Genomic DNA, 72,089 nt, shown 5'->3' on the forward strand with positions numbered 1-72,089 from the left:
AGGAAAGGTCTGCTGAACCATATGGGTCACCTCCCTGGCAGCCAGGGATCAAATTCAGGCCATCATTAGAAGTAGCACTGAGACTTAACCCCTAGGCCATCAGGGAGGCACAGAGGGGCTTAAAAATTTAACAGGGGGACAGGTAAGTCGACTTCCTAGAAGTGAACTGAGGATTTGAAGGCATTTCCCAGTAGAGAGAAAAGCCTGTGAAAAGACAAGGCAAGTAGCAGGCATCAATTGTTTGCAGGAGTTGTCAGTGGTTCTAAGGGTTTGGATAGTTCCAGGCCCTCCATTTGCTGGACGAGGAGCTGCTTGAAGGCCTGTGCCATCTTCATCTATGAGTCCCTGTGTTCAGCACAGAGCCAGTGACATATTGTGTGGCTGAATAAATTGCAGAATGGCTAAGTCAGCGCATGAAAGCATCCCTCGTGGCTACAGGTCAAGCAGATGAGCAGGTGGAGGAAGGGTTGAGAAAAGGCAGCAGCAAGAGACTTTGGAGCAATTGGTTGCCAAGTTCAAGTCGCAGTGAGGTAATTCATGTCCTCTCTGGTGACAGAGTGAGCAAGAGAGAGACCCTGAAGAAATTGAGACACCAAGGCAGAAGTGCAACCTTGGAATTGGTATTTGTAGAGCTGGGGCCTGTTAATCAAATCCCTTTTAGAAATGCTCCACTAACAGTACTGGCAGGCTGGAAGGGTTTGCTTTCCTGGAGGTGGCGGGATGTCTCAAGCCCTCATGGGAGCGACAGTCCCATGAGATTTCTCAGAAATCAGTTCCAGGGACTCTGGCCCAGGACCTCCCAGGGCAATTATAGTATCAACTGCATTATCGGTGCCAGCCAGGCCTCCCGAGAAGCCTGAAATCAATCTCTATCATTTTGCATTTATTTCTTCACCAACTGCAGCACAGAAATCAGCTGGGGGATAGCCTAGAATTTAACATGTGCTTATCTCTTTTGTGGGCATCATTGAAATCAGAGAGCTCAATTAAGTCATCCTATTGCTGATACAAAATTCACTGATTCCTGGAGAGAGAATTCAAGATCCCGCACCTCCCTTCCACCACCTCTGCCATCTTGCTCCATTAATCATCGGCCTCCTCTCTCCTTCCTCATCCTCTGGACAGTATTGCTCTGACTTCAGCCTGTAAATGCCTTAAAGACTCTGAGCAAACACACAGAGCTGTGTCTCCCTCCCGGCCCCGCCCCTGCAGCCTGGACCTCACTGTCCTCCTGTACATCTTGACCACCGTCCACGGTGGTGACCCTGCCATCCACTCTAAGCTCATCATTATCAACACTGCACTTTTGCTCCAATGCTGTCTGCACTTGACTTCTGTGCTAACCGCTCTCCATAAACAACTTTCACTAGGGGTGACCGTGACCTCCTGGTTGCCAAATTCAATGGACATTAAAATGCCCAGGACATTTGAATGACAACAGAAATGCCATCCTCCTGGGATACCTTCCTGAATGTCCAGAGCAAACGGGGGCAGTGGCTTTGGAGCAGTGCACAGAGCTCGACTCTTAAAGAAGAAATGGGCTGGGAAGTCTCAGTAGAAAAGCAGTTCTACAAATATCCGGTCACTTACAGGCAATGAGCATTTGGCCAATGTCACGCAGCATATGAAGACTTGAACCCAGGCCTTTTGAATCTAAACACTCATTTAGGACTCAGCCACACCAGGCGTTGCTCTAAGTATTTTGTGGCTAAAACTCTCCAAACAACTCATAAAGTAGATGCTGTTACTGTCATCCTCATTTTACAAATAGCAAAACTGAGAAACAGAGTAGTAACTTGGAGGGCCTCTCCGGTGGTGCAGGGGTTGAAGTCTCAGTGCTATCATGCTATCATCACCAGCCACTGTGGCGTTGGTTGAATCCCCGACCAGGGAGGTGACCCACATGGTGCAGCAGACCTCTCTTGTCTCCCCGCTGCTGCTCCCCTCAGCAGTGTATTGCAGTAGATCTGCCTGTTCTGTTCCCCACTCTGTCTCTGGTGAATCCTCTCACTCCCCACAACTCTGGCCTATACCCCAGTTCTGGTATGCATAAATAAATAAAAATAAAATCTTTACATATATACATATATATATTCAGCCTATTAACTTTCCCAAGACCACAGAGCTAGAAATGGCAGAGGTTAGATGACTCTAGAACTTTCTATTTAAGTGTCTTATTACCTTTCTTTTTATTTTTACCTTTTATTCTTTATCCCAGACTGTCCCTCCCAGCATGAGTGACACGCTCCGGAGGTTAGAAGTGGCCCTAGAGATGAATGTCCCCAGTCCAGGGACAGCTGGATGGGTTTGACAGCCAGAGCTTCTAGACTGGTCCCCGTTCACTGGGAGATGTCATGATGCCCTACTGCAGTGGGTCACACAAATACAATTTTTCATGTTCAACATGGCATGCAATAATTTAATAAGCAGTATCCATGCAATCACATTATTAAATAAGCTCTCTACAGATAGTTGATTTATTCAAACAATGTGTTAACATGTTGTTGTGTATGAACCACTCAAAAATCTTATACTCACTATAGAATTTGCAAATGCAGTGTGAGAGGTGGGGTTAGTGATATGGGGTGAGGGTAGGAAGGAAGGAAGAGGTTCTGAAGGTGTTCATTATGAAGAATTTGTTTCTATGTAAATACCTTCTCCTAAATTTCTCAAAAGACTAACCCTACCCTTACTGAAAATTATAAAATGGTCTCTTGATGTCAGTCATGATTAATTATATAGAATCTCAGAATAAAATGAGTTAGACTTGCTTCTAAAATGGAATTACTGGGCCTCCCTGGTGGCGCAGGTGGTTGAGCGCTGCTCTGTGAAGCTGTCTGCAGCCTCTGCAGTGCCAGTACAATCCCTGCCGGCCGAGGAGCAACCTACATGGCAGGGCAGACCTCTCCTGTCTTGCCTGCTGCTCCCCTCAGCAGTGTATTTCGTCAGTCTGCCTGTTCTGTTGCCTGCTCTGTCTCTGGTGAATCCTCTCACCCTCCCGCACATCTGGCCTGTACCCCAGTTCTTGTATAAATAAATGTCTTTAAAAAATTAAAATAAAATGGAATTACTGCATCCCGAAAAAGGGTCATAGAATCGAGGTATTTTATAGCTATCTGTTAGCTATTTGCACCTCAAAATAGAGACTTCAACAGTGGAGGATGATCTCACCAGTCCTGGTATTACATTTGCCAGATCATGCACATCTCCGAACATCTCCAAAAGTACATCCTAGCCAATCTCAGACCAGTTTTTTCATTTATACTTTTCTCTGGTAATTCTTAGAAGGGTCTCAGGGGGCTGGGGCTTGCTAGTGCCACACACTGGGTGGCTCAGCACAACTGAAATGGACCCTCTCCCAGTTCTGGAGTCTAGAAGTCTGCAGAGTCACTCTCCCTCCAAAAACTCTAGAGGTTTCTCCCTTGCCTCTTCCAGCTCTGGTGGGGGCCGGTTGTCCTCTGCGTTCCTTGCCTAGTGACTGCATTCTCCAGTCTTTGCTTCTGTTTTCATGTGGCCTTCTTTGTGTCTCTGTGTCCACGTTTTCTCTTTATGAGGACACCCATCAATGCATTAGAATCTGTCTGCATCCAGTATTATCGTCATCTTGACTTAACTGCTTCTGCGAAGACCCTGTTTCCAGATAAGGTCAACCTCACAGGCCCCCGGGCTGGGACATCAGCATATCTTTATAGGGAACAGGTTTCCCCATGCGAGGGCCTGTCTGACCTACTGAGCCTCCATCATTGCCAAATTCTCTCCGTGATGATTTGACAGAGACAGCGACAGGAATAAATGTGAGCGATGGGATTTATTTTACACCGTATGCAAGATCACCTGCCATCTTGCACTCAGAGCCATGTTGGGCCTGAGAGGATGCTGACTGTGGAGCAAGAGTCCAGCCTCTATGGAAGTGACTGCTTCTCCCTAGTGATGTCTTCGGGGGCAGGGTCAAAGTTAGAAAAAGGAGAATTTTTTTTTTTTTTTTTTAGAAATGCTGGAAGAGTTAAAAGGCTAAATGAGGATAAGAGAAAAGAAAGAGGTTGGCAGAGGGATCCCAGTCAGGAGAAGACCCCTTGTGTCCAGATCCCCGCCTGAGACTATCTGGAAAGCTCTGAGCTCACGCCTGCCACCAGCCCTGCTGAGAAGCCACGCTGCTCTTGAGGGGCCATGTGACCCTACCCCTCCTCCTTCAATATCAGCGAAGAATTCCTGCATCGAGTCAGATCACCAAAAGCTACAGGCCCCGCCACTGTTACTCTCGTTCCTATAAAAATGTCTCCTGAGAATGACTATTAAGAGGACGTCCATTTTTTTAATCAAAGAGTGATATCAGAAATGAACAAATAAAGTGTAATCCTGTATCATCTATAAAAGTGCTACTGAAAAGAATAACCCGTCCATCATTCCACGTCCCTCACACAGGCCTCCATAATAATCGCCTCTTAAAAGTCGCTGCTGGAAATAGGTTTGTCTTTCCTGTCACCCTGTTTTTCTTGTTAGTAGGGAATGATAACACTGACAATGAGGGGATGTATAGTTGTTTGAATTTTGCTTCTATCCTCAGAAAACCACAAGAGGTTGAGTAGTCTCCACTTCAGCAAGAAAGCAAAACTTTTCTGAAAGTACCCAGTAAATTCTGGTTCCACCTGCTGGGCCAGAATTGGTCACATGACCAGCCCCAAACCAATCAATAACCAAAGTGATCACGATTCATCATCCACTGCCTGAAGACGAGTGGATGTCCCCAGTCATCTGAACACATCATGGCTCAGTTAGATGGGAAGAAGGAGTCAGGGAATGGCTTTTGTACAGAGCCTGTCACCACACTCCAGGGTCAGCCACCCCATGGCCCTGCTCACTTCAGTCTCTGTACCTTGCAAAACTCCCAGTAGCCTCTGGACAAGCTTCTCCCGACACTGGCTCAGGAGCCCAGTAGAGGTTCTCATTCTGACTATCTGCCTGGTGTCAAGTTCCACTCTATAGAGTCAGTCTGGGGAGCAACAGGGGGGCAACAGGGTGGTAAGAAACACACAAAGCTGAGTAAGAATTCTGACCCCTTGCTAGCTTAGTGAGCTTGTCCAACCAGCATTCCTTCTGATTCGTTCTCCTCCTCACCAGCTGGGGATGGCTTGAGGGTTCGAATGGCGTAGCGGTTTCGAACAAGCATTGCCAACTGAAAACACCAGCATGCAGCTGAGATCTAAGCAAGAACTTTTTCTGTTTCTATCTATTTCTATGCTGGGTTTCAGTTTGAAAAAAGTGTTCTGTTGTGTGGTGAGGAGGAGATGTGCAATGACAGCTGAAGCGTATGAGGCCAGAAGGACGTGCAGAGCAGAAAGAGCCCCGGAGTCGAGGTCCAGAGTTCAAGGTCCAGCTTTGATACTTGTAGGCCAAGGGAGCTGAATGTAGCCTTTATCCTCCCTGGCCAGTTTCCTCACTTGCAGGAGACCGGGATAATGGAGTCAGGATGATGATTAACTATGAAGCTGCTGCTTGTCAATCGAGCCAGTGGGCCATGCGTGGTTGGTGAGGGCCGAGGGAGCTGGATAGAACCATGGCAGGATCCATGCAAATGGACCCAGGGAAAATCATCCTAGAGACCAGCCCAGGCAGTGGGATCAGGGCTGCCTTGAATGCCCACTCAGAAGTAAGCCCTGCTGGGGCTTCTGTCCTGGGCATCCTGGCCTGGGGTTTCTTCAATTCTCTAGTAACATTCTTAAAGTTCATTCCCTCTGTTCAGCTCACATTAAGTCAGCAATCATCACTAGTCTGTTTTCTGTCCAGTGACTATGAAAACAATATTTAGTCCCCACCCTTGAAAGGTTTGCAGTCTTTAGGGGAAGAGAAATTGTAGTTGATGAGGGTCTGTCTTTGGTCTCAAGCAGGTGATTCCTTCTCTGCTGTAGGTCCAGTGCCTGGAACAGAACTTTGGACGAAGCATTCCTTAATAAATACTTTCTGAGGGAATCATTGCAGATCTGAATTATCAAATGTGCTTTCAATAATCTCCATATCTCCTTCCCCTACTGGAGATGAGCGAAAGAATATTTTTACGTTGCCACTTGTGATCAGGCTGATTCAAAAAACATGGGCCTCCCCGGTGGCGCAGCGTTGAGCGCTGGATTGCGAAGCTGCCCATGGCCTCTGCAGCACAGGTTTGATCCCCGGCCTCCAGGTGAGGGTCCCACATGGTGCACAGACCTCTCCTGCCGCCCGCTGCTCCCCTCAGCAGTGTACTTCGTCAGTCTGCCTGCTCTGCTCTCTGCTCTGACTCTGGTGAATTCTCTCACCCTCCCGTGCTTCCGACTGTACCCAGGGCTTGTATAAATAAATAAATAAATCTTTTTTTTAAAAAAAAGGAATCATTTAAAAAAAAGCAAAAAAAAAAAAAAAAAAAAAAAACCCCAACATGTGATTATTGAGATTGCAGACCTAAACTAAATAACAGCAATTATCATAGAAGATCTGCTCTTGTCCAGGCTTGACAGGTATAACCCCTGTTTCACCTCACAGTAAGCAACGGGGAAGGGTATGGTCTCTTCACAGTTGATGACATTGAGGCTCAGAAGTTAAGTTCAAAGATATTCATGTCCCAAATCTCATTCTCCCCAATGTTGTATTCAGTTAAGTTATAGCCAACCTTTTCTAACCATCCCATGGAAACAACATACACATGTGAATATTCTGGAGATGTTCTTTTTAGTTATGTATAGTGACTGCATTCCTAATGCAGGGGTTAGGGATGGCATTGGAAGGGACTAAATCTTGTAATCTTGAGATATACCTAATGATGTTTGACATTTCTACTTCTTTCCCATATTCTGGGCTAAAATCTGTTCCAAATTTTTCTGCACCTACTTGACTTAGCTCTTATAAGACTAAGGGCAATGTTGCTCTCCCGACTGCTCTCAGTATGTGCCTTCTCTACATCTCTCTTGGTAATATGTGGGATGTGGGTCCTCTCTGGAGTTGAGTCACTCCAATGTGCTCTTCGAGTTCTTGTCTCTGGTTGGGGGACTATAACCCTCTGTCGTCCTGTCCAGGAGGGAATGTTGACTCTCAGGGGCATTTGTAGAACAGCACTTGCCATGCCATCCCTCTTATACCCTCCCAGCCCCCTCTGAGCAGGGGGCGGTGACCCAGCTCATTGTTGGAATGTGTCTGACCACTTTGTTATTCCCGCAAGACTAAGATGAGGAGGAACCTGCTTCCAGTGCCCAATTCTCATTCTTTCTTGAGGAGCTGCCTGAGTGAGATGCATTTTCTCTGCTCTTCCATGTATGTGACACATTGCTCAGGAGGCAGAATCTGTCCCTCCAGAGGGAGAGAGGTGTTGGGACAAAGACATCTGAATTTGGGGGTGGAGGTGTGGGATGTGGGGGAGGCATGGCACAGAAATCCTATGTAGCCAAGATGAAAGCAGTGTTCTCCCAGCCAGGACCTCCAGCAATAAAGCTATATATATATATATATATATATATATATATATATTTTATCCTGAACTGATACATCTTCCAGTTTCTCAATTGTTTGGAAGTCAGAAGAGGAGAGAGGTGTGATTTATTTCCCCTTTGACCCCAAGCAGCCTTTCCTTTGCCCAGTCTGTGGGCCTGAGTCTCCCATGTGGCTGGAGTGATGCTGGATGATCTTTAATAGAAGTGCCGCTCAGCCGTCTCTTCTCTCTCTTCATGTCTGTTTAGTCTGGCCTCGCAGCTCACGGCCGTTCTCCAAAGAAATCCCTCTCTCCCTCCAGCTTACTCAAGATGTCACTCTTCATTTTTCATTTACTCTCCCACAGCAATCTTCTGAAGGAAAGATCCAAACACTTTTGTTTTGCCTTTATGAACCAACACCATTCTTGCTTGGGCTGCTTTTTAAAGCTGATTTCTAGAGACAGGAAATTCCAAATATTTAGTTCCCTTGAAATCAATCAGGATTTTTCCTTTTTATGATAAAATTCTCTATAGTATTTAGAATGTTGTTGGGTAAAAATATTGCAAAATCCCACTTAATTTGGATGAAAGACATTTATTGGTTTACATATCCAGAAGTCCAGAAGCAAGACAGGCTTCAGCACCAGATGACCAGCAATTCTTCTTTGATTCTGTCTCCTTGACACTGCCCTTCACTTTGGGTTAACTTCCTTCTCAGCCTATTTTTAACAGTTTTGGTCTTCATATTCATGTGTAGAAAAAGAACAGATGGTATTTTCCAGAGCAAGAAAGATCTGTCCCAGGGAGTTCATAAACTGTTCCTGGGATAAAAATCACTGTTCTGAGTCTCATGTCCATCACCCAAGGCGCCATGACAAGGACTACCATTGGGGCTGGGTCAGCTTCCTTTCTCCTGAGGTACGTGGGATGAGTGAGGACGGCTGGAAAATAACTAGAGAGGTTTCTGCTTGGAAAGCAAAAGGGAGGACTTGGATGTGGGCAGACAGGCAAAAATGCCTACCTCAGCCCTATTCCTCTGAAGCAAGTCACTGATAAAACCTTTAACTCTGTGGCTGAACCCACTGTCTGGATCTCGGAAATCCATGACCATATCCAGGAGTGGATCAGGGTAACTAGACACCAAGCAGCTTCCAAGAAGCCATGGTCAAACCACGTACATCTAGGAGCTCACAAAGTGTATCCCTCTGTCCCTCCCTCCCCCTGTGCTTTGGAAGTAGTTCAATATAAGATTAAATAATTCATTTGAAGTTACTGCTCCAGAGTCTCTCCTCTGCAGCATTAGTATTTTAAAGGTAAAATCTTCATGTCAATGAAAATTTGTCAGCTAGTAATGAATCTAGATATTCATTGTGTACAGCTCTGAGAAATGCAGTCCATTCACCAGCAAATGAAACACAAAAATTTTACTTGAAAAAAGGTTTAGTTACCCAAGAAGGTATAAACATTTGAAGCTTGCAAGATTGCTGTGTGTCCGTGTGTGTCTGTGTGTGTGTGTGTGTGTGTCTTGGGACTTGGATCCTGACACAGAAATGCCTATTTCATTTTGGGAAGCAAAGAGGGAGAATACTGGCCTCTTGGGCAGGCAAGTTGTCAAATCATGCTTGGAAAAGCGCCCGTTATACTAAGCTTGTCATTCAGAGAAAAGGAAATCCCTCTCTTTTATGTTAGTCTGGGTTTTGTAAAAAGCAGACCTGAAGAAAGGACTAAAAACAAAGGTTTTATTAGTATGTGTGTAATGGGCAGAGCCAGGAAGGCAAGAAGATAGAAAGTTGGATGGAACATTCCAGAATGCTGTAATATCTAAGAAAAGTTCAGCAAAGAGCCAGTCCTTGAGCTGAAGTCAGCTGACAGATGTGCCCCCCAACCCTGCATGAGGTGCATGGAGCACCCACAGAGCTCCAACCTTGGAGGCAAGACCCTGCTGAGCTGTGTGCAAGCCTGAGGTGCCAGGAAATTCAGTGATATTGATCCTGATTTTATGTAGATTTTTTTATATTTCATTCTTGATGGATTTTTTGCATTGCTATTATATCAATATCATTTCTACTCATGTCCTGATTACTTAGTGACTCTAAAATTTTGTGCCTGGAAGCCAGGCCCTGTCTGTGGCACAGCGGCCTGGTCCTTGGGCAGCGCTGTGGGATTGTAGGCACAGGGCGAAGGCTCTGAGTCAGGGATGCCCCCTCAGCAGGGGGCAAGATGCCTTCTCCTGTCCACCATCCCTCTCTGTGGGAGGCAGCAGTGAGAGGACTGGGGAAAGCATCCCCACTCTGGAATAATCCCCCAGCATCTGGAAGAACCAGCACAGCCCTAAGGCTCAGGAAGGATTCCTGTACTTCCCTTGGGATAAGCTGAGGCAGAAATGTAGAAAAAGGCAGAGGAGAGGGACAGGCAGGAGGTGCCTTCAGCGAGCTGTGAGATGACCTCACCAGAGGAATAAAAGAAATGAGATGCATGTAACATGTAATGTAGGTCTGACCTGGGATTTGTAGTATATGGCCTAGCATTACAACCAGGAGCCTAAATAAATGGAACCCATAGTCTTGCAGGGAGTTATATTTGTTTGAAAATGGACCTTTGCCATGGACCATACATGACCCTGAAGATAATCTCTCACTCTGTTACTCTAGCATTGACTAGTGAGTCCTAATTCGAGGTTGGGAGTACTAAGTGTTTTGAGAATGCAGCGAATAGTGTTTAGTGTTTGCGGCACTTCAGGGACAAGTGCAGCGTCTTCTTCATAGGATCTGGAAGGACACAGCACTTCCCCCAGGAAATCAGTGCCAGATGTGGAGGGAGTATTTCTTATTTATCACTAATATCTGGTCACTAGGGCCTAGAACAACCATTACTTAGCTTTCTAAGTCCATAGACCTTTTTCATCTAAGAAGATTTTTAAAGAGAAAATAAATTCCTCTTGATCACACAAACCCTCATTTCCATATAAATAAAAAATGTGAACTGTTTCTTGGTGCATGATGCTAAGTGCTTCAGGTGGCAGCCGCAGCCTTCCTGGTGACAGCACTGGGGCGTGGGAAGTGGTTTACCCCCTTTAAGTCCAGCTAGGATGTGCTGGTGGTGACTCCACCAGTGGACAACGGAGCACTTAGATGGATTCTCTGCCTCCCCAGTCATTGAGTGGAAAGGTTATTGTATCCAGCCCATGAATATGAAAACTGAGGTTCAGGGAAGACTTGTAACTTGGCCCCCAGACACTCAGCTTCTGCATGGCGGCCCTACTGTTTAAGTCAGGTATGTCTAACTTCACCATCTGCCCTTTGCTCTCCTCTGTATTTCTCCCCACTGATGGACAATGAGGGGCTTACATCTCAGGAAGTCAGTGCTCTCCATTGATTTAGGTACAACTGTCTTTTGATCTCATCAGTCACTGGGACATCTGGAACAGTGACTCTGTCAGAAGAGCTCCCCCAAATAGTTGGGGAGTGGTTTCCACAAGAAACAGAGTAGTATTTGTTCCAACTTTATTGACCAGGCCACTCAATCAAGTTTTATAATTAGTTCTAATTAGCAGTCCTGCAGTTGCTAATTCTTCTGGTTTACTTTTTTTTTTTTTTAAGTCTACAGCTTAATTGGTAACTGCAAAGATTTAAAGAAAGAACCAAGGAAAAAATTTTCCAACATGATGGTTGCTATTAAAACCCACTGAAAAGGAAAGTGGGAAACTAACCCTGGAGGTCACATGGAAAAATTATGTTTGTGTAATGTAAGCTGAATCTATACTTCTTGTAAGGGATGATAGATTCTCTTTGAATTAAAACTGTATAACTCTTGGGTCTTTCAGAATGAAGCTTATTTTCCCATTTGAGAATGTCACTCTTACAGTCACTCCAGAGACAGGAAATGATGTCTTTCCCTGGGCTTCATGTAACCAGTGGACAGTGTCATTTATAAGAGCTGATCATGGTATAGTATCTTGTGCTATTAAAAACTCTGTGTTCTTAAATATTTATAATGAGAAAAGTAATATTCAGCATCCTACATGCATTATTAACAGTCTCTAATACATCTTCTAAATCAATTACAGTGTGTATTATACCCCTGCCATTGAAATTTACCTTCCCTTTTCAGTTATAGTGTCTGTGGTCAGGAATGATGGGTCCCCAAAGAACTCTGTGACCCAGATTCAGTCTCCATATGTTCAGTGCTGTCTGGGGTTTTCATATCTGTTCATGTGCTGACTGCTCATATATGGATTCATATCCATGTAAAATTAAAACATCCTTTTATTGAGCATTCATGGACATGTTATAAGAAAGAGAGGCTTGACCAGACTCTGCATGATTGGCATTCCAGGTCGGGCTTGGTGGTTGACTTGCAGGACGTCTGGGGCTGCACTGGGGTAGATGGCCTCTGTCTGGTAGAGTGAGGATGGGCACCAACCCATCAGATGGAATGGAAGGCAACTACAGGAAGTGGACAGAGATCAGTCAATGCAACGTGTTACCGGAGCTGAACAATAGACCAACATGAGCTTGGGAAGGGGGTGATGTTCACACTGTGTAACTAATATTTATGCAGAAGGAAATGGTTCTTCATACTGTTGGTCATCTTGGAGCAGGAAATGGCAGGGTTCTTAAAAATGGGGAAATTTGCCTATTGCTGTAGACTAAGTGTGTTCCTCAAATCCATATGTCGAAGTGCTACCCCTCCAGCATGATGGCAGTAGGAGGTGGGGTCTTTGAGAGGTAATTGCATCAGGAAGGGGATTGGTCCCCTTATAAAAGGGACCTGAGAAGGCTTTATGTCTCTTCTCCCATGTGATTACAGAGCAAGAAAATGTCATCTATGAACTGGGAAACAGGTACTCACCCAACATCTGAATCTACCTGTGCCTTGATCTTGGACTTTTAGCCTCCATGGTATCCTATTATAATAGCCTGAAATACCAAGAAAGTTCTCTACCTGAGGTCTGAACCCAGAGATTGGAGATGCCTAGAAAGACGGAGAGAAAGGACAGGTAGAGGCAGCTCTGGTAAGACTTCAGGTGAGAGTTGGACAGGGATTCTGAGATTGGGTTTGTGTCTGGGGCCTAAGAGTTGCCACTTCTAGAAGGTGCTAAATTATTGTCTCTTTATGCAGAGGCGTGGGTCTTGACTATATCTTCTGGACATAGCTTTTGTCTGAGCTCAGCTGTGGGAGATTAAGGAGTACCGTGTTCCTGCCTGCGACACAAGCTGGGTGTCTGTGCTGCTGGGAAAAAGGCAGTGGCTTCAGGGGAAGCATGGGAGGCCAGTTGGGAGGTCTGGGGAACCTGTTTCAGGGTCCATGAGAGGCAGGCCCCTAGAAGCTTTTAGGCATGACAACAGAGAGGGAGATGTATATGTCCAGGAAGGCTAGAGCAGTAAAGTAAGGATGTCTTCTGTGTCATGGTGATGATCTTACTCCCTTTGTCAGGAAATGGAACACAGTTAAAGTCTTTTGAGTCAAGAAGCAATTTATCATATTTGCACTTCATAAAGGGAATCCTGGAGGCGGTGTGGACAGGCGTGGGGATGAGGAGTGGGGAGTCCACTGTGTCACTGTGTGTGCTGTGTCAGGCTTCATCGGTGCCAGGAGCTCAGCTGGGGCTTCAGATAAATCTCAAGCTTTCACTTTGACCCCTAGATTATCTAAAGTCCCTATTCCCTCTAAACCCCTCCACGGAATAGAGAACAGTTAACTCAAGACTTTAGGTTTTCATGTAACATATAAGTGACCAGCACTATTTGCAGCTTTCTCTGTGATAAGGGGGATACAATTAAATGTTTGTGGGGAGGGTGAATATGTGACTGCCACACATGTGTGTGCCTAAGCCTGTGTGCATGCCTAAGCCTGTGTGCACGCCTAAGCCTGTGTGCCTGTGTGCACGCCTAGCCTGTGTGCACGCCCTGTGTGCACGCCTAAGCCTGTGTGCACGCCTGTTTATATCCACCTAAGCTGGTGTGCACTATTGGACCTTACAACCTGCAATCCCAAGTTTGTGATGAAGAAATCACCATCCAGGAGGGAGGTCGCCAGAGCCTTGTTCTTGCCTGAGCAGATTAGCCATCTAACTCTGCACAGATCTCAATGGAGCTAGGACCTGTTTCTTCCACTGTGAATGCAAGGGGAGTGAACGAGACTTCTAGAAGCCTCCTCCTCTATCACATTTTTATTTGGTAAATAACCCCTTCCATCCTCTCTTAGAGCTGGTATACACTTTGTAGATATTGTGAATTGCTTAAATTCCCTGGCATGCTTTATATTTTCTGTAGGAAAAAAAAAAAAAAAAAGAAAGAGAGGGAAGAATATATTAGATTTGGCCTCAGCAGTTTCATTTTTAAAAATGTTTTCAAAATGGCGTGAACAAGCAAAAACTAATCTAAGCAAACAACAGAGAGACCTTTTGCCATGGAAACCACGAGACAATAGATGTTGTACGGTGGAAGTGAGTGAAACCGACAGTGCGGACATGTAACACACTGTGGGAAAATTCCTGCCTGGCAGAAGACTTGGAAAAATAAGATCTTTTGGTATCTGCACATCAATAAGGAACGAAGGTCTGAATTCAGAAATATACTACAGTCGCCTGTATTAGAACAAGACAGATTCTGATACATGCCGGAGCTGGATTTTTCTACAGCAGCCTCATTGAAATTTGGGGCTCAACTGTGGGGGCTGCCCTGTGCATGGGAGAGATTTAGCAGCTCCCTGGCCACAGGCTCAATTCCAGGAGTGCACCTTCCTGGTCATGGGAATTTAAAATATCTCTAGACATTGTCGAGTGCCCTGGGAGATGAAATTTCCCCCATTAGAGAACCAGTACTTTAAGAGTGAAGATTTTTAAAATGAGAAGGGAGCATAAGCTTTCAAGTCAGACAGACCCGATTTTGATTCTTGACTCTAATTTACTCGTCTCACCCCAGACAAGCTACCTGTCCTCTGGAAGCCTTCATCTTCATCCGTAAAACGGAGATGGTATTGACAATCTCACAAGTTAGTGCATAATCAGATTCAACAGGATATCAAATGTAGAACATCTGGAATATTGGTGCCAGCATGAGAAAGCCCTGCTGGTGAAGAACAGGGACAGGAGAAGGCAAGCTGTCTTCGAGGCTAGGGGAGTCACAAATCTTAAATAGTTTTTTGCATTTATATGTGGATGAGGGAACCAGCATTGTGGCCCAAAAGTGTTCACTGCACCTTCATCACAGAGTAAAGAAAGAGCAGAGGTAATATTGGCTGTACCATCTAGACATCAGCCACATGTTAACAGCTTTCTGTCCACCACCCTTTTAGTCCCTAGATGGCCATTTGTGGCATTCATTTACGACCACTTTCACATGACATGACTGAGGCTCAGAGAGATGAAGTATCCCATCCCGTGCCTTGTCAGATTTGCTCAGTGTCAAAGCCCATGATTTCATGAGATTGGTGACCAGGGACACCAAAACTGAAATCGTTACATTTGAGTAAAGGGAGAATTAATATGCATTTGAAAGGGAGTGACTTTGCTAGCAACCTATCTTGCTTGCACATAAATAATTGCAACAAAGGGAGTTTATTTGCAGACGCTGAGTTACAGGGACCACGACCAGGGTTCAGAGAGGCGGGTGACTCTGTTCATAGTGCAGAGAGCATGTTCTGTAGCAGGTACTCACTGCGGGAGGAAAGTTAATGCCGTGCATTTAATTTATTCTAACATACGATTAAAAATCAGTCAACGAGATTCTCCCTTGTCAGCTTTCTTCTGCAAATGCTGTGCCTAAGAGAAATCTTCCTTCCTGTTCTCCCTGGCCTCAATGTTTCACACTGGTAGAGGGGGGGAAACCCTGATTCATGGGTCACAGAATTGGGTTGTATCGCTTTTGAAATATTGGTGCATGGTTGGAATGGTTTCCAATTACAGCGGCCCGAGAGCACAATCCCTGCACTGTTCTATTTAAATAACTGCTGAATCGCCAGCCTGCTTTCCTGTTGTTAGCTCCTTGAATACGTAAATAATGGAAAGAGGGAAAAAAAAACAGCATTTGTAATAAATAACCATACAACCTAGTATTAGGACCTCATTCTATCGTCATATTTTGTCCCCCACATTTCCACCTCTACTTTTTTCGTAAGAGCAACTCTAAAGTGGAATATTATATTCCATTATATTCAAAAATGGAATATATTATATTGCACATATAGTATATAGAGAGTATATAGAACTTAGAAGAATCCAGAATTCCCTTGTGTTGTACATTTAGGACTGGATCGTGACAACATGTTGTGCTGGGGAGTCACACCAAGTTGGAGTCAGACAGACATAGTGATGAATATATCAGCAGCCAGCATTGTCAAGGGAAATATCTGTTACTTTTTGGAGTTTGAATTGCATGGGGTTGAAGTCAGAGCCCCCTGGGACGGAGCTTCCACTTTGTGAGCATCTGTGAAATGGGTAGGTCGCCCCACACTTGCAGGCTGATGATGAGGATGGTGTGTGATGTCCCAGTATAGCTCCTGATGTGTCGCGGCCCTTAGTGAAGGGACAGCTATTATGTGTCATTGGCATCGATTTCCTTGTTAGACACAGATGCATATGAGGTTAGCGTACAAATCAATTTATATTATAAAATGTACAGAGCTGGCAAAGTGCAAGTTATACCAACAGCCAATCAAATGAATGAGTTTCAAAAGCAGGAAAATTCTGTGTGGACCAGAGGCTGATGTTATCTTTGAATTAACAGGTGGAGTTTGGGACACATGGGGACGGGACTCATCTCTACTCATCATGTTACCTTAATTACTGGTGAGTGGAGCTAGGTGTGTGTGTGTGTTGTGTGTGTGTGTGTGTGTGTGTGTGTGTGTGTATCTGAATGAGACAGAGACAGGGACTGAGAGAGAATGAATAAGCATCAGCACACAGGCCTGTGCCCAGGGCCCTGAGTGGCCAGGCTAAGAGGAAGGCTTTCTGATGACACCTTCTCTGAATAACAAGCCAGAGAGCAGAACAGGTGTGCTTAGCAGGCAATAAGATTTAAGAACTGCAGAAATCCCCCAGACAACTCGATGTAATTCGATGTCATTTGATCGGGCTCAGCTATGCCCGAGTTCCTGCCACCCCTTGTCAGCAAGACATGGCCTAGGGCTGCTGAGCTCACAGCATCTGAAAGTGATCCTTGTAACATTAGAGTCCCACTATAGGTGGAGCCTGACCTTGTCTGCCTGTCACTCATCCCCAGATCCTCGTTCTGACTTGCAGGCTGACACAGAGTTCATTTCCTCAGGAGGCCCTCTAGAGCTGGTTGACTTCCATCACTTCCCCTGATCTCACATCCCCTCTTCTCCCTGCTGTCTGGTCAGGGACCATGGGGTCAGTTGGGGGAGAGGCTGATGCTTAGGGTTCCAGCCAAGGGTTAGAGGAGCTGTAGCAGGTGGGAGGGAATGGCCTTGGCACTTGGGACCATCTGTGCATATAAGGGTGTATCCTGCTTGGCAGGAAGATCCTGGCCAGAGGACCTGAGCCACCTTGTGTCCATCATGTGACCAGCTTATGTGTCACTCCTTATGACATGAGGATGCTATTTCCTAAATTTGTGAGGCTCAAATTAATTAAGTGTGCATGACAAGAATGTGTAAATTGTGAATGGCTGTATGTGGTCTAGTGTCTAATGACAACAGTAGAAAACACACCATGGTTTCAACCCAGAGAAAGTCCACAGCTAAGTCGCCAGTCCAAGGGATCTCTGCAAATGTTAGCTTTTGTGAGGACCTGTTTGTAAAAGTTGTTGTTGACCTCAAACCTAGACCTGCATGGATTAAGGCTTCATGGTCGCCTGTGCTAAATGTGACGTGAAACCATCCAAGCTGCAATTTACGTCAGTCTCCTTCCTTGACAATGAAAAAAAAAAAAAAAAACACTTCACAGATTTGCCACTGGGAACAAAGAGGGGTGTGTTTTCTTCCTGCCCTTGATGTTGGCTCAGCCTGCTAGGCTTTGTTGCTCTTCCAGCATGCCAGCTCCGGTGTTGACCTGGCATTGGCTGTAACCAAGCATCAGCCGGCACTGGGCTCACCTCACCAGACCCCAGACCTTCTGGACCCAGCAGCTGGAACCTCCAGTACCATCTCACACTCACATTCAGGCCTGACTCTGGGCGTGGGAGTGGAGGGTAAAGTCCATGAGTCCCTCTATCTGTGAGTGAGAGATGTAGGCGCATAACCGCCGCAGTAACCAGGCACAGGCTCAAAGACGCTGTGGGGAGATGCCAAGGGAAGGAGTAACTCTCCTCAAAGCCCACCCTGTGAGTATTAGTGCTCTTCTGGATCCCAGCAGGATCACCTGTGGGTGTTTCCAACACCCGCCTGTGAGTGTTTCCATCTCCTCTCACTGTAGCATTTGTGTGATGACCACATACTCCTCTTCCTTCCGTTAGACTAAGAACTTTCCAAAGCTGGGCTGCCGCCAGTCTTCCTATGAGCAAGCGTGTTTCTGACACAGAAGATGGTCACTGCATGTAGAGGAAACTGACTGGTGAGGGGCAACTGAGATCAGGCCGACTTCTTGAAGACAATTCTTGGAGCTGTTGCTCAAAGAACTGGAATTTCCATGAGCAAAGAAGGACAGTGACGACTGTCTGAGCACTGTGGGTGAAGGCTGAGGAGAGGAGCAGTCTGGCTGCTTTGGGCAGAGAATGGCTCAGGGAGGCGGGATAGAAGTTCACAATCATTTGAGGGATGTCATGAGTCATGAAGCATCCTTCAGAACACATTGATCATCACAAAAATCTTGGAGCGTGTGCAATATAGGATGCCCATTTTGAAAGAGCAAATAAAGGGCTGAAGTTCATGAAGCCAAACAAGTGGCAAAGCTGGGATTTGAACTCAGGACCACTGTGTCACAGGTATCTGACAGGGCCTCTGAGCTGTGTTCTTTGGAGGGTCAGCACCAGCCCAAACTGTATACACGCCTGATCCCTGTGTACCCCCTCAGTACACACCCCAGCGTCCACCACATAGCCATTCCGATGGAGCCTTTGTCTGCAAGCTGTCCTCTCCTCTGGTCTCATCTTTATGCAGCATATTTTTGTCAGAGGTGGACTAGACAGGAAGTGTTAGGAATCACTGACTCATGCTCACGTCTATACCAAAGGGGCGGATTGCGCCCTGCCGGAGTCGCTGCAAACCAGGGCAGGGTGATAGAACTGGCTTAATTCTATTGCTTCCATAGAGAAAAGGGCTCCAAGAATCTGTAGTTTCACTTCAAAGCTGCTACAAAAGAGTTTAACATATGGCAGAGATTTTTAATTGTTGAAATTAAGGGCATTATCCTGAGATGGGAAACTCACTTTGGAAAAGTGATTTCTATATTGACAAAATATCTAACTCCACCCATCTGTTCCTTCTCTTATTTACCAAACACCCCTGCCCAATCATCTCCTTGGGAAGAATGCAAGATCTGGTACCCACCCTGGGCCAGCAGGTCTCAGGCTGCAGATGCAGAGTAAATGATCGATTGAATGGATTCTGCTGCTTTCTCCATAGGGCCAGAAAGTCAAGGGCCACAGAAACTGGGAGTGCACCAGCCCCTCTGCCCTCCACACCCGTGCGGCTGTGTGTAGCTTCCAGTACAGGCTAGATGTGGGGGGGCATCCTCATATTCGTGATGTAATGAGTTGTCTGGGAGACCCTGTGAGAGGGAGATGAGTTCCCCTGTTTGCAGATGAGCATAATGACATGAGAAAAACTCAGAGCTGCACCCAGAGTGAGAAATCTAGCATCTGGTACCTTTTAGCAGTTTGAAACAGAGTGAACAGAAGGTAAAATGCATGAAGATGAAACAGAAAGTATAAAAAAGAGGAAGCAGGGGGTAAATTCAACTTTAGTTGGAAATAAGATGTGGGCCCCCTTCCTGATGCTTCTGTCCTCACAGTCACCAAGGGGGCTGTTTCTCTGGCAACTGCTGATCAAGTTTGCAAGAAGGGAGCTGGTCCTCTGTGTGGGAGAGGGGTCCTGGGAGGTGAAGGCAGGTAGCTTTGATTCATCTCCATGGGTATCACATCACAGGGCGTCTGGTACCCGGGCCCAAGGGCCAAAGACTGAACTTGGACTTTCACAGCTCACCAAACATGCGCATGTTCTAAAAACGCCATACAAAAGTTTTTAAACTGACAATCAGAAATGCCCTTTTCCAAATTAGATGGTGGTTTCCTCAACCCAAAGTGCCCTTTACCTGAATATCAAGGTCACCTGGGGAATGTAATTGGCCATGAGAGCAAATGATAGGAAACGAAAATCTGTAGAGTCCAGAAGTTGGAGAGTGATGACTCCCAGTTCGGTCTGACCTGTCACCTGTTTTTATAAATAAAGTTTTATTAAAACATTTTTCAGACACATTTATTTACATGAGTCTGCTTTCATGTGTGGGAGTGGAGGCGCCATGGAGAGAGAAGATTGTGACAGCAGTGAACTAAGCAGTTGTGAGGCCACATGACTCACAAGCCTAAAAGATTTACTCTGGTCCTTATGGAAAATGTTTGTCACCCCCATCTGCTCCATGTTAGACTTAATTTCTTGTTTCTTAGTCCTATAATTCCATTTTTCCAGATCTCCCTCTTCAGTCCTGCTCCCTGCTCATTCCTGCTCTTTTACTTAGTCTCAGAGGGCTGCAAATAACTAACCCCAAATCAAATAACTTAGCCAAAAAAAAGAGGGGGGGGGTCATTCAGCCATGTAACATGTGCAAGGTGGAGCTGGCTTTACAAACATCTAAAATTAGAGAATCTGAAATCACAAAGTTTGCTTTCATTCTCAAAACCACTATCATTTCTTTCACTTACTTAGAGAGGCTGGCTCTCATGGGGAGAGGTGACTTCTGGCTGTGTGGGGTCTTGGTAGGTTCAGGGGTTTCTTTTCAAGGCTAAAAAAGTCTCAGAGAAGCTTTCTGATTGGTTTAGCATTAGTCACATGCCCTTCCTGGGGCCAATCACGTGGCTAAGGGTGGAAGGCGTTAAGGAAGCACCATAGTCCTGTTTGGCTCTATGTGTGTGGTCTGAGAGCAGAGGGACAGAGCAGATGAGGGCTCTGTGACATCTCCACTGCGTTGAGTGTCACTCACCACTACCTTCCTCTCCCTCCAGCCCACCCCCCGGACTTCTTCACACATCTCTTCAGACAACTGAGAATAGCCTCCTCACCTCATTAGTTCTGGTCATCCCAGTTACTGCAGCTAGAGGATTGCTAAAGTACCCTCTGATCATGCCCCTGGACGTAAGCTATGCTGATGTCCACAGGTAGAGCAGGTCCACAGGTAGAGCAGGTGTATTCTCTGAGAATCATTCATGCCCTCTGTGTCCAGATATTCTGACTTCCATGTGCATGTAGTGGACTTCTGACTCCTGGTTCCCTCCTTAAATCCTTGGGAGGCCCCAGTGGAATTCATGTCCCCTCCTGGCCTCCTACAATGCCTTGGTCAAGGCTCACCACAGTGTCCCATAGAGTCTGTGTATTGTCTTCCTTACTGGGAGCTCCCAGAAAACAGCCCAAGCCTTGTTTACCTGTGCGCTCAGGCACAGCACAGACACCTCTGCAGTTATTGACTGCGAGCAGCATTTCTGCTCCCACCTCCCCAAGGGCCAGTCCATGGAGATCACACGCCTCACGGCACCATGATAGTTTTCTTTTCTCAGTTCCTCTTCTTTTCTTTTCTTTTTTTCCTCTGCCTTTTCTCCTCCTGTCCCCACCCCTCCCTTCCCCTCAATTCCTCTTTTTATGCTCAGTATTCACTTAAAAGGGCATCTTCTTTCTTTGCGTGAGCCAGCATCATTGAATAAGCAGCTGCTACCCTAGACCTGGCCTTTTCTTTTCTACTTCCTGGAGCCCAAGTCACCTGTGTATATTCCCAAGAACCATCCTTACTCCCAACTTGACTCGGAAAAGAGACTCGAGTGATTTTGTTGAGAAAGGAGACACGTGTTTGTTGTACACACACACGTAGATAGCATGTGTGCACATTCTATAATATACAGGCTTCAGTAGTCCTCAAAATTGACACAGATCCAAAGTAGATATTTCCAGATTATTCTTTGGAGCAGATTATAAAGCCTAATAGTGAGAGCTTGAGAACCCTCATTAATTCTGCTGGCTTAAAACTGGTATATCTCAAAGTTTGGTGAGAATAAGGTTTACAGTTGCAGGCCCAGGATGTGAATCTTGAGTCTCCCCTTCCTGACGAATCACAGAGAAATTTGACAGAACTGCCATGAGCCTTTATTTCTGTGTTTATATGATAGTCATCTCTCGCAGATAAGTGGCCCAGATGAAAGAACACAGAAGTGATTATAAAATGGAAATGCTAGGAAAATATCAGATATTACAAAAATAGAAATCTAAGACTTGAGCCATAGAATGTGTAATATGACTGCGACAAGAAACAATATTTAAACCCTCCTATCCACCTCTGGATATTTTCCCAACCAATTGTGGTGTGTGGGGGGGTCTCAGATAACTTATTTACTCCATGAAATGAGAGTCTCACTGTGTTTTCCATCGCTGCTGGAGCACTCTTGCAGGCCTGATAGAGAAGCAGATGCTGCCAGATGTGCCTGCCTCTGCCTGGGCCCATCACTGGGGAAGCGCAGCTGCTGCTCTGCCTGTGTCTCGGGTAGTTTGGCTCTGAAATGTGCTTTTTTGTGAATTTCCCACTACAGAAGGTTTGTTATCTTTCCTTTCCCTAAGAAGGGCCATTTTCCTTGACAACTCCAAGCTAATATGCAGTAACAAAATTCTCTGTGCATGATTGTGGATTCTGAGAGAATCCGGGGGTGGGGGATATAGGTTTCAGGGGGGTGTGCGCCTAGTGGGCAGCTCCTCACAATGAATGCAGCTGGGACTAGGGGGGAGGATGCAACCAGTTGTGTGGCTGTGGCGAGGATGCTGGGATATTTGCAGAGCTGCTCCGAAGCCTTCCCTCAGCCCAGCCTGGAAGAAACCCAATTTAAGCACTGTTTGGAAGACAATAGCAGGAGGGCGGGGGCAGGTGGGGAAGTCAAAACATACAAGATGTCCCTGGGTCTCCAGTTTTACTCTTTTGCCTTGATCATATCAGCATTTATAAATAACTCATGCTTTCACTTCATCTTTATATAGCATGTCCAAACCTACTACTCACGGGGTGATATTCAGAGCTAACTATTTGCAAGGTATTTTGGGAAATGTGCATCCTCTGCCCTCTGCAAATGAGAAGAGTTCAACTGACTATTCTTTCATTTTCTGAGCTCCAACACGCACTAGGCAGTAGACCAAACACACGCATATGGTCTGTGCTCCGTAAATATTAAAAATGCATCAGTCAGTCTAAGTTTTTCTTTTGTATTTTGTAAGACTTGTCAATCACAAATGAATAGATCCTATTTGTGGAGAAAGAACAGATTTAAAATGACAAAACCAAAACATTTCTCAGAATCCTGGGAAGGATTGGTACTTTAAAAAAAAAAAAACTGACGACAACAAAATTTCAAGTGAGTTGTCTTGGAAGGCTGTCAGATTTGGAGCTGCTCTGCTCTCTCTGAGCCTGAGGATCCCAGATGGAGTGGTTTCTGTAGAAAAACAATCATGGTTATATTCAGGAGAGCTTACTTGGCAAGAAAATGATGATTGAATTGATGCTATTGTGACATAATGTAGGAGTTTATAATTGCAATTTGTTATGAAACAGTTGGACTGACTCCCAAGGATGGATATTTTAATGCTCCATGGAGAAATTGGAAAGAAAGGCATTGGCAAGGATGGATATGTTGGCAGAGGAAGATTGGCTGTTATGAGGCCTGCTTGGTATTTACCCTGGTGAAACCACACAAGTCTCAAGTCTGGCCTTTAGTCTTGCTGGTCTAGAACTTTCTGAGATTCCAGACAGGACCATATTTGGGAAAGTCAGTTCACACTGAGTGAACTGTATAAACCAGGACTAATAGAGAAAACTGTCAGGCAGACCAGCCTTTCGTATTGGCTTAACCAACACTTAGCTTATAGGTCTTGCAGGAAGGCTGGGTTACCCAAAAGCTTGAGGCTAGGTGCAGGCAGATTGTTCCATGCACTAGGGTGGCCTCGGCACCCCACCTTCACCATAATACTCACTCTTGGGATGACAGGATGTGTCTCACACATTTAGTAGAGCAACTTTGACCCTAAGGACCCCTTCATGGTTACCCCGCTGATCTCCCTTACCCCGTCTTTCTTGTCTTGCTGCCTGTGTGGCATCCTTCCCAATTGAGCCCGACACCTTTCTTTAATTGTGATACTTCCAGTTATGTTAAAATGGGAGTCAAGTCAATGATTTGGCCTCTCTCCAAAATAATTTTCTTTAAGTATTTGCTCAGCACTGGCCCAACCTTGCATTCCCCTCAGCCAATGTTCTGTAGGAAACTGATCTACCTTCCTAACAAAGCATCTTAAAGATCATCAGTTACTAGTTGAGCTCAGTTTATATTCCCTCTAGCCACATACTTTTCCATGAAATAGATTCTCACAGATCAATTTCATCTTCTTCAATACACACACACACACACACTCACATAGATATATACATACAAGCACATTTCTTTTAATCCAAGCATGTTTCAGAACGTATTTGAATCAGTACTCTAGGCTGCTCCCTGCTGACTTGCTCCTTCTTCTGGCTAAATTCAGAAATAAATCTTTGCCTGACCTAGGAAATCTTTGCTTTATTTATAATTAGTATAATTAGACTTTGCATATCTTTAAGCTGTTCATTCGTTTATTTTTATTTCGCTTTTAAAAATCATTCCATCACCCATTTACCCATCGATACAGCAAAAAGTTAACTGATCACCTCTGAGGGTGTGCCCTGCTTTAGTTAAGTAGATAAAGAAGGATGGCGCAGAGTCCATTCTGTGGATCCATGTCTGTACAAGGAGACAGGCAGGTAAACAGATCCATGTAGCATGTGTGGTGAGAGCAGCGGTGGAGAGAGGCTCAGGGGACTTGAAATCCAGAGAAAGGCACTGGCATGAGGCTATGAGTGGAGACTGAGAGGCTGAAGACAGATGGTAGAGGTGACGCCATGCAGTGGAACTGTGATCGTACCCACCCTGAGGGGCACCAGTGGTTTCAGGCACAGGCATCATCATGAGCTCTTTTTTCCAGTTTTCACCATGGGGTTTAATTTTGCTCTTGCCAAGTGCTTCTATATGGGAGTGTGGCAACTACACAGGGTTATAGATCTCCAGGGTCCAGAAAAACACCTAGTACATGTCTAGTGCTTTGTTGTTATTAAGCAGATCGACATTCATTATCTAATCGATTTTCTAAAGATGTATTAAGGTAGTGGATCTCCACTGGGGTGGTATCATGCCCAGGAGACATTTGGCTATGTCTAGAGACACTTTTGATTATCATATTGGGTGCTGGAGGGTGTTACTGGCATCTATTGGGTAGAGGGATTCTGCTAACAACATCCCATGATGCAATGGACATCCCTCACAAAAAAGAATTATCTGACCCCAAATGTAAATTATGCCAAGATTAAGGAAACCCTGTTTTGAGATTATCTCCATATTGAAAAAGGAAAACTGAGTTTCTAGGTCTAGCTCTATCCAAATTAGCTGTGTGATCTTTGGCAAATCATTTAATCATGAACTCTAATTCCCCCATTCACAGAATGAATATTTATTTTAGATAAATACTAGATAATTAGATATTTAGTTTATTTTTTTTTAAAGATTTACTTATTTATGCATACAAGAGCTGGGGTACAGGCCAGAGGTATGGGGGGTAAGATGATTCACCAGAGTCACGGTAGGGAACAGAACAGGCAAATTGACCAAAGCACACGGCTGAGGGGAGCAGCGGGCGAGTCAGGAGAGGTCTGCTGCACCATGTGGGCTGCTCCCTGGCTGGCAGGGGATGGAACTAATACTGCAGAGGCTGTAGACAGCTTCATAGGTTGTGTCTTAACCCTTGAGCCACCAGGGAGGCCCTAGATATTTAGCTTAGATTAATGGCCTGGAAAGTCTTTTCCAATGAGTCCATGGATTTAGATGCAGATTTCAATCAACAAATCAAAAGAATTTTTCTGTTGCGGAAGTTACCGCTATAATATATTGATTCTTGATGCAGTGTTGTATTTGGATAATCTATAAAGGATTGGCTCAGCTAGATCCTTGGGGCTGCCTTAAATATATGTGGCTGTGATGACTTCCCAGAAGACCACACTCTGTCTCAGCCTCCTCTCTCCACTCAGCAGCAGAAGCTGTGAGTTTTAGGTATCCTTAGGAGTCTCTAGAAATTTGACAGAATAGCTCACAGGGAGACAGTGTAATTTCCAGAACTCTGAGATAATTAAAGATGATCTGTGTCCCTCAGGCCCTCCTCCTCCCACACAAACTCTTCAAACTTCCTGCCTCCTTAACAACTTCCCTCCAAATCCCCCAGATATATTTCTGCCCCCAGATCAGGGATGGTACCATGGAGTTTGGAAAAAGGGTGTGGACAGTAGCCCTCTAAAGGGTAAACCAGTTGCTAATACAGTGAAAGTAATAACCTCAACTTGTTGAATTCTTATTAAGTGCTTTAGATATGATAACCCTGAATGAGAGTTAGTCTTTGTACTTGACAGGTGAAATTGAGGCTTGGCAGTTAAGTAAATTTGATTTTGTTTTAAAAAAAGAGGAAATAGCAAAATGTATGAGTGTGAAATTGGAAACGATTGCATTTATGGTCCCAATGAGATGAGGGCAGGGTGCTTATTGATTGCACCTTACAAGACATTTGACCCACATGGGCCCCAGGTGAGGCAGTGAGGCATGATAAGCCTTAGTTTCCACATTTGCAAAATTGAGGTTATGACTCTTGCCTTAGAGTTTGAATGTTTAATGCTGGACTATAGCAGGTACTCAATAAATAATGTTAGATATCATTATTATTATTTATTCATTGGTGCAGATGTGATCTCTAATGTCTTCAAAGATGGGAAGCAGTGGGTAAATTTGAAGAATTAAATTACTATATTAAAGGTTGCTCAACAATAATGTTTTTTATATATGGACCAGAATAATTCCATCGAATCTCCTAGCATGTCTTATCACTCTGAAAACCCATAGGACTTAGTCCCTGAAAGTTGTTTGGCAAATTCTTATTCAATTGGATTTGTAAATTGAGCCGTTTTGGACCACATTATCTGTAATTTATTTAACTCCCTTTGTTCCAATTCTATGTTAATTCTTGAAGGAAATGTCTCAAATTTAGATTTGATAAAAATAAATCTAGATCTTTCTCTATATTAGGTACTATGCTAGGCACTCTCATTTATTATTTGGGTTCCCATGGAGATACTTCCCAGTGGGACTGCAAACTTGAGGACTCTTATTGATCCCCAACAATGTCGTGCTCCCTCTGAGAAAGAATCTGCCATGAGCATTCTCTCCTGTTGCAGCCACAGGAAAAGCAAAGCCAATGGAGAGGGAATGTATAAGAATGGAAGCACTCCCCCATCTGCTAAAAGCCTTCTGGTCACCACATGGAGTTAAAGAAAATTGTAGTCATTATAGTGAGTATTTTCTAGTTACAAAAGCAAGGTCTTGGGTTTTGCTTCCAGATAACAGATATTTAATGACTCAAAATAGAAACACATTGAAACCTATGCATGTTCTGGTCAAGTATTGTTTTTATTTTTTCTCAGTCTCTATAGGGTTGAATCAAAGCCCTGCCCCCAATTCCTGTTCACCCCAAACCTCAGAATGTGGCATAATTTGGAAATAGGGTCTTTGAAGACATAATTTAAGATCAGGTCATGCTGGAGGAGGGTAGACCCTAATTCCAGTATGATTGGTGTCTTTACAAGATAAAGTTCTAGAGACAAAACAGAGACCCCTAGATGAAGGTAGAGGCAGAGATTGGAGTGATGAGTTTACAAGCCAAGGAATACACCTGGGAAACAATCAGGAGCTTGGAGAGAGTCATAGAACAGTCAGAGTGACCACTGGCCTCACACTGACCACACCTAGATTTCATACTTCTGCCCTCCAGATGCTGAAAAGAATCCATTTCTGTTGGTTAAGTCACCCTGTTTGTGGGAGGTGATGGTGGATGGTGGATAATCTATCAGAGTAGCCCTTGATTATATGACCTAACTAAGGAACCTTATCAATGTGTCTTGGAAACAAGCAAAGCTAAACCCAATGATCAAAGTTCAGCATAATCATCTCCTAGTAGGTGTTACTTCTTTAACTTTCCAGGAAACCTGCTTTGCAAATCTGTCACAAAACCTTTGAGTGGCGATTAATTCCTAAATGGAAATTGCCCGTTACTATAAGGTTATAACAACATAGCTTCCAAGGTTACAATTCTTGTCTGATCTTCACTTGATTGTTGCTTTTTTTTTTTCCAATTGACCTTTGTTTTTGAATTGAACTTGAGCAAAAATAATGGGCTTTGATATGACAATAACATATTGGTTTATTTTTCTATTGCTAGGAGAATTCAATTCATAGTGTGAGGAGTGTCAGTTGGTCTTGCTGAATGTGTTTCAGTTTGTGATTGATGCTTTGAAGGAGTGGAGGTGGTTTGAAGGGGGTGCTAAAGTTTAAAGCCCATGAAGCTTAAAAACAGCCAAAGAAAGTGGAAGATCCACCTTCCCAGTACTGGGCTTCCAAGCCTTGTTCCTTTTGATGCTATAGGAGACATGGAAGGTAACTTAGTCATTTAAACCTCAATACTTAAGACAAGGAGAGAATATGTGCAACTGTAGAACACGGGAGGGGGTGATTTGTTGGGAAATGGGTATCAGGAAGAATATGGCACAGTTTTTGAGGTTTACATTTGACAGAAGTGGAAAAGTCCAGTGTTCAGATCATTCAAGACTGACTTTAGACTCTTCTGTGATGTCAGGTGCAGCAGAGATAAGGAATAAAGGCAGAGTTAAGTGGTGTGTTGGGGTTATTGATATCACTGATTTCTGCCTGAAGAGAGAGAGGGGGGCTTGCCTGGTGGTGCAGGGGTTGAAGTCTCAGTCAGTGCTCTCAAGCTATTGCCAGCCACTGTGGCATGAGCTCAATCCCCAGCCAGGGTGCTGACCCACAGGGTGCACAGACCTATCCTGTCTCCCTGCCGCTCCCCTCAGCATTGGATATCAGTAGATCCACCTGTTCTGTTCCCCATTCTGTCTCTGGTGAATCCTCTCAACTCCTGCACCTCTGGCCTATACCCCAGTTCTTATATATATAAATATATAAAGTAAATCTGTTTTTTAAAAAAGAGAGATAGAGAACAAAGATGAGAAGGGTCGGTGTCCAAACACTGCTGCATAGAGTGGATGAACTTGACAGTCTTGCCTTTGCTATGTCATTACCTGGAATTATAAGTACATGATGAGCTCCTATAAAGAATCTTTATGCTCATACTTTCACTCGATTCACACTTACACTCTTACATACACATAGAGAACTGTGAGTAAGGCTCTTTAGTCCTATTTTACCTGAAGCTTAGAAAGGTTAAAGAAATATCCTTAAATTAGTTAGAAAATAAATGAGCTGTGGTCTGACTCTAATCTGATTACAAACCCCACCTTTTGTCAAGTGTACTCTCCTGTCTTCTTGGAGGGTCCCTGGAAAGTGATATCCTTTGACTGCTTTGAAAGGCTAATCAATCCAAATCTTATCTCTGAGCTAGCCAATAATGGTAATATAGCTCTAGGAAATTAGCTGGTTATAGAAATATATTTTTACTAAAAATCTATCAAGCTTTTATCTCTCCAATGTGTCAACAAATGTATATTTAAATTCCCAAGGAAGTTCCCCTCTTTCTCCAAACAAGCACATTCTTTAAACAGATCTTTTGGGAGTACAGAATAATTTCTAAAGACTATTTCATTGAAGATGTCCACATGGAAAAGTGGGGGTACAGGCATATTACCCTAAATTCCCTTAGAGCTAGAGATGACACATTTCTCCATATAATTAAACTCAAGATAGAAGCAATGGTGTCAGAATCTTAAAATGTCAAACCAGCTTCCAGTGTGTATTGTTGAACTTCTCTGTAATTTAATTAGTTTAAATAAAACATCATTAATTCAAGTCTTTGGAGGCTGAATCCTGGCTTTCTATTCTTAAGTTGATCAAGTGCTTCATTAATATCAGGTTAACTTCATTAGAAACTAGTGGAAATACTCCAAACAAAAGTAGTCATGATAATAACCGAAAATAATGCTACTATGTACCAGGAGTTTGATATAAATGACTGCCTTTAATTCTCACAAAACTCAATGAAATTAGGTTGCCTTTATGAATTTTTTAAAAATCAGAGTACTTTGGACAAGAAACTGCAGGCTTTGAAAATATGAAGAGTGTAAGATTCCATGGCAAGTTCCAGTTTTGTCATTTGTGTGACCCAAAGTTCATGTTCTTAACCTAAAAGAGGACTCCTTGGTTCTGCTTTCCCTTCAGTGGTGTAAATGATGGATTGTGGATGCCAGTGAGGTGTTATAGAAATCACAGGACTCACCACTCATTCAGGTGTCATCCAACAAATATTTATTAACTATTAAATGTCAAGCACTATGCAATTTGCTGGTGATGCAAAAGGGAATATGACATATACAATCTTTTATCTGTAGAAATGAGACACATCCTAAAAGTTAGCCCTTTGAAAATAGATGGTAATCACTACTTTGAAGAAAACAAAAGGCTAAAATAGAGAATGTGGTTGAGAGAAGGATAGGGAGCTTTCTTTGAAAAGTGATATTTAAAGCTGGGGGGTGAGAAAAGCTGGTTGTGTGAAGAGGTAAGGTGGGACATTGTCTTTAAGGCCGAAAGAACAGCATGTGCAAAGGCCCTGGGTCAGGAAGAGTTGGGCATATTGCAAGAACCAGAGGGAGATTCATGTGACAGAAGCACAGAAAAGGGAGGAGACAGATCAGATGATGTGGACTTGAGGACCATTCCAGTTCAGAGGGACTTTATTCTTTCGTGTATGCATAGGTCCTAGCTTAGCTATACTGGAAATAAAGCTGACATAGTTTTATGTTACCTATCACTATAGATATCCAAGAAGAAAATGTATAAGAAGAAAATAAAAGTAAATCATTTGATTAAGTCATTTCAAAAGCTTTTCACATTCATTCATAGTTTGGGATCATTTTCTGATCCACGTTTGTGGTTGTCTGTGTTTTTTCATACCATCTCACTTTCTATTTTATGAAAAGTTTTGGTAGTGTGATATTTAAAATGAAAACATTTCTTCACTATTGCCCCAATATTTTATTTTAAGCTGGTGGTAACCATTCTGTAAATTCTGAACCTGGTACTTTCTCACTTTTGTTTATAATCATAGAGGTTGATCTACCTGCCAATACAAGACAATCAGAAAATAAGTTTTCTATTTCTCATAGAAAAGGTCATTAGTGGTTTATCAATCTGATATTTAAGGGATGCTGTTATCCAATAGGGCACAAAAAGTATCAAGTTTACACAGGTTTAGGGAGTGATAACTGTGTAACAGTCACTGTCACTGGGCCAATGGCACCTGGGGAATGACAGGGATTAAGAGACACGACCAACTTTTAAAACAGAAAAGCGAGCCTCTTGCAATTGAGTAAACATGATGTTATAGAACTGAAACAGGTGGCTTTTCAAACCCTGTAGACTCCCTAATCTCTGAACTTTCTATATTCCTCTTGATTTCTGTTTATAAGTTGGCCTAACCTTCTCAAGTTCCTCCATCATAATACCTTGTTAAAAAGTCATGAATGGTAGTTTACATGGCCTACCAATGTCACTCAACTCTCTTCTTTAGAGTCAGAGCATACATCACATCTGCCCATAGTCCATTGACCAGAACTGTCATATGGCCAGCCCCAGCTACAGTGGAGGATGGTGAATAGTGTCTGGAGTTGTGCTTAGCAGGTAGAGAAATTGAATGAAGAAACTGGGCCATTGAGGCTAAATTTGCTCAAGGTAACAACCAGGTAAACACAAGAGCTTGACCATAATACCTCTAAAGCTCTGTTTTCTCATGTATAAAATGGAAATAATAATAGCACCTATGCCAGCTTTTCATATAGATTATGTGATAGGATGCACCAAGGAGGCATTACACCAAGACCAGCACATGGCTTCACACAACACTAATTCAACTTGACTCTCAACTGCAATTTTTTGAATACACCTTAAATCTACTTTTGTCTTCCTCTTTGGATAAGTACCACTGATGAAGAAATTATCATGTGTTAAGCATTAAGGTTATTTTTTTTTTAATTTTACATTCTATCTTTTATTTATTTTAAAATTATGTTTTTTATATTGAAGTAACATGGTTTAGAACACTGACTTAGGGGTAGATTCACATCTCTTCTGATGGTTGTTACCACACCAACCACCAAAGTACCCATAATCCTTTCCCACAGTCTGTTGGGTGCCCTTCCTCTTTGCTCCCCACCCACCCCACTTCTAGTAGCCTAAATTCTTTGCATGAGACTTCTAAGATTTATTTTCGCTTAGCTTTGTCTGTTCCTTTGTTTTGTTTCTCCATATTCCACAGAGTGAAATCATCTGGTGTTTGCTTTTCTCCTTCTGACTTATTTTGCTTAGCATAACCCCCTCCAGTTCCATCCATGTTGTCACAAATGGCAAGATTTTTTAATACACACTTGGTCATTTATTCCTGACAAAAACATAAGTTGGGTTTTATGACCATCTGCATTTTACAGACAAGAAATCAAATTTAGAGAGACTTAAGTATCCACATTTCCCTTCTCAACCATTACTTTGATGTTTCTTCCCAATCCAGCTCAATTATTTCTTTCCTTAAGGAGCTGTCCCTGACACAGCCCAGGTGGCTACAGAGATGCTGCTTGCACATACACACCTTCTGTACCTTGCACAACAACTAGCACTCCACTGGAGGCTTCGGTGACTCAACATTGGGCTAAGTATCTGTTGTTTTACTAACTGATCAAAACAAAGTTTGGGAGACATTGTCTCCTGATCCTTGCAATCTTTCTGAAACACAAATCTGCTGATTGAAGTCCTTCAGTAGCAACCCAGCCCCCTACTATGTTTCTTGTTATAAAAGCCTCTTGATCCCTACCTATCACTTTGGTGTCCCCTCTCACTGCGTGTGCTTAACCCAGTTAAATCAAACCATGACAATGAACACAGGCCCCCTCTTTTGTTTCCACTGCTCAGCAGCCTGTGTGTTCCAGTCCCCACTCTTCACCACTAAACTGGTTCTCCAGGATTCCTTACAGCAGCCATTCTCTCTCTCTGAAATCTCTCTGCTATTTGTGCATATTAATGAACTCTTGCTTCTCCAGTCCCCAGTCCACACCCTGTAGAATTTTATTATCCTTTCCAGAAAATTTTATTGCACTTGTGTGTTCAGCTATTTGTGGGCATTCCACCTCTGTGTCATGCTAATCTCCTCATGGGCCACTTGGAAAGGCCACTACTCATATGCTCAACCTTACCTCCTTCTCAAATACTCACTCACCTTTTTTCCTTCTTACCTTTAAATAGCTCCACCTCTTAAAAGCTATTTTCTGTCACTTTCTTTCTAAAGAATTGCTCTCATTTGTATAGCACTTTATGAAGATTGTTCTGTTGAATCCCAGAAGCAGTCTTGTGAATTGTTGTGATCATCATCTCAGTGATGGAGATTAATTCCTTCCTTCTAGTGCCAGGCAACACAGCATGGATTGCAGGGTCTCACAAGAGAAGCTCAGAATGAATTGAATGGATATTGAAACTAAAATATGAAAGTTTCTGGGCTTGGGTTGAAGGATACATAAAGGTGATGAAGTTATAGCCCTGATGTTCAGAGTTTGTAATCTGGTAGGAAGTGACAAGAACACTGCAGTAGTCATAGCAACGACAACAACTAGACAATGCGTTGGGTTCCTTCTATGGGCCAGAAACTTATTGCATTTATTTTCATTCTCATAATGATCCCATGAGGTAGCATTACCATCCATCCTTCTGGATAAGGAATTTGAGTTTGGAGGTTTTGGTGACCTGCCCAGCATCCCCAACTGGTGGGGTGGCAATGCAGAGCCTCTAATCTGTGACCATCTGGCTCTTTCCACTACATCATTTTTCCTCTTGGGTGCAGTAACTAAGTGATGAGGGAGAGCAGAGAACTGATTTTGAAGGAAAGTTATGGGCTGCTGTATGGCCCCTCGAATTCCTAGGTTGACGTATGTTCCACACACATCCTTACCTCTCAATGTGACTGTATTTGGAAAGAGAATATTTAAGGGGGCAATAAGTTAAAATGAGGCATTACGAGTGGATCCTAATCCAATATGACTGTTGTTGTCATAAAAAGAGAAAAACAGGACACAGACACACACAGAGGGAAGACCCTGAGAGGACACAGAAGGAGACCATTTTGCAAGTCAAGAGGAGTAGCCTCACAAGAAACCAACTCTGCTGCCATCTTGCTCTTGGAATTTTAATCTCCAAAGGTGTTAAGGTACCCAGTGAATGGTATCTTGTTATGGTCACCCTAGCCAATTAATGCTAGAGGGATAGAGAAAGGGGGTGGCGCTATTTATTTGTCTGGGTAACAGAAATAATTTTTATTACATACACATATTTAGGGGAAGGGATAGCCAGTAAAGAAAAGAAAATGAGTTTTGTTAGGGGCAAAAATATTAATTGATATCTTCATTGATTAGGTGTGGAGACTAGACAACCTCAGAACTCTATTGAGGCCAGGGCTAAAACTGTGGGCAGCGTGTAATTTCATGTGTGACACTGCATCTTGCAGGCGACCCGGTGTGATCTGTGCTCCTCCTTCAGTCTGAACAGAATGGGAAGGAAATTTCACCACTAGAATGTCAGCTCAAGGTTGAAATATGACTTGGCCCTTCTCCTCCAGCGTTTTAATAAAGGTATTAGGGCTGCTCAGAGATTGGAATCCTGCTTAGCAGACCTGTGGTTGCTTTTAACTCCGCAAAAGTAATTGAGATTTATGAACTCCTTATTAGCTCCTTAAAACAAAATGAGGGACTTGAAATTCCCATCCGTCAAGATTAAGGAGGGAAGAATTTATTTTTACCCTTAAAAATCTTACTCTAATGAAAATGATTCCTTTTACCTTTCCCCTTTTATATTGCTTGGGAGCAATATCCCTATGAAGTCTTAAAGAGAGGGGTTAAGAGTAGAAAGATGGAAAGCCCTGAGTCTTTATTTTCAATTCTGCAAATATGTTGAACATTTAGTTTGTGCCAGAAATCCTGCCAAGCTCCAGGGATACGAAGATGAATAAAGCAAGGTACCAGATCTAAGTTCTAAGCAAAGGTCTTCTGACCTGAATACATAGGTTTTGTACCTATTCCCTTTGAGGAAATTCACATTTCTCACTTGCTCTTCCTCATTATTCTTCAAGGTCATTTTATAGGAAGATCAACTCTATTGCTCAAGGTCAGCCTAATTTTGTGTTTTGATCCCAGTTCTGATTTCAACTTTCTAGAAGACTGGGCGGTTTTTTTGGCTCAGCCATCACAGATGGTGCCTAAGAACCTTTGGACTCTGACTTCAAGTCAAATCAACAGTGCTGACTGGTGACCTAGAGGAAGCCAATAGTGCTGGGAATTCACCTGGGGATTATGGTCAAGTCTGCACTGAACTCTGTGGGGGTGTGTGTGTGTGTAGACTTTTTTCCACTCTCATCTTGCAGTGGGCTGTGGTCTTGCTTGTGCATTTTTCCCCTGAAGTCTATTTTGTAAAATATAATTGAAATTGAGACGCCAGTGATTTTTAATCATATTCCCAATTTATATCTCATGTAACCATATGCCAGTGTTCTCGCAGTGTTACAGGGATATGAATTATGCTGAAATTGGATTAGGCAAATACACATTTTCCTTAAAAAATAGATACCCAGAACAGTAATTTAATTCCACCAACTCTAAAGATTCTCTCAGAAATACCCTGTGTATCTTATCAGCAGCTCATTGTGAATTTTCTACTGGGCTACTTTCTCTGCCTTTTCATTTTCTTCCAGAATTCACTGTATTTAACAAACATTAGCAACTGTAGGAAGTCAATTTATATCAAAACCATCCCTAAATGTAAGGAAATCAGGTTTTTAGAGGAAGCCATCAAGACCTTTCTTCTATTCTTTCATTTTGGGGGAAGCAAAATAAAATACAATTAAGTACCATTTCCCTCTGAGTAGATATTTTAAGCTCTAGCACAACCAGAATATTTAAACAGTTATTAGAACAGTTTCAAATCCTAATTGGCTGTGACACAGGCATTATCTTGTTCTGTAATAACAAGTTGGTTTGCAATGGACCAAGGTGAGCAAACAGTACTGAAGGGGTGTTGTTCTGGGGTGTTGTCACTCTACCTTCTGCTGGAATATTTCTCATGACTAATAAATGCAGAGGTTTAAATACGTAACAGTAAATGTGTAAGACTGGAGCTAAAATTCTCTCTCAATTCACAAGATGTCTTCTGCCTTACTTCCAAAGTAACATCGTGAGGTGGTGACAATTGTGACTTCTGAACAGTGTCCTCGTCCCATCCTCCCCAGCTGTGAGAGCCTGGTCAAACTATGAAATGCCTCTGCTCAGAGATCTCAAAAGGTGGCTCTGAGGATTAACTGAGCTGACATATGTGATGTGCTTAGAATAAACCTTGCACACAATTCTATTAATGTTACTTTTAGTTTGGTTTAATTTACTATAATTGGGTGTGATAGTCAAAATAATGTCCCTCCCAAGATGTTTGCTTCCTAATTCCTGAATCTGACTGTTACCTTATGTAACCACACAGGCATTACCAATGGGATTAAGTTAAAAGTTTTGAGGAGGGGAGATTATTCTGGATTATCTGGGTGGACCCAATATAATCATATAATTAAAAAAGAGTGAAGCAGGAGGTTCAGTCATGGAAGGAGATGTGAAGGGGGAAGCAGAGGTCTAGTGCTAAGCTTGCTGACTTTGAAGATGGAAGAGCCCATTTGTCAGGGAGAAATCTGGAAGCTCGAACAAGCAAGGATCCTCTTCTCTAGAACGTCCAGAATGAATGAAGCCTGTCAACACCTTGATTTAATGGGACATCCAACTTCTGGAACTTTTAGAAAACAAATTATAACAAATTTTGTAGTCATGTGTTATAGCAGCTGTAGGAAACTAATATTCTGGACTGTTCACCAACATTCAGTTGTTTCTTATGGCTGACAACATGAAACATGGGTTTCAAAGCCCAAAGTCCATTTCCTCACACTGTAACTTCCAGGCCACACTTTCTACCTCTTCTATACATGCTCTCTGTTCTACAGAAAATGTATTTGTTGCCATGTTCAAATAGGCCTCCTTCCTACCATCTCTTGTCACCAATTATGCATTTTGAGTTTGCCCGAAAAGTCTCTTTTTTCCCCTCTCTGGACACAATTATTTCTTGTCCTTCAAGGTCAAGACCAAATGCCTCCAGCATCCTTATCTTAGTTGGCCCTTCATCCTGAGTTGTAGATCTGCCCTCAAGGACTTAGCAATGTGCAGATCAAGCTGCTGGAAGAAAATGTCCAAATAGCCAAGCACAAGAAGATTCAGCATCAAACATTTTTTATTCACAAATATGGTTGACAGGCTACCAACCCATGCCATCTTACTTAATTTTTAGTATCTTCAGAAAAGTGGTTGAATTTGTGCCAATAAGGAAAATTATATTCAGAATTCCCCCTTCCTAAGGTATTTCCATTTGTGGAAGTTTAGCAACCAAACAGATATCTTCTAATAAATTATCTCCCTTTGTATTTGATGGGGATAAACATAGGGATAAACAAAGATAGCAGAAGCATCAACTTGGTAAATATTTACTGAACCCCTACCAAGAGTCAGGGACTGTTCTAAGTGTGGAAGCAACAGAGATGAATAAAACCCGGTGTCTGTTTTCATGGTCTTGTGTAGTGTAAGCCTGGAGCTATAAGCGATTAACAAGTGTTTATAGAAAGTATGAAGGAGATTTAATTGAGCAAAACATATACAACCAATTGTAATGCTGTGTGAGAAGACCACTGACCTTGTACAAATAGAGCACTCAGGAGAGAAGGACAGGTTGAGAGGAGATGTGAAAAAGGACCACAGGGAAGACTTCAGTTGAAGTAACTAGAGAGTTAGGTTGTAAAAGATGGATTCAAGTTTCTCATGCAGAAAATGTGAGCTGGTGTTCAGAAAAGCACAATTTCCATCATCCTGTGTCTCACTCAACACTCACTACCTCTGTTGCTTAGAAAGCTATACCTGCAGCCAGCTTGATGAAGGTGCCCTGCCCTTTATCATGCTTCTAAAATGGATCCAGCATCCCTTTTCTTTGGCCACATCAAGAAGAAAAGCAAACACACTTCATCAGTGGAATTAAAAGGCCCAAATCTCTTAGGCTGCTGTTTCCTTGCAAAGTTTCAATGTGATATTTTGCCAGAAAATTCATTTATTATATTTCACTTGCTAGCTAAAGTTATTGAGAAATTTCTTTTTGTTATTTCTAGAAGTTTCTAGTCAGTTTTGTATCAGAACCTACCAGAGATACTTAAATGTATGCATCATTACTTGTCAGGGGCCTCTAGTTTCTTGTTAGATTGGCAGTAAAGAAATCAATAGCATAGGCGTAATAGTGATAATGATGATACTGAAGATAAGAGGCAAACTACATTTTTTTCCAAAGAAATGAATTCTCTTTTCTTAGTAAAATTTCTTTGGGCATCTTTCAAATCAAAAGCAAATGTGGAATTAGTCCATTTAATATTTTAAATGGACTAATATTTTAATATTTTAGCCTTGGTGATTGAAATTATGGTGTGTGGATATTGGGAGTGGAGAATCTGGAGTCTTTTTTTTTAAGATTTATTTTTATTTATACAAGAGCTGGGGTACAGGCCAGAGGCTCAGGAGGGTGAGAGGATTCACCAGAGACAGAGTGGGGAGCAGAACAGGCAGACTGACAAAATACACTGCTGAGGGGAGCAGCGGGCGAGACAGGAGAGGTTCTGCTGTACCATGTGGGACCCTCGCTGGCCGACCAGGATCGAACCGGCACTGCAGAGGCTGCAGACAGTTTCACAGCACTGTGCTCAACCACCTGCGCCCCCAGGGGAGGCCCCGAATTTGGAATCTTAATAGAAATCCCTAACAGTCCAATGGGTCATCAACAGACTTGGCCAATTCCTTCTGGGCAAACTCTCTCTGAATATGAAATCTTCTTAGGTCTTTTTCTTAATATTCCTTCCTGGGAATAAAGACTGCTAGAAAGACCTATTTCTCTGGGTGTTCTTTTGATGTTTTATTCCTACATTTTTGGAGTCATGATTCTCCCTCATTTATGTCTCACATTTCAGGATATGAGACCTGAACATAGGTAGGCAGGTGATTTTTCCGCCTCCCCCCAAACCCCACTAGCTCTCTCCCTTCTCCTATAGATTTGCCAGGTACCAATGTTCATTAAATTATTTTAGTTTCTCGTCTTTGACTAAAGCATCCATTTTATTATTACTGGGTTTTTTCCACATCTTAATCTCAGAAAAACATTCTTCATGCTTATTAAATGATTTAAGTTGACTACGTAAGTGACAAGCACGGTTTATCTTCCAAACCTATTTTTCTTTACCTCTGTTCAATTCCACAGGCTTTTCTGTGTTGCAGCCAGATAATGCCCAGCAGCAGTAGGTCTCACATTCCGGACCCTCATTTTGAAATCTGTTTCCAAGTCTCACATAGAATTTAGTTTAAAAAATCATGCATACACCCAGTTAAAAGCTGGATGAAACACTATTTTATATCTTGTTTATTAGTCAACATTTCCTTTTAAAATATTATGAATTACTGTAAGATTCCTAGATACTTTGGGAACAAAAAAAAAACAGCGGAAGGTACTTTGGACAATTTGTGGTAGAGCTTTCTTGTTATGACTGAGATTCAAAATGTTTTAAAAATCTCAAGAGTTCAGGGAAGTGAGTCATCCTCCTGGATGAGTAAAAGTAAAAGTGTTTTTTCATGTAAATGGACTTTTTAATGAGGAGTTGAAATGCACAGGGTATATTTTTAACTCTAACATGGTAAAAGCTGAACGCACTGGAAATCTACTTTCACTTTTGTCATGTAAATTCTGCGAATGGGCTGAAAAATCTGGATTCTATGGTCAGGCCAGCAGTGCACTTAGAATCACAACAAAATCCCAGAAGAAACTGAGCAAAGAATGGAGACTGGAGAAGGGGGCTGGAGAGAATGCGGCTCATGACTGGGAGGGGAAGGATTTAAAGCTGCAGTTTGATGAATGCTCTGGCGTATCCAGCAGGGAAACAGTGTGTCCAGGTGCCTCAGGTTTGAGATTTTCTATCAGAACATGTTCTTGCACGCTAGATCTCTTTCAAACTTGATTCTGTGTTGATTCTGTGTTTTCTAAACACCTTGCTGTGTTCCAAAGTTCCTGCTCTTTCACTAGGGAAATATAAATTTGGAGTCTTTTTTAGTTGGTTCCCTCGGTAGTAAGGAATTATCTCTTTGGCAGACGTTTTTGAAATCAGATTCTTGAGGGATGGGATAATGGCCAGAAGTTGAGTTTAATTTTCCTCTCCTATCTGGGAGAAAGCACCTTGATATATTGTAAAGGGATCTAGGAAGAGGTCAAGGTATAATTAATGTTTTCCATTTCTTACTGTATTTGCCATAGGTCTGAACTATATTTCCTAAAGATTCATTTAGTTCCTCTTGCACTTAATTTAAAAACAGAATATCAGAAGAGTGAATAACAGCAGAAATAGACTACTAATCTCTCTTCCAAAATAGAAACCTCCTTTGAGAGGTGAAGTATAGTGTGATATCTCTATGTTTCATAGACTTATTGTCTGGTCTTTAGACTTGGGCATTTTTTTTTGTTGTTGCATACAAGAACTCGTGTGTGGACCAGAGGTGTGGGAGGTAAGAGGATTCACCAGAGACCACGTGGGGAGCAGAACAGGCAGATCTACTGAAATACACTGCTGAGGGGAGGAGCGGTTGAGACAGGAGAAGTCTGCTATGCCATGTGGGTCAGCTCCCTGGCCAGCGATCAAACTCAGGCCATCTGGGTGGTAGCACTGAGACATAATCCCCAGGCCACCAAGGGAGCACAACTTGAACATTTTTGACTATGCAAAAGAACAATAAAGTCTCTCACCTAAGAAGTGGCATTTGCATTTGTAGACATAATTTGAAGGAGTCCATAGGTCTCTAGTACCTCCCATAGGCCACCCAAGTCTCCTCTAGGTGCTAACTGAAGGATTTCTCTTGTGTTCAAACCCCTCACAAATGGTTATCCAATGTCCCTACTCTCTCTCCATAAAAAAAGAGCTGTGGCTTCCTCCAATACTCACTCTATTCTTGCTTTACTCTACTTCATAGAATGTTCTTCCTCTTATCAAATCAAAATTTACCTCTTCAATTCCCCCATTGTCCTTTTCTGATTTATCAGGTCCCTAGAGAATAGTTTATTTCTCTTCCTTGCAACAACTCTTCACATATTTAACTGAAGAATTAGTAGTCAACCCTGGGGCTCGTTTTAAATTTACTTTGAATTTGTCTGGTCCTCATTTTACTTGATGTTTGACTTTTCTCACCAACCTTGCTACCCCAGCAATGAAAGGATTTGCAAAAACAGAATATGAGTTTGACTAGCTGGTGGGAGGTCAGCCATGGGCTAATAGTTTTCATGCAAAGAAAAGGTTTGCAGTGGTCTTGCAATTTAAGATAAGCAGTGATCTGATTTCTACTGAAATTTTTCAAGGTTCCCTGCTAGGGAAGCAAATAAGACTTGTGGGCTGGCACAGCTGTAGTTTGTAAATTAGGAAGTCTGGGGGATGAAGACTAATTTCTGACAATAGTCATGTTAAAGGTGAAATGCAGCATAAATGGGGTAGTTTGTAAGCATTCTAAAAGTTCTGCACGTCCAGTAGCAAGCATGCCAGTTGACCCAGAGAAGACTATAAGAGACATCCTTTGAAGACAAAGGAAAAGAAGCATGTTATGTTGAAGAAAGATAAGTTTTAAAAACCGAGCAGTGTGATAGGGGGTTTGGATGCAGTTATACTCCTTAGACATTATGCAAAATAGAGCAGGATGCTTCAGCTTTCACATCCTCAATGACTGCATCAAGAATAATACCACAAAAGTGAGGAAAATATTAGTAGTTCACAATGAGGAAATTATATGGCCTATGTTAAAGAATGGCTGTTAATCACTGTGTAATTGCTGAAACTGGTATGGGGGCAGAGAAGGGGTAACTGTTTCCTCCCTACATCCTCAATTTATTTATTTATTTATTTGTTTTTTTAAATAATAAATTTTATTTTTATATTCCCCATATAATTGCAACCCCCCCATTCTGACCCCAATCCCTCCCCTCCCGTCCCCCACCCCCCAAAAAGTGTCTCTGGTTCATAGTTTTTTGTTGATTTTGATTTTCACTTTCTTATATTCATTTTCCTGGTCCCTTATTTAAGTTTTCTAGATTCCTGCTATGAGTGAGACCATCCCATAATTTTCTTTTTCTTTCTGGCTTATTTCGCTGAGCATGATCCCTTCCAGCGTCATCCATGTTGCTGCAAATTGCATGTGTTTATCTTTTTTGAATGCTGAGTAATATTCCATGGTGTATATGGACCACATCTTCTTGATCCAGTCATCTATTTTTGGGCATTTGGGTTGTTTCCAAAGCTTAGCTATTGTAAACAGTGCTGCTATAAACATAGGGGTGCAGGTGCTCTTTGGAATGGATGTTTCTGTGTCCTTTGGGTAAATACCTAGGAGTGGAATTGCCGGATCCTATGGAAGCTCTATGTTTAGTAGGTCCAGAAATCTCCACACAGCTCTCCATAGTGGTTGGGCCAGTTTGCACTCCCACCAGCAGTGCAGGAGAGTTCCTTTTTCTCCACACCCTCGCCAACATTTGTTGTTGCTAGTTTTTTTTAATATGTGCCATTCTCACTGGTGTGAGATGGTATCTCATGGTAGTTTTGATTTGCATTTCCCTGATTACAAGTGATGTTGAACATATTTTCATATGCCTGTTGGCCATTTGCATTTCCTCTTCAGAGAAGTTTCTTTTTAGCTCTTCTGCCCATTTTTTCACTGGATTATTTTCTTTGTTGTTGTTGAGTCTCATCAGCTCTTTGCAGATTTTTGTGATCAGTCCTTTATCATTAGTGTTGTGTGCAACATCCTCAATTTAAAGCCTCATCCTTCCAAATTCCTATGCCACTAGTCCTTCATTTGCTCTATACCTAACTCCTAAAAGATGGGTGGGACAGGGATTATTATCCACATTTTCTTAGGGGAAATCTAAGACACAGAACAATGATGTACCTAAGATCATAAAGCAAGTGTATAGTAAATGCAAATTCAGTTCCAGATCTATTAGGGGAATAAATGTAATTTTTCCATACTACTGATTTCAGAATTTTTATCAGAGGTGATTAAAATTAAAATTTCCCTTGAGACAGCAAGATAAAATAAAAAAACAAAATGTCAAAGCCAACTCACCATATGCAAAGTTTACCAAAGAAATCGCTGACAGCTGGTTCTTGGACTTGGATTCACCCTTTAAATGCAGCAGACACGGGAAGAGACATCCGCGTGGCTCCTGTTCCTCCCAGGACCAGTCAACCCTGGGAACTGTTCTCTCACTGCAAACACACAGATTGGTTCAAATATATCAAATGATTGTTTTCAGATATTTAACAACAATCTGTGCAAGACTATGGGGTCTCAGGAAAGGGACACAGTCAAGTGAACCCTCCCCGCTTCATGTAGCCTTTGGCCTGGAGGTGTTCCCACACCCGAGCCAAGTCTATGGAAACCGCAGCCCAGAGCTTCCCTGTATTTGGAAGCAAGATATTGAAAGCCTCAGCAGTTAGAATTTTGGAGGTGAAGTACCAAGAGATGGGAGCCGAAAAGAGCTGCAAAAGCACCTGTAGAATATTGATCTGCACACATGTGGGTAAGATCCCTGAGGCTGAACACGTCTTGGAGCTCACAGAGGGCTGCACAGTCTCCTTCCTAGCAGCAGAGGTGAAGAGACCTCATAAAACACAAGAAGTAGGTAAAGTCCTCAGAAAGGACAGGCTCACTTATGTAGTTGTAAAGTAGAGGCTGCGCTGGAAACAGCCTAACAACTTACTAACAAGCCTTGAGAAAAATCACTATGATCCCAAGTCTTGTAACTGATTCAAAATCTAGCCCCCAACAAGCTAAAATTCACAGTGTCTGATATGTGATATCCAATTATAAATGACTTGAGATACCCAGAAGGAAAATAAAAAGAACTATAATGTGAGGTGATGTGGAGGGAGTGACTGTGATGAAAGTAAAGATTCCTGACATTTTCTTGAGAAAGAGAAGTTGTCGGGCTGTGAGTCTCCACTCTCTTCCTACCAAATGGGAGGGAAAGGGAGAATATCATCAGGTAAGTGCTCACGCACACCTCTCTCTCTCTCTCTCTCTCTCTGTGTGTGTGTGTGTTTGGTGGGGGGTGCATAATGGGGCCACTTGGAGAGTTTAAGTAATTTCCTGCCATTGAGAGACCAGAGCCAGGAGAAGCTCAAGCTATCTTCAGTGTGTCAGAGCGATGGATGTTAGTTGCCTGTGGACCAAATAGGGTAGCATGAGTGAGAAAGCCAGTCTCTGTCATTTTGGTTCCTGTCAAATAAACTACCCTCGAGAGCCTGGGTGTTCCCAGCAAGAGATAATTGATAATAGCTGGGTTGCTGGGAATGAAGTTGCATCGTCCAGGTCAAAGGATCACTTGAAAAGAAGGAAGCTCTATGAGGACTACACCTGAGGGAGTGGGGGGAAGTCAATATTGTTTAAAATGAACAATGATGGGGCCTTCCCTGGTAGCGCAGGCGTTTGAGCTGTGAAGCTGTCTGCAGTCTCTGCAATACCAGTTTGATCCCAGCTGGCCGGCGAGGGACCCACATGGCGCTGCAGACCTCTCCTGCCTCGCCCACTGCTCCCCTCAGCAGTGTATTCCTCAGCAGGTGAATTCTATTAAATATATATTTAATGGGGTAGTGATAATGAGCAAAACAAACATACAACAACTCTTGTCATTAAACCAGTTATATTTGCTAAAATAAAATTGAGCTGTGCTCATTGGGACTTGTTTGGATAAAGCTACCACCCATTCTCAATTCTGTTGATTTTACACTTCCAGTGTGCATTCTAGAGATATGAGTAGAGTTGTATGGTTCAAGGATCTTACAGTCTAACAGGAAAGACAGTCATATAAACAAACATATGGAATGTCTGTGATTTGTGCAACAAATCTACCTAGAGATTGATCTAGCTAGGAAAATGTGTTGGGTTTTTTTTGTCTCACAAAATGATACTCTTCATGATGACCAAGTATTGAATCTTGGACCTCCATGGTGGTGCAAGGGGTTAAGACACAGCCTTGAAGCTATCTACAGCCTACTGCAGCCCAAGTTCAATCTCTGGCCAGCCAGGGAGTAATCCACATGGTGCAGCAGACCTCTCTGGACTCACCTGCTGCTCCCCTCAGCAGCGTATTTCGTCAGTCTGTCTGTTCTGTTCCCCGCTCTGCCTCTGGTGAATCCTCTCACCCCCCACATCACTGGCCTGTACTCCGGTTCTTGTATGCATAAATACATAAAAATCTTTAAAAAAAGAATCAAATCTTACCTTGGAAGGAGGCAAGAATCAAAAACATTTTGATTTTTGTTTGTTTTTAAGAAACTCCAATGAAAGTGATATACTTCTTGGTAAGGAGAGCTCACCTGTAGGGATAGAGGGTCCAATGAGAGGAAAGAAGTTGCTGCTGTACCTCCTCCCTTTAAATTCAAGTAACCCTAGGGTTCTTGGGCAGTTAGTGGGTAAGGAGGGGTAAGGAGAACAGGTAAGGGTGTAAAAATCTCAGGTAGAAGACAATGAATTTTTCTTAAGGAGTATATTTGAGTAGATAATGCAAAAATCCTAGGGTTATAATTACATATGAATCCCCCTCTGGGAAAGAAAGTAATGATAAGCATTGCTCTGAGATGGGAGAATGAAGTGGCTTCCAAGGTGCTGTCTGATCAGAATAATAGGCAGACTGCAAGTTTTTTGAAGTCAAGATTTAATCTACTATTAAAACAGGTCATTGGTAACCAGGACAAGAAGGCAAGGACTCTGCACTTTATGTCAAGTATGATGGGAAAACTTGGGGGGTTCTGAGGAGAAGAGAAACCCAATCAGATTTATGTTTTAAAAATAGCTTAAAATATTGGGTCTCAGAACAAGAATCAATACATTAGTGAAGACTGAAGTCATAGCAAGCATTTTCTCTGATCACAATGCTATCAAACCAGAATCATCCACAAAAAGAAAGCTGGAGAAATCTCTAAAGTGTGGAAACTGAACAACATACTACTGAATGACTCTTGGTTTAATGAGGAAATCAATGATGAAATTAAATACCTGGAGCAAATGAACATGAAGGTATAACCTCTCAGAACCTCTGAAACTTCAGCATAAGGAAGCAGTTCAAAGAGGGAAGTATTTCTTACCTTAAGGAACTAGAAAAAGAACAAATAAAACTAAAAGATATTAGGAGGAAGAAGATAATAAAAACTAGAGGAAAAATAAATGAAATAGAAATAAAAAAGAGAGTCAAAAAATGGCATAAAATAACTACCCTCCAGTTTGATACTAGCCTATTGGGGCAAGGATGGAAAACAGAGACTAGTTAGACATCTATTAGAGGATTCCAGGTAAAAGGTGATAGTCTTGACTGGAGGGTTTATACGCCATGCAGAGTATTAGAATTGGGCTGTATTTAAAGGCAGTCCCCCTGGGATTTGTTATGGATAAAATGTGGAGAATGAAAGAAAATAGAGTCAGGCTGAGCAGTCAATGAATGGAAATACCATTTAAATGGGAAATATTAGGGTGGCATTGGGTTTGTAGATGAAACAGAATAATTCTAGCAAAATGACTTTAGAATGACAACTAGATGAGCAAATAGGAGTGGCTGTTTGATAGATAAGTCTTGAATTCAGAGAAAAAAATTGGTTGAAGACATAAAATGGGGAGTTGCCACCATTTGGAAAAAATGTGTTATGTAACACCACAGTTCTGGATAAGGCCACCTAAGGAATATGAGCAGATTGAAAATAGAAAAACAAGATGACTAAGTTCCAGAAACTCCAACATTTACAGAGCAGGATGATAAGGAGCGTTTGCCAACAAGTAGGGCAAACAGGTAGAAACAGACCAGGAGAATGTTTTGTCCAGAAAGTCAATGAAAAAATGTTTCAAGGAGGAAATCATCCATTGTGTCAAGTGCTGAGTGAGATGAAGACTGAGAATTGACAATTGAGTTTAGTAATAGGGAGATATTGACAATAACTGTCTCAGTGGATTGATGGATATAGAGCTCTAATAGGAATGGTTTCAAGGGGAAATGAAAAAAAAAAGCTGAAGAGAGTCTCAATAGACAATTTTTGTGAGGGGAGCAGAAAAATCAAAAGGCAAATGGAATTAAAGATCTGTCTTTATGATAGGGGATCTTCCAGGAAGCTGGTGTGCAGATGAGGATAAATCTACCAAGATGGGAAACTGTGCTGATGAGGAAGGGAAAATGAGAATTGCAGAAGTTTTATTCTTGAGCTAATGAGAAGAGATATGTTTATGTGCTTAAGGGAAGAGCTGGTCCATGAAGACTATAGACAGCTGTCCACTGCCTCAGGTGTGAAAGGAATGGATGTGATGGGCAGAGGAGTGGCTGCGGTATAGATGTGGCTGAGATTTCAGTGCTAGGAATTGCTTGCTGTGGTTGAGGCTGTGTGAAGCCATTGGATCAGCACCCACAATGTACCAGCTGTTTAAATTCTGCCATCTGCATGAATGTGCTCTTTTCTTCCCACCCAGTTTTGATGAACTGTTTCAATGTGAGTATAAAGTCAACCTAAGGTCAGGCTTACAGGGCGTCAATGTTGCCAGACTACAGAGATGGGCATGGAAGAGCTGAGAATTTATGCAAGAGAACTATGATGACAGACTAGAAATTAAGGCGAGAAGAGTGTACAGGAGGAGATAGTGAAAGAGGAAGAAGGTAACAAGTTCAATTGCTTTGAGAGTTTGCTGAGATCATGTAACTTTAGGAGTGAAACTGCAAAGAAAGATGTGTGTGTGTGTGTGTGTGAGAGAGAGAGAGAGAGAGAGAGAGAGAGAGAGAGAGAGAGAAGAAAAGTAAAGCTGAAATGTTGGATGTTGGAAGGAGCATGGTATCAATAGTGGTAAGATCTAAAGACATAACAATGGGAATGGATAATAAATGAAGTAGCAATGGAAATTTTGGAGTAAGAAATGGAGAGACACAGTGTTGGTTTGAACATTGGTCTAAATTCTGAAACTACCATGGGTGAAAATGGGAAGAGAGGTGGAGAGGTAGAGAATGATCCAGAAGTCTTCAGTAGATTAAAAGGGGTGATATGGAGTCTGTGGGTGGCAGGTGACTTCCCAGGAAAGTTGTGAGATGAATTGCCTTAAATGAACTCAGTTTTTCGGCAAGATGAAGGAACCAAATCTGCAAATGTTAAAGGTGACCCTGATGAGGCTGAATCCCAGTTTCAATGTAATGTGTTGGGGGTGTGCAAAAACCACGCCAATAGTTAGGGCCACAAGTCTAGAATTCCACTTGCTGTATCCAGTGACCTGTTAAAAATGAGTAGGAAAGTTGGAATCACCTTCACCCAGCTTCAAATTCTACCTCCTCCAGTCACTAGCCTGGACAAGCAATTTAATCATCTCTCTGAGTATCAGTCCTGCCATCTCTTAAATGGATGGAGGGCAAACATGAAAGAGTTAGGGAACTGTTCTCAAACTGGGGAGCACCTGTCAGTGTGAGATGTTATAAACCAGCCTCGCCCCACCTGTCCATCAAGCATGACTTCTCCCAACCCTCCATTCAGGCCCTCAAACCTATCGATAAACAAGTTCTTTGTTCCTTTCTTCAAAATTTACTGGACTGATTTCATGCTGCATCTTGGGGAGGTGAATGAAATCCAAGGCTTCCTCGCCCTCCCAGAATGGCTCTGCTTTTCACCAGGAAATCCTGGCATGTGCATAGTGATTAGCAAACCACTGTCACATCTGTCACTAGGGTCATAACTGGAAAGAAACTTGAGTCTGACTTGCGCCAGGGACAGGGGTGACCTGGGATTCCCACACAGGCTCCTGCCTCTCTAGCATTCTTACCACTTTTTGTGTGTTCAATGACCTGTTCTGTAATGTGTATTTATAAAATCAGACTCCCACCTGGAACATCTGCTTTCTCTCTGAGCTTCCTTGTGGTGAAAATTAATTAGTCCAAGAAGGAAATTCAGCCTAAGGATGTCTTTGGAGAGAAGGAGAAGAAAAAGGGTTTCCAAATCAGATGGATTTGGGGAGATGGTATGTGAAGAAGCTTTGTGAACTGATATGTGCTATAAAATATAAGGTGACTTTATTTTTTATTTTTTTAATTTAATTTTATTTTTAAGATTTGTTTATTTATTTATACAAGCACTGGGTACAGTCAGAAGTGCAGGAGGGTGAGAGAATTCACCAGAGCCAGAGGGGAGAGCAGAGCAGGCAGACTGATGAAGTACACTGCTGAGGGGAGCAGCAGGCGGCAGGAGAGTTCTGCGCGCCATGTGGGACCCTCGCCTGGCGGCCGGGGATCGAACCGGTGCTGCAGAGGCTGCAGGCAGCTTCGCAACCCAGCGCTCAACCACTGTGCCACTGGGGAGGCCCAAGGTGACTTTATTTTTTAAATAGAGTGATAGAGTGGAGGTTAGAAAAACTTGAATCAATCTAGGTGTGTGACTTGTAGTTAGTCTTTTACTGAATATGCTTTCTTGGCCTATGTTTCCTCATGTGTAGAATGGAATCTGTGATGGATTCTCCATAGGATTCTTGTGCTGTTCAAAAGAGGCGATGGAAAGAAATATTCTTTTAAAATTGAAGAGAGGTCTCAAGCATGGACCTTAATATTTCTGCACCTTGGAAGAAGTAGTTCCAGACTGCCCTGCCAGGGAACACTGGGGCTCAAATTGTAGGAAATTTGGGGTAGGGGCTGAAAGTAGGTGACATGCCAGGTGCCACTGTAGATAGGTTATTTGGGTTCCCAGCCAGACAGCCCTGCAAAGTGCTGGGTTCCTGCCAAATGCTAAGGGTGCTGAGCGAGGCAGAAGTAGGTTGTATCTGCAGGGAGCCTAAGGACAGCTTCTAGAATAGTCCTTGCGGATTGATACTGTGCTCTAGATTTTCTCTCCTCTAATCTCAGGTCAATAGACCCATTCATACAAGATGCAAATAACTAAGAGATTCAAGACTGACTTGCCCATAGAGCATCCGTACCTTCAATGGGATAGAGTTTTGATTTAAAGCATTGACTCTCTAAAGGTTGACTTGAATTCTGACGGTATTCAAGTTGAGGAAGAGGTTGATAGAGAGACGTGTTCCCAGAGTCCTCCAGCCACATTGCTGTCTCTAGTTTTGTATTGACCCTTCCTGCTGCTCCAGCATGGCCCAGATACACAGTCAGCTCTCAACAAAGACTTTGCTGATGATTGATCCAATGAAAATTACTCATTGCCAGGGTCGCTGGAAGGCAGCTGGACAATTCAGTACATGATTCAAGTTGTTAGGTCCCCGAAATGGGTCATTTGCATTTTGTGTCCTGTCTCCCATTACAATGGTGTCTTTTTTTCTGTCATAAGTAACTTAAATATCTTCAGTTCATTTCTAGAACATATTTCTCCTTCAAAAGCCTTTGAGTTGTTTGCATTTATTGTCCTTTTTCCCCTTTTGCTTCCTTCATTCTTAGCACCGACCACCCAAGACATTGATGCAGGACGCTGGAGAACAGTTCTTGTTTTTTTCTGCATTTCCTCACTTAGAGGATAAATTTAACTTTCTCTTCCCAATACTGTGCTGTACACAGTTGAGCTTGGCATTTTTGCTGAAAACTATGAGTCATTTTTTATAAACAGGGATTGTCAAAAGTGCTTGATTCACATTCTAACAACAACAAATACAGAAAAAGCCCCAAATTGAATGAGCTCAAATTTTTCAGTGTTCTTCAAAGAGAGGGGTGGGGAGTCACTGACTTTGGAGAAGTCACTTGGCTTTTAGGTCAGTTGTTTTAATTAGGAAGATAAGCAGGAGCATGACAGCTATGCCGCCACGAACACTAACTCATGGTTATTGGACAATATTATTTGCAGGTATTGCATTGTTCTACTGTTTCTGAAGTAATATATATTTTAGAGCCAGGTAAGATCACATTTAGAAGCTTTACAAAGATAGAATGCACTAAAGTCACTGTTGTAGTGTCGTTACTTAGAATGAATGGAAACAATTGTGTGTTTTGTTACTACAAGCTCATATAGGTCTCTGTGCAAAATTAGACAACCCTGGGAAGGTGCTTCATCCACTGAATAGGCCCTGACTTAGTCAGATCACAAGGAGAATTCAACTGATTAAAAACTCAACAGATCATATAGAGGTTTCATAACAATGAATGAGAATGAGTGATCAGTTATAGTGATAGCTGGATCCATTGTGGTATTTTAGAAGCAGTAGAGGTAGGGATTGCAGTTAAATTTACAAATGGGGAATAACTGATTCCAAAATAGCAATTATGCTATATTATTATTGAACAATTATATTCTATGGCAGGGAACAAATGCTCCTTAGAGTGTACTCATTGTCCTTCCTTTCTTAGCAATAGGATCCTAATGTTATAAGAGGTGCAATGAATCCAACTAAAAAGTTCTTCCACCTGAGTCTGACCTCTTTAAAGAATTCCCTAAAAGTTCCACTCTTCTGTGCTAATTCCATAAATATGTCTCTCTAGCTGCAGAACAAATATAGCCAACAAATATAGTTTTTTTTAGCTTAAATGTTATGAACTGGAGGAGGACATACAAATCACTTGGTCTAAAATTTCCTGTTAGATGTTGACAAGCTGAGACATGGAAAACAGCGTCCCTTCTTGGGTTTCTTTATAGCTGGAGAGAAGTGGTGATAATGGGATGGAGCCTTTGGCCATACCATTTTCATTTATTCTGCATGCAGCTCATATATGCTAGCTGAGCTCCAGCAGCTGACTTATTACCATGGGGAATCTTGGATGATGGGAAGCCATGTACTGAAGATGACAGCACAGTCAGACAGAAAGATCCAGTGTCTCTGAGAATGGCAGGCAGCTTTACCTTGCTTGCATCTTGACTTATTTTATACATTTCCAGCTTGTTGAATCAGTGTTTTGTAAGGTGTTCTTGTTAAGTGCATGGGGCTCTCTTAAGATTTCATATGGTGGGAACATAAAAGGAATAGTCCTTATTTGGTATTTACTGTTTTAAGTGCATTTTTTGTTTGGGGAACTTCTTGGAAAGAAAGGACAGTAAATGACAGAGAGTTTGTGTTCTAACCTAATACCATCTTGATAATCTCTCTGTAATGGCAGCTATGTTATTGAGGACACTTTTGTAACAAATACAGTGACCTTGCAGGAGAACTGTAATCCATGATATTCAAAGATACTCAAGTCCCAGGAATTTTAGTACATTCCTCCTGATCATCATGGTAATCAGTAATAGACCTGGCATTCAATGTCAGAGAAGACTCTCAAATCTGAGAATTAGTTATTACAACTCATCCATGAAAGCCAACACACCAACCTGCTATTTATTACTTGATTACAGCAGTCCTGGTACTATGTCAGGCACTTTGCAATGACTTAAAAAAATTAGAACAATGTTGTAGATCATAAAACTGAAGCCTGGGCCTCCCTGGTGGCACAGGCGGTTGGGCGCAGCACTGTGGAGCTGTTCGCAGCCTCTGCAGTGCTGGTTCAATCCCCGCCAGCTGTGGAGATGCCCACATGGTGTGGCAGACCTCTCCTGTCTTGCCCGTTGTTCCCCTCAGCAGCGTATTTCGTCAGTCGGCCTGTTTTGTTCCCCGCTCTGTCTTTGGTGAATCCTCTCACCCTCCTGCACCTCTGGTCTGTACCCCGGTTCTTGTATAAATAAAGAAATCTTAAAAAAAAAAACTGAAGCCCAAGGCGATTCATAATATCATCCAAATCAAATGGTCATTGGTGGGAGATTTGGGATTCAAACCTAGTTCTTTCTAGCTTCAAAATATATGCTTTGACTACAAAGTAGAGTCTTCTCACAGAAATATTGGCAGCTCACTGTGTGAACATTAGGGACTGGGTTCCTGGGCTGGAGGAAGACACCCGCATGTAGTAACTGTGGAGAGAGTTTAGGTCAGAGAAGAACCTACCTATTGACCTTGAGTCCAGGGAGCACTGTTGTTGCTGCCTGCATGCACTGTCTGGGGGGAGTTGTACAGTCAAAGAGCAGGGGAATTCACTGGGGGCCACGATGAATAGGATGTGGCTCCTCTGTGGCCGATGTCACTGGGACATTTGGAAATTACAGAGAAGAGGGAACTTGAGGCTCATGGCAAGGCTGCAATCCTCTGTCCTCATCAAGCTCCTTTGAGAAAAAAAAGACTTTTTTGAGTGCATCTCACAATCTGTAGTGCATTTTTCAGGCTTTGCAAGCAGTTCAAACTAAATTTGAAAATCTACTTCAATAATGTTAATTTGTAGATACCTCATGGCAGATGCGTATCCGTGCTGTACTGAAGAAACACACAGGACTGAGGTGAGCAACCTCCTTCTGCTCCCAGTTTGTACCTACCTCCAACATGACCGTGGACCACTCACTTTCCAATGGGTCTTCATTTCTCTACTCATATAACAAGACACTATGAGGTAGTGTGACCAACTCTGCTCCTTACTCAGGACGGTCCTAGTTTCAAAGCTGAAGCAGCCCTCCCAGTCTTGGGTGACCAGAAATGGCTGGTCCCCCACATCCTGGGAGGGGGATGGTAGTGGTCCCACCCATTTCAAACCTTTGATTCTAAGTTCTTCCCTCTGGTCTAAATCCAAACCTAAGCTCTAGGTTTGGATTCACTGAGGGGACTGAGACCTGGGGTCACTGACCATCTTGATTTCCAGGCTTAGCAATGAAAGACCCATGTCCTAGAAATTTCTATGCCCTTGACAAACTACAACAACTGGTCACCCCTTGGAAAAGGCCCCTTCCAGGTCTTCCCTGCTGGAGGTCCATGTCCCTGGCATAGCCATGTGTGCTGTCATGGGCCTGACCTGACCTACCCAGTGTGATGAACCCCTGATTCTCATAACACATGAGCAGGAAGGGCTGAGCTGGCAGAGTTTAGAAGCTAATGGTAAGATCTTCAAAGATTTCTCTTGCCAGGCAAATCTATACAAAACTACTAATGGCAATAATCAAACCAATGCCCTGATTTCACGCGTTTGCAGAGGAAATAGACTCACATGGTTTTCTAAGGAGGGGATTAAGCAAACTCAGAAGAAAGAGAGCTGGCTCTGGAGTGTGGTGTGAGTCAAATGACTTAACTTATTTTTGGAAGCTAATTCCATGATTACAGCTACCATGTGAAGGGGAATACACCAGCACTTCCAGGATAGAGGTCAATATAGGCACCTTAATTGATAAGCCTATGGATACCTTTAGAATTCCTTGGGATGCATAGGAACAGCATTGGATTTGGGACAGAAAACCCTGTTCTGGCCCCATAATTACTTCTCCAGGACTACTCAGTTGCTGTGTTTGGGCCTCAGTTCAGGGACATACTCCCCCATCCCCTTCCCATTATTTTTGTCTATAGTGTTGACGGTGCTGTGTAGACTGTGTGATTGTTCCAAAGAGTCCTTGCTCCTCCTGGGTGCCACTCCATGAGGAAACACTTCTTGTATAAGGATTCTCCTTCCCTCCCACTTAGCTACGGGATGGCTTTGGTCAAGGGACGTGCAGAGAAGGGTTTGGGAGGTAGCATATTCTTTGCATCAGCTCTTTTCTCTCTGCAACAATACCAGGGTCTTGGTTTGTGAGATGGCATTAACCAAGTACCATTAACTGTGTAGCTGAAAAAAATCAGATTTTTTTTGTCTTACAGTTCTGAAGACTGGGAATCTTTGGTCAAGGTATCAGTGAGCTGGTCTCTTTGTAAGTTGGTGAGGGAGCATCTTCTCCATGAGTCGCCCCTAACATTTGGTAGCTTGGTGGCAACCTTTCATGTTTATTGGTTTATATATATATCACCCTGATCTCTGCCTTCGTCTTCACAGGGAGTTTTCCCTGTGCACATCTGTGTTCAAATTTCTCATTTTCATAATGCCATTAATCAGATTAAATTAGGGCCCACCTCATAATCTGTTCTAAACTTGATCAACTACAAAGACTATTTCCAATCCAGGACAACCAGAGATGGTACAGCTACTGCTCATCTCTCAATCTCAGTCCTGGGGTAAACATCTTGTGGATGTTTACCACAAGTCAGCCAACCCATATCAGACATGCATGTGAGCAAGAAAGATATCTCTGTTGCTCCAAGCCATTTGGGAAAGGCATTATTTATTACTGCAGCAATATGAAAGACAACTCCATGGCATGGTTTTGGACATGAAATTAAACAAGGTGCACGAGAGAGCTGTGAATTTGCATGTCCCTGTAGAGAAGTGAGGAGTAGTGCCAATGATTATTTCCAAGTCCCAAACCCACATCATAATGGAATTTCATCTTGCAACATTGAGATTCTCATGATTCAGCTGGAAAAACACTGAATTCTGAGTCAGAGGGTCTATCTGACCCGGTGCAGCATTCCCTGACTTGGGCCTGTTCCTTGATTCTGAGGCTCACTTCCCCATCTGTAAAATGAGGGCTTTGTGCTTTTCATGATTCCAAAACCCCTCCCAACTCTGCTGTTGTGTGCTTTGCTCACACATGCCACCATTTGCTGGCTGGATGAGATCCCTCTGGTTTGATCCAGAATTACTGAGCTGCCGAGAATGTGTGTCTCTGGGAGACATGCTCCCCTTTGCAGGGCAGCTGTCTGAATAGCTAATGAATTTAATCAAAGAGGCAGCAAATACTGCTTCATGAAGATATGACTGTGTCAAAGAAAAAGAGTTATCCATCCCAGAAACTGAATGAAACTGTCTGCCTGAGTCAGAAGTGGCTGCTGAATGCCTACCCCGGAGACTGGGGTGTCTTTGAGGAGCATGGGGCTTTGGGAAAAGTGCCCACGTGTGATCTGCTTCAGAGAAAGTGAGCCCTCAACTGCTCAGCCCAGGTGAGAGAAATTCCAGCTCTGATGCTGATGATCTTTTTGACCTTGAGCAACTCAGCTTCTGGAAGCCACAAGTTATTCATCTGAAAAATGGCCAGAAGCTCGAATAGGGTCACAGGAAATCAGTGATTTGGAAAGGTTTTGAAAATTTAACAGATTTTGTAAATGCTGTTTTTCAAGGAGTGGATGATACAATTAAGAGTGAGCTTTGGAAGTGGCTATGGGTTTTAGTCTCAGTTCCCCCATGTACCCTGGGCAAATCACTTAACTGCTCAGAACTTAAGTTTACTCATCTGTAAAATGGGGATAATTATCCCTACTCTGTAAGACTGTTGAGAAGATTACATGAGATTATATAAATCTTCTAGCAGTGCTCTCTACATAGACGATAGCAATTTTTATGTTTCATTGACTCCTGATAGTCTTGGAAGTGATAGATAAAATTAAAATCAGGAAGAAATTTTTGGCACCTTCTAGTCTATCATTTTACAGTTGAGGTGGCTTAGAGACAAAGTGAATTCTAACCTGTTGGTGTAATTTTCTTACTTGCCTGCAGCTGGTAAGTTGTACAAGTAGGACTAGAAACCACCTTTCAAACACCTTTGGAGCTCTTTCTACTTCACTACACTTAACTTGAATATATTTCCTTCCACACATAAAGGGTCAAAGGTGTATATTATATATAAAACCCAAGCTCAAAACCCCTAATTTCTAGCTCCTCCTCACTCCTGTTTGCCATGCCAACCCAAGGTAGGGAGATTGAAAGGAATTGGCCAAGAGGATAAAGGTAAATCTCTCCATGAGGTTGTTGGCCTTGATTTTGATTACAGTATTGCTGAATAAAGTGTAGTTACTTTGTCATGGAGTAAATCTTTTATAAGTCATTTATGTTCCTTCATAGTTAGCTTTTGCCATTGGACATTAAAATGTTGCTAAGATACCTGATTGGGTGCAGGTGTAGGTTAGGGCAGGGATAAGGGAAGGATTACCCTCTACAGGGAGAATTTTGTGAAGTGACTTTATAAATGATTTTATGCTCTTCCCAACACCACTTGTTCCCCAGCTCAAGTCTCCATATTCTGAAAGTCTCTCTCATGAAATCTTGCATTTATTTCTGGGACGCTCCAACAACTCCAAAGGTGAAGATGGAAGAGACAATGAGGAGACAATTCCTACTCATTTGTGTGGGAATGAGGGAGTGGTGACTGGAGAGTAAGGCTCGCTTGCTTGCTTTCTCTGCTGATGTGCCCACCCGGCTCAGGATAGAAATCCCCCACATTTCTCCTGGAAACTCAAGGAGAATATGCCTGTTGTTTTCTTTTTTTTTTTTTTTTTTGAAAATAAATGTAGTTTTATTTCTCAAAACCACTTAATCATGCATAACAAACATTTTTTAGCCAACAGGTTGATGTCTACACTGGATCATTCAGTTATTACAATGGAAAGTAGGAATATGATCATGAGATGATTGATATTTGGTCTCGGTTGCAAAATGCTCATTTAAAATGCTGAAATGTATACAAACTAAAATTTGCATAGAAAGACATAAGCCGAGTAGTTTCCATGTTGTGTTCTGTTACATTAGCGATAATCTCTGTGTTAAACCTTCAGAATTGCCTTTATAAGTACTATCTATTTGAGGGCTTCTAAGTCCTTCGATGCGGTACCTTCTGAAGAGGGAAAGCAGAAGATCATAATTTTTTATGGACAATATGATGGGACATTTTGTTCTGAACCTTCCTCCTGGCTACTGGCCATTATTTTCTTTAAAAATCATGGAATTCGACCTCCTTCACATTTAAAAATCATGACATTCAACCATTTTAAGTTATTCTCATTTTACCCTCATGATCATATGCCTGTTGTTTTCACTGCTTCTCTCCCTTCTTCCCAGAAAGGAAGCCACTTCCTGATTGGTACCATCCGGGTAAAGATCCTGTAGATGGCCAGCTGCTCCTTCACCCTCTCTTACCTGTAGGATGTAGGTGTACCTATCGATAGCTTTTCTTCCACATGACAAGTCATCAGGGCAAGTTCTGCCCCAGGTTCTTCCTCAAACTGTATTTGATTAAGCAAGTAGATTCCATTACAGGGGTGGGGTGGGGGAGGAGTAGGCAGAGGAAGAAGACTGAGTGCCCCTTGACTTCTGTTCCAAACCAACTCCAACTTCGCTGGTTCGGTTTTACTTACATTCTAGATGACATTTGGGTTCTGACTCCCGTATCTATTTCTCAGTTGGTTCTGAAGTCTTTCCAGGTGATTCATTCATTTAGCCACTAAGTATTTAACTGCCCACCGTCTACCATTCACTGCCAGCCAAATAGAGGGATAGAGGGATAATTAAGACTAGATCCCTGTCTTTGAAGAGGCCATAGTCTTGATTATATACACAGATAATTAGGATAGAAGGTGATTGTTCTAGGACTTGTTCAGGATGCTAAAGAAGAATAGAAAATGGAGTATCTAAAGCAATTGAAAAAACTGGGGGAAGCTTCCTGTAGAAGCCCTCTCCCTACTCCATGGATAGGAAGGTTAGGGACATGGTGCAGGCCATTGATATACATACATAAGCAAAACAAAGGAACATTTATTAAGTCTGTGAAAGGGAAGTGTCTCCATACAAGGTGACACAGGCGGTGTGGACCCTGTGTCTCCTGGTGAAGATGTGTTCCAGCCCCAAGTCTCCTTCTTCTGTGTAGAGGGAGAGTCAATGGACTATAGATCTCAGAATGATTTTCCCAACACTCTGATCATGCCACCATCCCCAGCTATCTCTACTCTCAGCCCTGGGTGCTTACATAGTGGGTGTGAGGGATAGAGAAGGGGGTTATGGGATAAAGAAGTCAATCTTGGGCTGAGCCTTTGTCCCCAGAGCTTGGAGAACAAAGATGATTGTTAGGGGACCCTCCCCGGTGGCGCAGCAGTTGAGCGCTGGGTTGTGAAGCTGCCTGCAGCCTCTGCAGCGCTGGTTCGATCCCCGGCTGCTCCCCGGCCACTGGAGGAGGGTCCCGCATGGTGCGCAGACCTCTCCTGCCGCCCGCTGCTCCCCTCAGCAGTGTACTTCGGTCCTTTTGCCTGCTCTGCTCCCCGCTCTGGCTCTGGTGAATTCTCTCACCCTCCCGCACTTCTGACTGTACCCAGTGCTTGTATAAATAAATAAATCTTAAAAAAAAAAGATAATTGTTAATGATCCATGTATTATTTTTGTCTTTTCTCAAGACATTGAAGGCCTAACCTGAAGATTTATGGATTTATTTAATAAAAGTTATAACAACTTAGTGTACTCCAGCAATTCATACCTAAATTGTTACCAAAATTTACAAGAGAAATGATGGAGGTTATTATCTGATCCCAGTAGTGTAATATCAGACATTAATAACAGCTGAAAAGTATAATAAAAACCAAAGAGATACTAATAGAAAATAATTTAAAGGTTATTTAACTAATCCCTATATTTAAATGGAAATAAAACTACAATATGCTTACTAGAAACTTTGTAAAAATAAAACACATAGGAAATTCTAGAGAATGGGAACGAGTTACATTCATAGTGAAAAGAGTAATATTGTTAATTTCATTATTTAAAAGACCAAAATGAATGGAGTTAACTAAGTGTGAAGTTTAGGGAATTTTAGTAAGTACAGCATACCATTAAAGACACCACAGTATGAAAAGGTGACAATAATCCAATTGTAATGAATGTATAAAAATAAGAGTAAAATTGATCAATTCAAAACATGATTAAAATTTTTTAGATTAGAAATAGATCAACAGAAAGCTCTATGCTAAAACATTTGATTATCTTAAGGAAAATGCCACTAATTTTATGTGAATTTCTGAATTATTAGTATGACTTAAGAATGAACACTCTTAATAAGCCATGGAATTGTAAAAACAGAAAAGCCAGAAATATTTACACATTTAGTTCACCAAAACCTGACAATGATAGCTCAGAAATAGGAACCAGGATCTCACCTGCAATTTTAAAAGTAGGTGAGGAAAAAAAAAAAAACCTTTATAAAATGCCAAGAAATTGAAATCCAGAATTGCATTTAAAGATTTAGCATACCAGGACTGCATGGATTTTGTTCTTGGAACAAAAGACTGTTATAAAATTAGAGTGTTATTTTAAAACATCTTATTGATATATTAGAGAAGGAACATTTTTATTCATCTCCAAAAGTGCTGAGAAGTCACTTAATAGAATTTATCACCCACTCATTCCAGATTAATGAGCAAAGAGAACATGCACACAACAATGTGTAGTAAACTGAGAATATAAACATACTTCCTAAACATTATAAAGAATGTCTAACATTAAGAACTGCCTGAATACTAATGTTGAATCATTGCAGGCATTCCTATTTAAATTAGGAGAAGTCAAGAGTTTCTATTTTTTAAAAAAGGTTATTATCACCGACTTTCAAGAAACTTTATAGACAACTCAGTAATATATGCAACAAACAAAACTTTCAGTGATTAGACATAAGTAAATTATCATTGGTAGAATGTGATATGATTGCTTAAGTAGTAAACCAAAGAGAATTATCTAGGATATTCAAGAGACTCAGCAATTGCTCAGAAGAGTTTGGTAGAGTGGCTGAATTTACAAAACACAACAATGAGCAGCTTATGGAGATACCAGAAATGACTAGGTAGAAATTATAAGGGAGAATAATAAAATCACAACAGAAAAAAAATATTGAACCTGTACTGTATCCAGGAGTAACGAGAAGTATGCTAGGCTACATGAGGAGATTGAAAATATTTACAGCAGGACATGAAGGAGGCATGAATAAATGGAAAGACATGGCATGCACTCAACTGGGAAGAAAATATCCTTTAATTGATTTTAGGTTTAATTATATTCCAATTTAAAGAATTCAGTGGATTATATTTAGAACCGAAGTGGTACTAGTGTGGAAGAAGAAATAAACAGCAAAAGAAAATTTGAGGTTGACTGTGTTTTTTACCATAATGTTTTAAAATAACAATGATTAAAACACTGTGCTGTTACTAACTGATGCCACATGCAAACTGAGTAATTTGTGGAGATTTCAAATTGTGGTCAGGTTTTAGAGAAACTGAAAAGGGATTGTATCATCTTCCAGGACAGCAACCGTGGAGACAGCCCTGAGGCCTCAGGGAAAGGGAAGAGCAGACACAAGATCCTTGAGAGGGGGGAATCAGGAGAGAGGGATTCTGACAAGAACGGAGCCCTCCAGCAGAGGGACAGGCTAACCCAAGGCCACATGACCGTACCACCAGGAAGAAGTCAGGGCAATAAAAAATGCCAGCCTACCACCTCCTTCCTCTTGCTCCTGTGATATCTCCAGAGCAAAGCCAGGAAGCAAAGGGGTCCATCGATGTGGTCTATGGAGGTCAGCAGATAGATGACAGGTCAGCATGGACAGAGGGGACAGATTGAGAAAGAGCCTCTTGTCTATCAATCAAAAATATCACCTAAATGGCAACATTGACAGTGGACCAAAATTATCCAAAAATAAACTCTGAGCTACTTATTCAACAGATATTTGAATATCAGTTCATTAAGCACTTACTCTGAACAGAGCATTAGTGTAAGTCAACCAGAAAAGCAAGATTGTTTAACAAATGGCACTAGAGCAGAGTAACCCTGTGGGAAAATTAAATTGGTGCCCTTGCAAGACTGTGCAAATGGACTCATCACCTGTTTCTATCTTGACTTCTTGTACCATGGAGACTGGGGAGCCTAAACATCATACAATTTAACACTGTTGCTAAAAGCACAGATTCTGGAGCCAGGCAACTCAGGCATAAATTCTATACTTCTGTCTTCCTTGAGTTGTTTGATCTTGAGAAATTACATTCTGTGTCTCATCTTCCTCATATTAAAATGGGAATATAATACCTGCCTTGGAGAATGCTGTAAATGTTAGTTAATATCTGCAAAAGCTATTAGAACAATGCCTGGAACATGGTAAGAATTACATAGTATCTGCTCTTATTGGTCTACTTCTTGGACTCCCTTGCAGCTAGCATTCAGGGAGTGATATAGGTGCTGTCCAGGAGGTACTACTGCATGTCATTGGGGAGGTAGAAATGGACAGCAGGAGATGGCAATAGTGTCCTAAGCTGGGCCATGTGGCAGACACTTAATTGTTCTGGATATTCAAATGGGGTTTTTGCTCTCTAGTCTGCAGCTTGCAGCAATGGTGGATTTCTCCCCCTACCCCCACGATGAGATGGGGATGTTTTGTCTGCATTGCTATTGACTCTTTGGTACCCTAGTGGACATTCAGTAATTGAACTTAAGCTCCTTAGTAAATCCTTCCTACTCAAAATAGCCAACCTGGATCTACTGCCTGATTAGTACAGCTCGTGACCTCATGTCAAAGTACAAGGCAGATAATTAAATGCTTGTCTATAAAAATTAACACCATTTAAAAAATGAGAAAATAATCACCTCAGTTTGGACAAATACTTTGTAAAAGCAAAGATAATGGGAGAAATTTTTTGAAGATTTGACCACATAGTTTATATGTTAAAAATCCTAACTGGAATTAAATTTCATTTAGAAGATCCAGATGAAAATTTCAATGAGTATGACAATGGTTGTTCATTTAACATATTAGTTTATATAAAGTATTATAAAAATACTGAAGCAGAAATAAAAATAAATCTAAAGATACCATCAAATAATTTAAGAGAAATACAATATACAGAAATATATTTACTGGTAATTGGCAATGCAAATCAATGCACAGTAGTTTTTACTTTTTTGGCCAAATTGGCAAAGAAAAAAAGGGAGGGAGGGGGAAGTTTATTTATTTTGGCAAAGAGGTGGGAAGGCATTATGCTCCTCCGTCGGTGGGAATAAATTGGTAGAATTGTTTTGAGAACACTTAGGTACTATTTACCGAAGCTTTATGCATCCTACTCTGGGCTTTAAAAGCAGGTGCTATACTGTGCTTCAGTTTATGACTGGTGCATGGAACACAGATTGGGAACAAAATCAATTCCAGGGAGTTTTCCATAGTCCCTCATGGGCTGTTCCTCGGTGCTGCTGGTCACATCTCTCCCTGGCCACTGAAGCTCAGCTCAAGACGTCAACTCTGAGGAGAGTTTCTTGGATCTTAGATGCTAAACTGTTCATTCTTCCCAGGTTTTCATATTTGAGCGGACATCTCAGCCAGTCCTGGCCTGGACACTCTCTTTCCCAGTGTCTCCTTCAGTCTCAGAATGAGACTCCACAGCCACAGCCTACTTCTCGTCTAGAGGCTGGCCCTACCCCTTGGGCTGATTTTATCTATGTCCCTCACCCTCCTTCAAGTGGTAGTCAAGAGATATTTACAGAGCCCTCACTCTGGAGCCAATGTTCATGGATTTTTTGGTCAAATTCAAAAGCTGATGTGTAACTTTTAGAATACACGGAATTGAAAAGACTTCTTACCTGCAAGGCAGAGGTTTTGTTTTTCTTTTTTACTTCATGCCGTTGTATGTGACTGCATCCATCACATGTTGGCTCTTGTTGACCACTTTTAAAAAATGTAATTTCTTTAAATATATTTTCCATAGCTTCTCTCTAAGACTTTTAGAGTCACCGTTCCCTTCAAATAAGTTTGGATCCCTCTTGCTGTAGGAAAGTAAAATTCTTCCTTTCTTGCTTAAGAATCAGCGGATTTTGCGAGGCATTGCCTTAGCAATTTTGATACTTCCTATCTTTCTTTTCCAAATTTTGAGCAAAATAGGAGTTGTCTTTCAATGGGAAACTGGAAAAGGCACTTCTTATATCCCTTTTCTATTCTTCACGATAGCTCTGCTTAATACAGGTCATTTTGTAATGGCTAATTCTCTGTAGAAATCAAAATGAATTTTGAGGAGATAGTGAAAGGGTTAGATTAAATGGCAAGTGTAGCCAGGCAGCCAGGGAGCTTCACTTTCTCATTTCAGCACCTTTAATAGCCTTTCTGAAGTATTGTATTGACTGTCCCGGGGGAGAGGCAGCAATTGGATATTTATCTGAAGATTGCCCACTTTAGAAGTTCAAATAGGATAACAATCCCTTTGAGGTGACTTACCTTGCTTTTTAAAAATATATAAAACGAGAGAGGCACACACACAAAAAAAAAACCTGCTTTAAATCGGTTTCTTATTTTAGTAAAGTTTTCATATATCACAATAGCTGACCCAGATTTGTTTATCCAAATTTTTGCTGAGTAAACCTAAATGGAATCCATTCAACAAGAAAAAGAAAAGGATGAAAATATTTGACAGCCACCCAGACTCAAGGAAATTGTGTCTGCTCATTATTGGTAGAAACACAGAACTGGAGTCAACAAGGATTTGTCAATAACTTCAGTTTGTCACTCACTGTGGACAGTTAGGGTCTTAATAAGACCAGTGACAATGTATTGTGGGAGAGACCAGGTGAGACAGTCTTGCAGGTGAGGTGGGCTTGGAGTGAGTTCAGAATGTAGGAGGATGGTGACCTGTCCCCTTGAGAATTCTGTGGAGTTTCCTGCATGACATTTTCATGCTGTTGAGCTGGAGCCCATCCAGAAAGTTCCAAAAAAAAAAAAAAGTTCACTCAAGTGGATGGGAATGGTAGACAGAAGAAATGGTATAACCAATGGTAGAAAGGCAAACGAAGGAGGAGACTTTGGGGAAGTAATTGAGAGTAAAGAGGATAACTTCTTGAAAGGCTATTGAGCAAAATAGATCAACAGCCAAAACAGGTCCAAACCCTTTCATCTATTAGTATCAAGCTTAGGAGAACTATTTCAAGGACATAGAGCAAAAGAAGAAGAAAATATATGCATAGTTATCAATAGCAGTGCATTTATTAAAATAAGAAAACAAAACCTTAAATCCAACTATCCACTTTAAGTGGATTCAAGTATTACAATATTAAAACAAACTACAGTTTCATTACAAATTTTAAAAATGGTCCTGATGGGACTGAAATGGTGCCTGGTATGGTTTTAATTATAAAAACCCTAAAAGTAGAGCCACCCCTGGTGGCACAGTGGTTGAGTGCTGGGCTGCAAAGCTGTCTGCAGGCTCTGCAGCGCCGGTTCTATCCCTGGCCGCCGGAGAGGGCCCCACATGGCCCGCAGACCTCTTCTGCCACGCCCGCTGCTCCCCTCAGCAGTGTACTTCGTCAGTCTGCCTGCTCTGCTCCCCGCTCTGGCTCTGGTGAATTCTCTCACCCTCCCGTGCTTCTGACTGTACCCAGTGCTTGTGTAAATGAATAAATAAATCTTAAAAAAAAAAGAAAATTTATAAAAAAAATTTATAAAAACCCTAAAAGTAAAGGGAATGAAAAAATTTTAAGTGTCAAAATACTGCCAAAGTAGGGAGTCAAAATAAGTTCTTTGTTTGTATTTACAAAGTTTTAGAATGGTTTAACAGTGAAATCTTTACTCAATTGCTAGAATCCACAAAAAGGAAATTTCAGTCTAATGAACTGTAAACCTCTGGATTTGGACTTATACTTGAGTCTAAATTTCCCATTGAGGGTAATAGTCCATGAACTATAAGGAAACCTTGCAGAAAAGGTGAATTTGAGAAATCAGACTTTAACCTTCATCATTATTATTCTGACCTATCTCTTATATTTTAGTTACAATGCCAAAACTTTTAAAAAACACATATTATTCATTCTAGAGTGTACTTTTTCATATTTCAACATCTCTGACTTTAGGGCATATCTTGTGATCAATGGTATCATCCAACTAATTTGCACATTGTTTTTGCCTTAGTGGTACCCAAAATAATCATGTACTCCCCAGATGCCCTAATGCCACTTTGATTAAATACAAAGGATTCTGTGTTGCTGCTTTTTTGTTTTTCACAACTGATGATTCTGAACTCTCAAGAGTGATAACAAATGTCATCTTCCATTTCAAATTTTCCTTAGCACAAACTGCTACTTATTGTGTGTCTCCTAAGTGCTGGGTTCAGTGTCATGTGCTTTGGAGTTTCTTTTACATTTTATGGCCATTGGATGAGCAAGAATGATCCAAGGCTCATGGAAGTTAACTCAACTGCACCAGTCACACCGCTGCTAGCTTAAAACAATGGCACAGCTGGAAGAACACGAGATTGTTTGCTCCTATAGCCTTAGCCCTTCCAAGGTCACTAGGATTCACTAGGATTCTTTTCCTAACCAAACCCTATTGTCAAATTAGACATACTGTTGTCAGAGTTCTTACAGAATCTATTTCACTGTGTTGTAATTATTTTTCTCCTCTGTCTTTTTGATTTATGTGGTCATGAAATGTTTTATTCCCAGATCCTTAGGACTTAGCAGAGGGCTGGTATATGGTAACACTGAATAGTAAGCATTTTAATAAGGGAATGACTGAGGTGTCCTCAGCAGTGTGGTTTTTCCTGGTTCTTTTGCTTTTGCCAACCACAAGCACTGAAGGTCATCTGAGTGACACTAGGAGACCAAAAAAACCTCAAAATAGAATTAGGTGCTAGAGATGAGAAGCTCTCATCCCCTTATTTGTATCATGTCTGTTGTTAGTTGGCCAGATTGTTGAGTTCAGAAAGGTTGTCCTAGATTGTCCTAGCTTTGAGATGATAAGTACAGGGATTGCTACCTGGGCCATCTGTCTTCTATGAACAGGGGAATCCCCCCCTCTCCTAAGTGGCAGCAATTTGACATCTGCATTTAAGAGAATCCAGAGCTCCCATCTTCAACTGCCTTTGCAGTTATTGTTTCCTCTCAAGGAAAAAGTCTTCCCTGGATATGGCTCTCTCTGGTAGTCCCTGCTTTCATTCAAAATTCGGTTGAAATATCAAATCAATATCAGGAGAGGCAGATCCACCATTCATTCTAAAACAACAGATTTCCTACCCCATCACTCATATCCCTTACCATAGATTAGTTTATTGTACTTTGGGAGAACTTGACATTGTGTTATGTATGGTTTTTGTCGTTTTTTTTAAAGATTTATTTATTTATGCATACAAGAGCTGGGGTACAGGCCAGAGGTGCAGGGGACTGAGAGGATTCACCAGAGACAGAGCAGGGAACAGAACAGGCAGACTGAAATACACTGCTGAGGGGAACAGCGGGCAAGACAGGAGAGGTCTGCTGTGCCATGTGGGTAGCTCCCTGGCCAGCTGGGGATTGAACTCGTGCTGCAGAGGCTGCAGATTGCTTCAGACTGTGATGCTTAACCCCTTGCACCACCAGGGAGGCCCTATATGTATGCTTTATTTTATCTCCTATTGTTTATCTCCTCCATATATGCTCCATGAGGGGAGAGACTTAACTTTGCTGGCCTCTCCATCCAGAGCGCATGTAGCCAGAGTATTGAGTGACAAGTACCTTCTCTGTTGAGTGAGTGCAGTACATTCGCTGTTCTTTTCTCTCATGGCAGTGAAAGCAGAAAATGAGTATGACGTCCTTAAAAATGCATTATGTTTGAGATGAACCATTTTGTAAATTCCGTAATATTCTGTCTAATACAATATGCTCCTCTAACCCTTTATAATTCTCTCACTTTTCTCTAACTCCCCCACTTTTTTCCTGGTCTTTACCATTAGGGGTAATTTTTATTTCTCCCATAAGACAGAATTTCAAAATACATTTAACTGTTCATCCAAAGAAATGTCCTCTTTTTTCTTTAATTGATGATTTTAATGATTTTAGATGATTAACCCTACATTTTTAAGCACATTCCCCCAAGAATTTCCTGTTTTGTTTTGTTTTTTTTTCTGAAAACAGTCCAGCAACCAGCCTGACTATGATAAATTTGCTATTTTGCCAGCATCTCAAGGTCAGGTGAGTAGTTTCTCTGATACTGAATCGTCTTTCTTTCAGTGTGCCTCCTGCAAGATGCAGAGCCAAGTTAAAAAGAGGAGAAAGCGGCCTATCTTGAATGTAAGCATTAAATGTAAAAGCCTTAGGAGAGAGATCATACAATTGCCTCATTCAATCTCCATATCATAGACTTTCTCCAGTCACGGTGAGTGGGTCCAATAACACATTTAAAGAGTAAACTAAGACATAGTCTCTGTGGCCTATGACAAAAATCCAAAATGACCATGGTTTTCACAAAATAGAAGTTGATTTGCTTTTTCCTAACGATCTAAACTTGTGTGGCAGCTGAGTGTCATGAATCTCTTAGGCACCCACTCTCTATTTAGCTAACAGTCTCCAACATGGCTCGAACATTCCCATCTATCTTTGTCTACAAGCACCAAGTTGCTCACTACGTCATTTATATTCCAGTCATCAGGAAAGGAAAAATAGAGATAGAAGGATACCCCTTCCTTTCAAGAACACAGGCAGGAAACCGAACACACTGATTCTGCTCACATCTCCTTAGTCAGCACTGGGTCCATGGGCATATCTAGGTGCAAGGAAGACTGCAGCACAGGGTGTTTATTCCTGGAAGTTGTATAGACAGCTGAATGTGAGAGCTGTTGCTACTCCAGAGTGGGAGAAGGCTACAGGGCTACAGGCATACAACTAACAGCTTTTGTCATGGGAAAGGGGTCTAGATTTTTTTCTGCAGTCTGCAATGCCAACTGTGAACTCATAAACCATCAATGAAAGATTTGAAATTCCTCTCATTAACTTCTTTTATGTCCAGTACACAGTTTCTAAGACAAGTGGTCATTTTGATGGAGTCACTAAGAAACGTTACTCAGTTCTGTGGGTCCAGAAACACATGACAGATTTATGTCAAACAAATTCTTCAAAGTTTGATATATACACCAGATAAAGAATATAATTTAGAATGAGAGAAATAACTATTGATCTGTGCAGGTAATTTATGATGACAGGCTCAAACTCCTGTATGGTCCCAGGAAAGACAAAAAAGTTGGTGGTTGGGTATAAATGTTACCAGGCAAAGGGGCAGAAAACTAACACTGGGCCAGACCTCTCTCACTGGTTCTGGGTCCATGTACCTGGCCACATAGCCCATAACAATATGCAAAAAGGGGGTTTTGGTGCAAGAAAAGAGGAAGAAAAAAATGTAACAGGGTGGAGGAAGAACTGTAAGGGATAGGAAGGGCCTCCAATGACAAAATGACGGTGGGGCCATGAAGCAGCATGTGACAGGCAGCAGCTAGGGCTGGGGCCAGTGGTGATTCTGGGGGAGTCTTGATAAGTGTTATACTGGGGCTTCTGGGGACCACCTAGCCTTCCCACCCCCTCCCCCCTCCAAGGTGTCAGCCAACCAGACAGGTATTCCCCAGATCAGCTCAAGAGCCTGCCCACCCTTCATGTTATAAGGGCTCTCAAAATGGCTGCTCAACCCACCCCACTCCCAGCAGCCCACGAGCTCCCTGATTCCTCTTGAACTAAAGGGAGGCAAAATTCCGTCCTGTACTGCTCATCCTCATATCCTGAGGGTGATAAATAGTGTGGTTGGATCCAAGTGGGGGTAATAACTAGTGGGCTGAGGGTTCAGGGACAGTCCGACATAATTACCACTGAGATTAAGAAATAGAATGTCATCGATACCGTCAAGGTCCTTCTAATATCCTCCTGCTCACTAGTCCCCACCAAAGGTTGCCCCTCTTCACTTATGTAACCCCCTGGAGTAGTTTTGCCTATTTTTGAACTTCATGTACATGGAGTAGTACATACTCTTCTGGTCACCATTACATTAGTGAGATTTATCTGTTTTTCATGTAAGCATAATTAATTTCTATTTCTGTGGCGTATCCCACTAAATGAACACAGCCCAGATTTATGCCTCTTCCACTGCTGATAGGCATTTGCGTTGCTCCCAGCTCTTTGCTATTATTAGTAATGTTACCGGGCAACCCCAGTATAAAAAGGGTTGCCTGACTGTGGGTCCTCACAAGTGGCCTTAAAAGGGACTTACCCTGCAGGCACACACAAAAGGTTAACAAAGGTTTATTTACAAGGGAAAGGGAAATGAGGAAATGTACAACTCAGGGAGAAAAGAGGGAAATAAATTCTTAAATGCTTTCTACCCATTCCACCGACCTGGAATCATAAATGACTCGCCAAACCCAAATCTGCCTGGCCAAGAGCACGAGCCAAGTACCCCATGACCCCACTAATAAGGCTGGTTTTTATTTACAAACAGAGAAAATGGCTGCTTAACTCTGCCCTTTGGTCCTTGCAACTTCCCTTTGGGGATCATGGGATTTGTAGTTCCTGGTGTCTTGATGGAGTAGGGGTGGCAGCCACAAAGCCTGTATGGAGTCGGCTCAGAACATCCTTTCCCCCTAACAGTAAGACTACTTTTAGCTTTCTTGTGCTTGTCATTTGTTATTCGTATGTCCACACTTCTTGGGCTGATACCTATAAGGAGTTGCTGGGTCACAGATGATGAGTTTTTCCAAACTTAGTAGAAACTGGACTTGTCTACAGGACTTGTATACCTTTAACGCTCATGCTTGTTAGATGAGAGATTTGCATCCTCCCCAGAATTAGGTATTGTCAGTCTTACTCATGTAAGCTTTTAGCTGGTGTGTAGTATAAACTAGAAATAAAAAGAACTTCCTTAAAAAAAGAGTTCCTATTAAAACCCTACAGCAAACATACCGAATGCTGAAATTTCAGAAGCGCTTCTTTTAATATCAGAACCATGTAGAAATACTTGTTAACATCATTTCTACTTAATCTTATACTTGATGTTCTAGTCCTCAGAGTGAAACAAATGAAATAAACAAGCAGAATATTTAAGACAATTCTGAAACAGAAGCAAGGAGAGAGTATCAGCACTACTAGCTATTGAAATCACACTTACTGCTCTAATAATTTACATAGCACACGCTGGAAGCATGGAACGACAGATAAGCCAACAGGAAATAATTCGAGTCAAGAAATAGGTATAAATATGTGTAATATGGAGGCACATGTTACAGGGGATATTTTGATTCAATAAAGAAAATGATTTGACTTGTTCAATTTTTATTCAGAAGACACTGTGAATTCAACTTGGGTCCATACTAAACACCTGATACCATAATTAATTGAAAGTAAATTAAGTATTTTAATCTCAAATGACAACAATATAAAAGAGAATTTCTTACAAAAATGTGACATTTTAAAGAAAGTTATGAAATAAAAGAATGATCTATTGTATAATGGCATGGCAAAATGATCACAGTGTAGATAAAAGTATATTTACAAAGCATTCATGGACAGTTTGCAGTCAAAGTGCTAATTTTCCTAACCTGTGAAGAGTTTCTATGAATTTCTAGGAGAAAGAAAGTCAGATAACTTCCTTTTTTTTTTTTTTTAAAAAAAAAAGGCATTGTATCTGGGCCTCCCTGGTGGCACAAGGGGTTAAGTCTTAGCACTATGAAGCTGTTGCAGCCACTGCAGCACAAGTTCAATCCCTGGCCAGGGAGGTGAACTACATGGTGCAGCAGACCTCTCCTGTCCCACCCCTGCTTCACTCGGCAGTGTATTTCAGTAGATCCACCTGTTCTGCTCCCCAATCTGTCTCCGGTGAATCCTCTTAACCCCTGCACCTCTGTTCTATACCTCAGCTCTTGAATGCATAAATAAATAAAATAAATCTTTAAAAAATCGTAACTGAAAAATTTTTGATATAAAACGAAGTTCCAGGATTGTTGGATATAAGTGCTCAAAAATTATTGGCATTTTTTAAAAAATGGAATTTATCACCAATTTAAAATAGGCTTATTCATATTAGATATAATGAACTAGAGAATCTATGAATCAACCTAGAAAAAACACACAATATTTTCAGAGAGAAAAATCTGAAATACTATTAAAAATGGAGAGTTATTAATGTTTATCATATTCAAACTAGTGAGAACAAAACTGAGAATCTTATCAGACAAATGGGCAAAGAGAAAGAGGGAAATCAACTTACAGAAATGCAAGAGACTAAGTAGCATACGAAGATACAGTTAAGCGAATTGCTATTTAGGGAAACACCAATGAAAATAGCCGTGAGATGCTATTTGGCCACTGTCAGAATGGAAACATTAGAATGTTGTGTAATACCTAGTGCTGGTGAGAACTGTGGCTATGGGAACACACATTCTCTGCTGCTGGGAGAACAGACAGGGCCATCACTCTGGACGACAAGCTGTACTTGATCCATTTGGACATGGGTGTGCCTGGAAACCCTCCTCCTCCCGTGTGCATGGACATCTCACACAGACCCCCAGGGGCAGGGACAGTGGTGGGACAGGAACTGTCTCTCCAGTGGTGGATAGTACAGCACTGTAGGCTCTCGAGGGGTGTCCACTAGCTCAAGATTAGAGACGTGTAACATGATGGATGCACAGGACAGAATAACATGCAGCACTCTGAAGTCATGGACAAGATCTATGCAGAATAATATGGGCAGGTCTTTAAAACAGTACTGGATGAAAAAAGTAATAAGCAACACTTAACCTAAAGCACAACCGCATGTGTGTGCATTTAAATATGAGCATTCAAAATTTAGATGTATGCTTGCAGGACCACATGCAAATAAACTGAGCTCACC

Source organism: Talpa occidentalis, unplaced genomic scaffold (assembly GCF_014898055.3).
Source record: "Talpa occidentalis isolate TD23 unplaced genomic scaffold, MPIMG_talOcc4v2.1 talOcc4.5, whole genome shotgun sequence".
Lineage (NCBI taxonomy): Eukaryota > Metazoa > Chordata > Mammalia > Eulipotyphla > Talpidae > Talpa > Talpa occidentalis.